General features: G+C 47.3%; 1 protein-coding gene across 8 annotated transcripts; it reads right to left on the bottom strand.

The window, feature by feature from the left end:
• Positions 1 to 27,222: 27,222 nt before the first annotated feature.
• Positions 27,223 to 71,439, bottom strand: XPNPEP1 (X-prolyl aminopeptidase 1). Of its 8 annotated transcripts, none has more exons than XM_077823199.1 (21): positions 71,409 to 71,439; positions 67,265 to 67,364; positions 63,373 to 63,497; positions 57,968 to 58,031; positions 56,154 to 56,258; positions 55,732 to 55,824; positions 55,191 to 55,334; positions 54,618 to 54,713; positions 52,172 to 52,253; positions 50,491 to 50,701; positions 44,819 to 44,908; positions 40,719 to 40,769; positions 39,127 to 39,185; positions 38,169 to 38,246; positions 37,183 to 37,254; positions 34,581 to 34,641; positions 32,429 to 32,498; positions 30,557 to 30,730; positions 29,551 to 29,627; positions 28,546 to 28,644; positions 27,223 to 27,775 (listed from the first exon to the last, which is right to left on the bottom strand). In XM_077823199.1, exons 3-21 carry the CDS (start codon positions 63,487 to 63,489, stop codon positions 27,647 to 27,649), a joined length of 1,872 nt encoding a protein of 623 aa, XP_077679325.1. In that variant the 5' UTR covers positions 63,490 to 63,497; positions 67,265 to 67,364; positions 71,409 to 71,439; the 3' UTR covers positions 27,223 to 27,646. The 8 variants fall into 8 exon arrangements, with proteins under 8 accessions (XP_077679325.1, XP_077679332.1, XP_077679326.1 ...); XM_077823206.1 differs by lacking the exon at positions 71,409 to 71,439 and adding an exon at positions 71,329 to 71,353; XM_077823200.1 differs by lacking the exon at positions 71,409 to 71,439 and adding an exon at positions 66,195 to 66,345 and having other exon boundaries at positions 67,265 to 67,370.
• Between the last annotated feature and the right edge of the window lie 305 nt (positions 71,440 to 71,744).

Genomic DNA, 71,744 nt, shown 5'->3' with positions numbered 1-71,744 from the left:
CTGCAGCACCATATTTTTTTAAAGCCAGACAGATTACCATTAACATCAGGGCTCATGCTGCAAATGATCTGATTATGAAATACAGTGTCACATGACAGCTGTTAAGAACACAGAGGTCAATAGTCTTGTCCCCAGGATGGAGCAGTGCTGAGCACAAGGACCGCAGTTGTGCTTGGCCGCTGTCTCCATGGCTACACTATGATAAAAAAACCCACAGCACCAAGTTTCCGAACCCAGGTCAGCTGACTCAGGCTCACAGGACTCGGGACTGCAGGTCTAAAATTTGCAATGTAGACATTTGGGCTGAGGCCCAGGATCTGAGACCCTTCCACCTTGCAGGGTTTTGGCTCTTGGGCCCAAGCCCAAAGGTCTACACTGCAACTGTTGGCCCGAGCCCAACTGTCTATACGAGGGGTCGGCAACCTTTCAGAAGTGGTGTGCCGAGTCTTCGTTTATTCACTCTAATTTAAGGTTTCGCATGCCAGTGATACATTTTAATGTTTTTAGAAGGTCTCTCTCTATAAGTCTATATTATGTAACTAAACTATTGTTGTATGTAACGTAAACAAGGTTTTTAAAATGTTTAAGAAGCTTCATTTAAAATTCAATTAAACTGAAGCAGATCTTATCAGTTTAGTGCAGTGCTTCTTAACTTAGGGTGCACGCACCCCCTTGGGGTGTGAGATGCCCTTTCTGGGGGTGCGAGACTTGCGAGATTTTTTTAGAAGGTAAATCATCGAAAACACAAATTAATCACAGGCACATAAGTACAACTACTTTGTTTCATCAAACCTGTGTATTTATTAACATGATACATTTTTAACGATTACTGTCAGATACAAAATAAGTTTTTAAGTTTTCAAGTTTTTAAGCTAATTGAAGTGTAAGTTTTGATAAGGGGTGAGAGAACATATTTTAAGAACTCCAGACTATCAGCAGGATGAGCAGGGCCAGGTGGAGTGTATTAAATTGCTCCCCAAAGGATTGTGCTACTTACAGTGTACTACTTACTGCTGCCAGTCCTGATGCTCTGAGCGGCATGGTAAGGGGACGGGGAACAGGGGTGGTTGGATAGGCGTGAGAGTCCCGGGGGGCCTGTCAGGGGTCAGGGGTGTGGATAGGGATGGGGCAGTCAGGGGACAGGGAGCAGGGGAGCTTGGATGGAGGGTTTCCAGGGGGACAGATAGGGGTGGGGTATCCAGGGAGGAGGTGGTCAGGGGACAAGGAGCAGGGTGGGTTGTATGGGTTACGGGTTATGGGGTGGCAGTTGGGGGGACGGGAAGTGGGCTGGCTGTTTGGGGAGGCACAGCCTTCCCTGCCCCAGTGTAGTGTATTAAATTTCTCCCCGTAGAAATGTGCTACTTACGATGTACTACTTACCGCTGCCAGTCCTGGTGCTTCGCAAGAAGCACATTCCTATGGGGAGAAATTTAATACCCTACACCGGAGGACATAACCCCAGCCCGCTGCCTGCCCGGGGTTCCGTCCGCCAGCTCCTGCCAGCCGGGGTCCTGCCCGCCGGCCCCGCTCAGCCCGCTGCTTGCCCGGGGTCCCGCCCGCCGGCCCCGCTCAGCCCGCTGCCTGCCGGGGGTCCCGCCCGCCGGCCCCGCTCAGCCCGCTGCCTGCTCGGGGTTCCGTCCACTGGCTCCTGCCAGCCGGGGTCCCGCCCGCCGGCCCCGCTCAGCCCGCTGCTTGCCCGGGGTCCCGCCCGCCGGCCCCGCTCAGCCCACTGCCTGCCCGGGGTTCCGTCCGCTGGCTCCTGCCAGCCAGGGTCCCGCCCGCCGGCCCCGCTCAGCCCGCTGCCTGCCCGGGGTTCCGTCCGCTGGCTCCTGCCAGCCGGGGTCCCGCCCACCGGCCCCGCTCAGCCCGCTGCTTGCCCGGGGTCCCGCCCGCCGGCCCCGCTCAGCCCGCTGCTTGCCCGGGGTTCCACCCGCCGGCCCCGCTCAGCCCGCTGCTTGCCCGGGGTCCCGCCCGCCGGCCCCGCTCAGCCCACTGCCTGCCCGGGGTTCCGTCCACTGGCTCCTGCCAGCCAGGGTCCCGCCCGCCGGCCCCACTCAGCCCGCTGCCTGCCCGGGGTTCCATTCACCCAGGCTGGTCCGCGTGCTCGCAAGTTGCCGACCCCTGGTCTATTCCACTCAGCCTGAGCCCCAGGAGCCTGAGTCAGCTGACCCAGGTCAGCTGTGGGCCTTTTATTGCAGTGTAATCATACCATAGGTGGCCAATGGAAGGTTGCTTATGCCCGCATGAATTGTAGCCAGGGCTAAATACAATCTGACCGTACTAGGGAAGCTGTAGCCAAGTGCCTGATCTGTGTGATGAAGACCTTGCTTATGCCCGTGAGACAAACCCATGCTTTGCCCCTATATTGTCCTGCCCTCTTACAGTTAAAGGAATGGGTCATCAAGCACTTGAGACGTACTTTCATTGCTGAGAAATACGCCATGTACATAAACTTCCTGTTCCCATGCATACCCTCACGCTGGGGCGCGGCAGCCACGACCTCCCTGCCAAGTACAACACGAGATCTTCCGAAGGACAGGCCTCAGGCATTTGCTAAATAAAGAAATCAAGGTGTGTGAAACCTGGCCACTAAGCCAGGCTGGGTAGGTTCTCTGTTGATAAAAATTTCAATGCGCCTGTGCGTCTTTGTGGCATGACAGGCCTGACACCAGCCTGAATACAGAGCTACATAATCTGCTTCATGATATGTCCATAGGAAAATAAAATCCTTCCCTGGCCGTTCCTGCCCCTGTGTCAGTAATAAAGCCCATTCTCACAAGTGCCTGGTGGTCCTTTACCTGTGATGGTTCCAGGGAAGGGAGATCTGCAAATGACTGGCGTTTCGGGTTAGCTCTCGGCCAAGGACAGTCTGGAGTTACCGAGTCAGACTGCCCCACCCCCAGCCCAAAGCCATTAGTGTGCATCGGATGGCTTTTGTCTGGGGGGGTTCATAATGGCTTGCAATGCCATGAAAATGCAGAGTGTGTTCCCCTGTATATGTATACATGCCATTTCTGTGGTTAATGTCAGAAGTCTTTGGCCCTGTGTCTTAGACCCAGACTTAGTGCCTGAGCCGTCCGGGTTAGCTCCTCCCAACTCTCCTCTGGCACCTGTGTGACTCCACGGGCTTTGCTGACCCTCAGAAGCGGGCCCCAGCAGGACTTTGTGTTCATCCGCTTCACAATAGAAAACGCAGGGAGTGGGTTGGCACAACTGACAGAGTCTCACCGGGAGATGCCAGGGTCGAGCTGTGTGGGGCACCAGGACAGGAATAACAGAGAGCCTGCCATGTCCCAAATGCCCTGGGCAAGATGGATGGCATGAGTGTTTTAGCAGAGGTTGTGCTGGCAGAATTAAGGCCGAATGGCAGCACGGGGGAAGGCCCAAGGGCTGGAGCAGCAGAAGGTGCTGTAGATCAGGGCTGAGTGGAGCAAAAGGTGATGGAAGAGTATCTGTGCTGGGCAAGGGAGCATACGTGGTACCAGCCAGCACTAAGCCTGGCTCAGACTAGTGCTAGACCTTCTTACTTGGGTGCTAAATTCACCCAAACAACAGCACAAAACCCTCAGTCCACAATGTGCCAAATGAACTGAATGGAAATTCAGATCTCTCCGACCTCTAGCTACAGAGGAGGAGGAACTCTTACCTAGTGGTTAGAGCCCAGGATGGGAAGCAAGGCAGTTGGGGTGGGGGGGGGTCTATTCCCAGCTCTGCCACTGACTCACCGTGTGAGCTTGGGCCAGTTATTTCACTTCTTTGTGCCTCAGTTTCCCCATATGCAAAAGGGAGCTTGTAACAGAGTGGCTTTCCCAGGAACTGGACAGCCTGACATTAAGCCAGCCCTGATTACAAGCTAAGCCCCACCTGAGAAAGTAAATTCCCTATAAAGGGCAGCAGGTAGCTGGCTAAGGAGGGATCTGAGACTGCCAGAGGCAGGAAGCCTGACAAATCTCTCCATGTAGGGCCGCCTGGGGGAGACTCTGCCCCAAGAAGGAGGGGAAAGTGTGACAGACGGCCCCTCAGGAGGAGAGGGCTTGCCTGGCTGAAACTGGGATAAAGACTGTCTGAGATGTATTCTCTGTTCTAAGATCTAGTGTTATGTTGGACCATTGGCTGAGACACAGAACTGGGGTCGGGGCCTGGAGGGCCAGTGTATACCCAGAAGACTAAACAAAGGGGATCCTTTGTAGGGATTGTTTTGAACTTCTTTTGAATTGGGTGGGTTCTTAAAGGGCCCTAAAGAGGGGGAAACAGAGGCTTTGCTGCAGCATGACCTCTATCTACAAGAGTGGTCTCAGGATGCAGCTGCCCCTATGACAGGGCTGTGAATACATCCCTCTCACAGAGCTGTTTGACTGTCTGGTATGGTTTATGCTGTAGAGCAGACGTGCCAAGCAGGATTCTAGGAGCAGTTATTTTTGTGCTTGGGGAATAAACAATAACCTTACCTTAAGCAGACCCTAAGTTGAAGACGAGCTGTGTTTTCAGCAATGGCCCTGCTACCAATACCTGTCAGTTCAGCTCTGTAACAGAACAGGGGGCAATTCAGTTCAGCTAACCAGCAAGAGCGCACACCTAACCTGGAAAAACACTTCTATCACATCACGTGGACTTGTAAGGCAGTCAGGTGCAATTATCGGTGGCCTTAAAGTAAAGGGGTTGTAAAGCTTCAAAGCCAGGGGTTATTTGTATTATCAAGCGGAAAGTGGCTCTCCTTACCCCTCAAGATCAACCGAAGATGGTAACATCCCCTGACATTTCCAACCCAGGCGGCAAACCCCATCCCACTGCATTGCCATAATCTCAATGGGAGGTGAGAAAAGCTCGCATTACCGGAGCTAGGTCAGCATTAGCAAGGATGGGATGCAGCCTCCCAGCCAAAAAGAGATGCTGGACGGTGGTTCTCATGGATGCCACTGTAGATATGAGCATTGGCAAGGAGTCCTAAACGGCAGACTGCAGTCATGTGTCTTTGTCCAAGAATTGTTCCACTGGATTAGACCACTGGCACACCTAGGCTGTATCCTGTCTCCAGAAATATCCAACACCTACTTATCCAGAGGGAAATGGAGCCAAGTGTTTCAACTGGTGCCTGGATACATGAGTGCTGTGTGTCATTAGAGTCAGTGAGTCTGGACACAAGGGAACATTGGCTAAAGCTAACTCAGGCTTTATCTGTCACTACTGTGTGGTTGCAACACTGGCCTGGGACGTAGAAGAGCTGGGTTCAGTTCCCTGCTCTGTGCTAGACTTTCCCATGTGAGCTTGGGCAAGCCCCTTAGGACAAGTCTACACTAAAAAATTAAATCAACCTAATGTACATCAGCATAAAGCCGCTGCAGTAATTGCATTGCTTGTGTGTGTCTACCCTATGCTCCATGTATCAGCCGTGCGCATCCTCACCAAGGGCACTTGCACTGATTGAACTGTGAGTGTGGGGCATTGTGGGATGGCTTCTGAAAGCCAGCAACAGTCCATGTAAGCAATGCAGTGTCTACACTGACACTGTGTCAACCTCACTACATCAACATATACTCTATGCCTCTCATGGAAGTGAAGTTATTAAGTCGGTGCAGCAGGCGAGTTACGTCAGCGGGAGCAAAATGTTAGTGTCGAAATTTACAGAGTTAGGCCAACATAAGCTGTCTTGCATCAACCTAACTCTGTAGCATAGACCAGGGCTTAATCTCTCCCTGTACCTCCATTCCTACCCATTTAATGGAGATAATAATACTTCCCAATCTCACGGAGTGTTAGGAGCTGCTCAGTGATGGATGCTGCATAGATTCCTAGATAGATATTGTGTTCTATACATGTAAGGTCGAGCCTCATTGCTAGTGAAGACACCCTGTACTGCTAGACATAGCTAGAAAGATAAATAAAGGTGATAACCCGTAATGGCCCATCTAGCTAACTAGAAAATATTGGGGCAAAGAGGAAAGGATCCCTTCCTGACCCTGCATAATCAGTGTATGCCCTGAAGCATGACACTGGAACACCCTTATTTTAGCAAAACTCCTGTACAAATGTCAAAAGAATACAAGCTTCCCAGAAGATCTTGATCAGCTCCTATTCTGATTGGCCTAAAATCAAGGCAGGTGCCAGAAGGGGTGAAGTCAATGGAGCTGGTCCAGTGCTTTTGCTAAGATGATGCCCTTCGTTTTGGCATGCAAACCTGGAGCACAGCAGAGTAGGATGAGTAAACTCACCAGGCAATTTACTAAGCAATAAATAAATGCCAAATTAAAAATCCTACCTGCATGTCCCAGCCTGCAGGCCATCTGATTAACACCCACCCCTGCCCCCTATTTGCATAAGAATGGATATGGAATACAAAACAGGGATGCTGGGGACTGGAGCAAGGTGCCTGTGGAGTGAGTGAAGCCTGAAGAGTCCCGCTGCACTGATCTCTTGCTTCCTGAAGGCTAAAAGAAAAGGAATAATGCATATTCCACATGCCCCCCACCTCCACTCCAAAAACACCACTCTCATGTTTTCAGTTTGCATAATATCAATAAAAGCAACAGCGTTCTCTCTTCCCAGGGGGGGCTTTCGCGAAGCCACAGTCGCGGAACCATTACCATGCAGCCGCTCGTCTGTGGGAGCACATTGGCAGAACGGATGGCTCCTTGGGATGCACACATCAAAGACACCATGCAGCGCTATTAGCCGATGTGAGAAAAGAGAAAAAAAGCCGAGCCTGTGTTCTTAAAAAATAGATCTTTTGTTCCTCATGATCTGTTTGCTCAGCCTTCTGTAAGCTGGACCACCTGGAGCTGGGATTTCATCCGGGTGGTGCCGGCTAAGCAGAGCTCCTCTGGGCACTGTTACAGGATGGAAGACCTCCAGTGAGCAGCAAGTGGGGGGTGTTAAAGCGGTCGGTGGTGCTCTTCCCTCTGAGCTGGATGGGGTTGGTGTCTGATGATATGCAGGAGGTCAGAATAGCTGATCTGGTGGCCCCTTCTGGCTTTAAACACTGTGTGGTTCATTCCACCGCACGCAGTCAGTGTGTCCTGGCCCGATTCCATTTGGTTCATTACATTCCAGCCCTAGTTCCAACTGGATGCAGTATTCTGCATCACTTCCTGTCCTAAACTGCTGTGTAGTTGTGGAGGGCAGTTCTAGTGGTTGCCACCACCCGCCCCAGCTATGGCTGTGTGTTAGGGTCAGTGCAGAAAGGTGAGATTTCATGCACCCCTTTGGAAAGGTTGGAGCCGTGTATCTATGCCCGGTAATATATGATGCTATCGGCTAAGAAACAGCAAATGGCTGGCTGTGTTTTAAAGCAGTAGGTTTGCAATGGACTAGCTGCAGTCAGCCAGTGGACACACCACACTTGTCTTGCATCTGCCAGCCAGGGTTCAGCCACGGCTCCCAGCAGCATTTCTTCAGTTAACCGACTCTGTCCTTTCCCCACTGCGCCCACCCCTCACGCCATCTCTTGCTGAGTTTGTAGCCTGCGCTCGGGTCCGCATCAGCACATGACACAGACCTTTCGTGACCCTTGCTGTTGGCAGGCAGTGACTTAAAGAGACCCATGGCCAACTCAAGCATGTAGCTTTCTGTGCTGCAACTCACTCCGCTATACAGCGCAACTGGGCAAACCAACCTCCGGAAGAACATTAAAGCAGCCTGTACAGCCCATCATCAGTTAGGAAGGTGAGTGACAGAGAAATTCTGGGTGCAAAGCACCCTACAATGCCATAACATTTTTGGAATAGCTTATAAGTGAACTGCAGCTCCATGAGCTCAGCTACTTATCTGAACACAGCAGTCCATTTTGATCATCCCTTTCACTGTTAACCCCCTGTATCAACGCTGCTCTCCCTGCAAAGGCTGTGCACACTCTGGCTTTCTGTGGGTTATTGCTCAGTGAATGGAAATGAGCTGGGGCAAGACACAGGTCTCTGCTCACCTGCAGAGTGGAGGCGGGGCAAAGGGTCTCTCAGACCTGGCAGGCTTTCTTTCAGCCAGCTGGAGGGTACAGTTCCTGTGTGGACCCTCATTTCCTGTCCAACGGTAACACTTCTATTTTGTAGACTGGAAATGTTGCCATTTTCCCTTTTGAAGATGCAGCCTCACCCTAGATGGCGCCTTTCTGCCCGGCATCTCAAATAATGAAGTAAGCTGCTTGTCAGACCAGTGAGAAAAACAGGTGGGGGTGTTGATCCCCATTTCACAGATGGGTAAACTGAGGCGTAGAGCAGTTACATTACATATCAGTGACAGAAACAAAATCTGGCTTGCCCACCCCATTCATTCTAACCACTACACAACTGTCCCACCACTAAACAGTGAATGAATTACCTAAAATAATCTTCTCTCTGTCTGATGTTACCAAGAAGGTTACTGAAGACCAAACCACATTCTAGTTAGTGTGATACCAAACCACTGACTGAAGGCTTCAGATCACTGCATGGAATCCTGGATTGTCCAATGTTACCTTTAGTGCATGTCTTAACTCACTCGTTTGGGGGTTACTCCGTGAGCGAGGAGTAGATAGCGAGTGTAGAGGAGAACAAATACCAGTGCTTTCCCCAAGGCACATGATGTTCTTTTATTTTTGTCTAGTTGCCCAATAGCAATTGGTGTCTCTCTAGGGACCAAGCCAAACGTGGAAGTGGAGGTTTGGTGGATGCAGCATCGCCTTGTGGCATATTTTCTCCTTATATCCCTCTGACAGACCCTCCTTTGGTACCAGGCAGGGATGGAGCTCTCAACATCGCTGGGCACCTGGTGATGTTTGGGATCAGACAAGGTCGCGACAGCATTCAGTGCAAAACATTCCCCCTTCATTGTGCAGTGAGTCACTCAGAGGACCACAGTCTGCTAGAGAGCCGAGTAGCCCCCTGGCCAGCCACACTAAGCCAGCGGCCAGCGGGATTCAAAGCACTGGCATTCACACAACGGGCGAGAGAGCTATAGCCCTGCAGACCGTCTCCCTCAGGGATCAGCAAGTCCCTTCATGCGGTACTGGAAAAAGCAGGACAAGCAGCAAGCCCACCGGCTTCTCTGCCCAGAACTGAGATAAAGGAGCTACAAGGTTGGCTGGCATTAAGCTTTCCTCATGGGCATTTGCCACCTTCAGCCTCAAACATGCCTGTTAACAGGGAACAGAGCCGCCTAAAGGCCTGGCCACCAGTAGGTGGAAATAAGCAGGTAACTCACACGCCGTATGAAGTATTCCACCATGCGGTGCTACAACAGCACAGGGCTTGTCGGGAACAAAGTCCTCTCGGGACTTTGCTATTGCTACCAATTTTACGTGAAAGGCGCTCCACTACTAAAGGGATGGGCAGCGGCGTCAACCCCGACGACGGACAGACCGCCATGGAGTGAGCCACGGAGTTTCTGCAGGACCCAGACCTCCCTACGTGGCTGGTGGGTAACCCAGCAGGAGTTAGTGCTCCTTGGAGCAGCATTCCCCCCCTTTGGGTACCCATGAGACACAGAGTGGGGAGCACAGCACAGAAAGGAGCTATTCCCAGGCCCTAACTCCCAGCCCCCACACCCAAGACTCTGTGGGATGTGACCAAACCGCGGCTCTTTTACAGTTAAAGTGCGACTCACAGAGCCCCTCATGCCCATTCCCCACACCCCACATTCTCCGCCTACCAGGTTCGAGGGGGGCGCTCAGGGCTTCTGCCCTGAGCACGGTGGTGGGGCTAAGGGCTTCTGCCCAGAGTGGAGGGGGCACTAGGGACTTCAGCCCTCTGTAGGAGGTGCCTGCCTGGGCTCAGAGCTTTAGCCCCGCAGGGCATATATGCTGGGGCTGGAGGCTTCAGCGGGAGTGGGCTGAAGCCCCAAGACCCGCCCCTCCCAGCAGGCAGAAGACTATATCCCCATCACCCTGCTGCAGGGCTGAAGCCCCAAGCCCCAGCAAATGCGCTCGGCTCTCAGACTTCTGGAGATTATTGTATGCGGCTCGGAGGATCAGTAGTTTGGCCACCCCTGGTATAGAGGCTCCCACAGGATCAAGAGTCCAGTGGTTGCCACACAGCTCCTTCCTTCTTTCCACACCCTGCTGTGGGATCAGCCGGAGTACCCTCCTCTTGGGGGTGCATAACAACCCATCTTGGGCCAATGGTGGGATTCAAACCTGGCCCTTCAGCGCTAAAAGCGCAAGCCTGTATCACTCAAGCTAACAGACAAAGTCTCCTGGGGGCTGGCTGTAGTACACTTACCAACCTCCCCGTGGACCAGCCGCTCAAGGGAAACAGAGGCCTGCACTTCCTAGAAGTGGGTTGGAGGGTGTGGTACTGTGTTACTCTACTAATTAATGTGAGAGAAGGACTAATGCATCTCTAGCGGCTGGGGGCATGTAGTGCTGGCCCCTAGGAGCACAGAGTTCAGTCAGTTTATTCCCTGCTTCCAGGAGAATTCTTCTGGACACGTACCTGGCATAACAGAAGCAATCAGAAGGGAAACAACAGATAGAGCCAAACCAGAAGGCAGCACATCCTGTTCCCATTTCAGACCGGATTGTTTTCAGATCTGTCTCCTGGCCTCTGCAAGGGAAAACTGGGCCGTCAGAGAGCGTGGAGCCAGGCAACTCCAGTCCCCCTCGTGAAATCAGATAGGTCAGGAGCAAAGGGAAAGGGATGAGGTTTACACTCTGAACTGCCTTCTGCTTTTGGTAGGTATGTGGGATTGGTATTGAGGGCTGACCAGCAAAGCGTGGCAGGGAATCCACCTTCCCACCTGAGCTCCAGATGAAAGGAAGTTGTTGGAAGGTGGCCAGGGTATCTCGCCAGAGCCAGATGTGGCCTTAGGAGAGAGCTAAGTTCTCTTCCTGGCTCTGGCTCTGATATGCTGGGTGACCTTTTACAAGTCACTTTGCCTCTGTTTCCCTTCCTATATCTCATCCATTCAAACTATAAGCCCCCCAGGGCCTAGACGGTTTCTCGCTATGGCTCTGTACAGTGCCTCGTGCGAGAGGGCCTTGTCTCGGTTGGAGTAGCTGTAACAGAAAAACTAATAATAATGCTTGATCAAAGGTGTCCAGTTTTCTTTTTAGAAAAGCTATTTTGTATATTTGAGAATGAACATTGGTATTTTCCATGCGGACCGCCCGATACCTAGAACGACCTAAGGCTGATCTTCAGAAGAATAAGTGTGCATCTAATTAGAATGCAAAATTACCCCAATTGTGTGTGTGTCACCTCAGGAGTTGTGTATGCACACAACTAATTTGTGGCACAGCTGGTCCTTTGCAGGCGTGGTTGCCGTGATGGCCTGAGCAATTAGAATGGACATGTATTTGTGCACCTAACCTTCCAAAAATCAGCCCCTCTGTCAGGGGCGGCTCTACCAATTTTGCCGCCACAAGCCGTCGCCGCCGAAAGGCCGCGGCCACAATTGCGGCAGAGCTGCCGCCGAATTGCCGCCACAGGACACAGACTGCCGCCTCATTCTAAACGCCCCAATCTAAATGCCGCCCCAAGGCCCTGCCCTCTGTGCCCCTCGTATGGAACAGGTTACAGCAGTGACACAAGGGAAATGGAAGGAGTCTAAATTCTCTTCTCATCTCGCTCAGCAAGTCTGTCTTTTATTCCTGCTGCTTTCAAGATGATGGAGGGTCACTGGGTTTTGTTAGCATGGAAACTTATTCACCTTCCAGTGCATAAACAACACGCTCCACCTCCCACCAGACATCTTGAAAGAGCTGTTTTCTGAAGTGATCCCTTAAGCACATGCACTTGCATTTCAAGTGTCCTCTGACTGGCCAGCTCTTCCTTTGTGTGGAAAGGCTGTATTATCCTTGCTTCCAGCCAAAACAAACTCAAGCTTATTTTTCTGTCGCTGGGGATTTAGTTACAGTCTTTTGGAAGAATAAATTAAAAAGGGGCGGGGGGGAGATCTGTTAGTCTTGGAACCTCTCACTAGCTGCGTGAGAAGGGAAGTCCTGCCTGCCTGTTACCACGACAATGAGGAGTGTGTCAGGGTTTCCAGTATAAACACAATTTTCCCAGGATTGTAACACTGGCTGCTGGCCCCCAAAGGGTTGAGGTTCAGTGTGAACAAGTCCCAGTATGTTCAAAGAGCTCCCAAGCACCTATCCTCCCTCCAGCTTCTCCACCTCCTTTCCTCTTCCCAAACCAACTTCATCTAGCTTCATTACTGATTACCCTAGACCTCAGTTCCATCTGTTCCTCTCTAGCCTTCAGCACCGCTTCTACAACCAGCCCCACCCACTCCATAGGGATATTTCCCCAGGAAACTGTTCCAACGTCAGACACCCTCTCCTCTGGACTCCGTTTGTCCCATGTCTTCTACGGATAATCCTCTCAGAATACATAGGCCTTGAAGCTTGGCAGAGATGAAAAGAGCAGGGAGCTCCCATAGAGATGTCCAGAACAGCTGATATGGATTTACAGACAAAGCAGATGATGGGGAAGGGCCTAGACTGAGGATTAGGAAAAGAGAGGATATTTTATTGTTTTAATTATATTGGTGGTTTGTAGTATGCTAACCCTGAGATCAGGATCCCATTGAGCTAGACAATGTGCAGATCGTGAGGGTCACTCCCTGCCCTGAAAGTTCTCAGTCTAAGTCAGGGAGATTTCTATTTCTATTTCGGCTCTTGTACCATGTTCGGTCATCACCGTAGTACTGAGCACCTTCTATTGGTGCATTGACATCGTGATTAAGTAACTCGCTTAAGAGAGTCGGTGGTGGAGACCACAGAACCCAGGTCTCCTATGGCCTCATCGGGTGCTTTAACCACAAGATCCCCATCCTACCTCCCAAATCTTAAATGAGGTTCAAGATTTGGACTTGTGCCTTTATTTCATACAATAAAGATCTAATAAATGAGCCACTCCAGGGGTTTCCAGACATGAGCTTGATCCATTCATTTCCCAAGAATTTTTTTAAGAGAGTGGTACAAGAACCAATGACATTTGGAAGCCACGGATCTAGCCTATCTCCTCCAACCAGAATAGGATCATTCCCTAGTGTTCGTTTACTAGTGTTTTATCCAGACCGATTTTAAATGAGCTAAGGAGTGGGGCTACCACTACTTTCCTATCCCGATCCTCAGCTCCCTAGTTTATAGCTTGCCTGTAAACTTGCACTTGGAGCTGAAACTTGGCAGATGCAGGGGAAAGTTCTTATCTCAATGCCTGGGGGAGTTACACAAGTCAATCCTGCAGCACTGAGATGAGAAAAGCACACCCTAGAGAAATGAATAATTGAAGGCAGACCCTAAATATTAATAAGATACAAGGAGAAGTGGATACTTTCTTTAGCTTTGCACTTAACCGAGCTGACTGCCTGGATTGTAAGGGAGACACTCACGCCCACTAGATGAGCTCTATAAACCTGCCCTGAAAAATGTGTGCGCTCTCAACAACCACTGCTTCACTAATTTTCTATTCAAACCTCAACAGCAATGCTGACGCTTGACAGTGAGACGTGATCCCAATCCAAATGGCAGCTCAGGACGCTCTCTGCGTCCCCTGCCGCATACAAAACACAGACCAATCAGTGTTGGTGAAAGGAAGCTAGAAACTTTAGCAGAGAGTCTGTGACGTGGAAGCCACAATGCTAGATGCAGTGAAATTCAGCCACTTGGCATCTGCAGCAAAGCTGTTTATCGTGGCATCCTTATGAAAAACCACTGAGTTTATTTGTATAACCAAAGAGATGTGGACTACACAGATGCTGCTGCTGGGGGTAATTAAGAGGGAGCTGAGGGGATGCTGCGTGTTATTATTAAGTGCCCACAATTTAACTCCTCCAGTCTCCATCTCTAGAGAGTGTGAAGACAAAATTAATCCAATGGGCCATCTCATGGCATCAGTTTTTAAGCAGGCTTCCCTTTGCAATTGATTGCATGATAGGGCCCAAAGTGGGTGTGTAACCCAGAACTGGGAGAATGTGGGTCTTTATTTTCCCCAAGCGGCTGGTCCACCTAACTGGTCTAGGTGTCTGCTTCAGATTCTAGTTTAGGGCATTTATTGTTTTAGCTCAAACCGGAGCAGTATCTGCTTTTGGTTCTGAAAGCACAGGGTTCAGATGCCACTGTCAGCCAAATCTGGGTTGGTTACATGTACAATGAGCCTGCTTATTGTTAAAACAGTATTTCAAACTCTCTGCAAAGTAACCCAGCCTGAGACCACTCAATCTAGTCTGCACAGTAAAAGGGGACACGGTCAAAAGAAAAATCACTTGTTGAAACAAAAAATTCCTCCTCTGCATTTTAACAGCACTTTAGACCATTAACATGAAAGAAATCGTTTTTATAAAAGCTAGTTTTCTTTATAATCCCTGTATGCTGTTTGTTTACTATTTGTATTTCATCCTGTTGGTACCATGACATCAGGCGAGTCAATTTCATCTCTCTCTACATTCAGGCTGACTTCCTATTTAACATCTATTAACAGCATGGTCCAACAGACAGAGCACTGAGCTAGGAGTCAGGACATCTGAGGTCTAATCTTGACACTGCTACTAACCTGCTGTGTGACCCTGTGTAAGTCACTCCATTTCTCTTTGCCTCTGTTTCTTCTTCCACCATGTCTCTGCATGTAGATTGTCAGCTCTTCAGGGCAGGGACTGTCTCTTACTGTGTGTTTATACGGCACTTATAAGACAGTGCTGATCTCAGCTGAAGTTTCTATGTATGTTTGTAACGCTAATAAGAATTAGAATATAGTGTTCTTGGGGCAGGGTTCCCAGCTTTAGAGGGGAATCTTTACTCAGATAAAGTAAGAAAGGTTACCACTGTTATTTTTATTGCTACACCTCTATTCACGTCTGCTTAAGGAGCTTCCATGAACAGGGGTTACACCTGGACTCTCCAGCTCCGAAGCAGAGACTTTCACCACTTGAACAAAGGGAGTAATTCTACTAGCTGGTAGCCGTAGTCATTTCTTATCATCTATGTTGACCGAGAACTAGCTGGGGCTTCAGCACACTTGGCCAGCATGTTACATTTAGTTTTCTATCATCCTGATGCGGGAAAAGAAGAAAAATGATATTTGTGGCCTAAACAGTGTTGAGTATCACTTTAATAAGTAACTCCCTTCAAACTCTCAGTAATGGCGGACACCCTGTAGAACAGAAACTGTTAGGTCAAGCTGAACCAGGCCAATTCTGCCTCTGCAGAGTCTGACGTTTCTGTACAGTGATGTGGGCTGTAGCTCGGTGAACTAGGCCTGGACCTGACCCACGGCCTAAGGTTTTGCAGAAGATCGAGCATTTTCTTATTAAATTCATACGTTGGGTGTGGAGAGATCAGCAAGTTTTGCATTGGCCGCCGCCTCGCAACGTGATTAATCAGAAAGGCCTCACTCCAGGGGAATCGGTGCAGCAGGAGTCCAGCTGGAAGAACTGCTGGCAGTTTGCGCAAATCACACTAAACCGAGATCCATCTGCCTACAGCTGCTCCCTCTGTCATTCAGAGTGGTCAGCCCTATGGGGCTCCTATAACAACAGTGTAGGAGGGATGACAGGTAGAGTGGAAACAGGCCATGAAGGGCCTGTCCATTACCTAGCCCCCTCACGAGGGTCTGCCCATCTCCCTACTCATTCACCCCCGTTTCCCATAATCCCCAATTGGGGTCAGTCCCCAATCCCACAAGACCTCTGGCAGAGTCCAGAACGACTGACAACATTGTGGCTTCTGAGGCAGTCAGCGTACTGCCCTTGGTGCAGGTGAGAAGGGAGGGAGTCCGCCGAGGCTATGTGATCTCCAAGTCCTTGTTTGGTGAACAGCAGGACTGGGGAGAAACTGGCTACTGCCCTGCCCGCCGTGCTTCTGGCAGTGGCTACTACTGCGGCTGCAGAGTCTCTTCAGCATGCTGGGCCCATCTCTCCTCAGAGAATTCCAGAGAGAGATTCCGACCACATGGTCCTCCTGGGAAGGGAACTGCTATTCGTGCAAGTGCCCTCAAAGTCCTAGCTCCATAGCTTAACCAACCACCACCACCACTCCTCCTAGCAGCTACTGCCGCTGAGTCTTGCCTTCCTGGAGGACACTGGGTTGTAACTGATTAGCTAGGTTCATCCAAATCAAACACACAACACCCACCTGTTCAATAACAGTTGAACATACCTATAGACCTGTGTTACATTTCTTCTACCAAGAAGCTAATTCAAGTCTCAAAGCTGCATCTTATCTGTAATTACAACTTGGCTAGTGAACCGCATATTCATAAGCAGTACTGCACTCAAAAATCATGAATCAGGGCCTCAGCAATCATGAGATTGCTTTAACAATCATGAGATTATTTTTAAAATAATAATGATTGGGCTCTTTTTCTTTGCCTTCCAGTTTCTGAGCCTTTAGGATGCATTTGCTTCAAGATTTCAAGTTTTTCTCTGCAACCAGGGTTCGAAACTTAGTTTCTCTCTTTTTCTGATAAAAACTGAGATTATTTTCACACAAGTTCTTGATTTCTGCACCTGCAACTTTAAGGAAAACTAAATATCACAAGTCCTGTGATAAAATCAGGAGAGCTGGAAACCTGAGAAGGCAAGAAGTAGGTAGGAGCTCACATTTGTTTTCCAACAGACACCCCAGTAACATTTCACATGTACAGTCAGGTTACAGACTTGTGGACATGTAGCTCGTTAATTTTACAGCCACGTGCTGTACATTTTGTATAAGGCTTTCATTCAGCTAACCTCTTTCTGCTCCGTGGAGAGGAACAACGGCAGATCTTAGACCCTTGGGTGGATAGATAGCCATGCACAGATTTCACTTCATTCAGCACTGAAAAGCAGCCACCTCTGCAGTGGAACATGACAGCTATTTATTGGTAGCAGCACAACAATATACAGTGACCACAAGGGAGCACTTTTATTAGGCAACATACTGTCTTGAGACCACTCTAAAATATCCCCACCTGTACTCTATTCTGATCTGCTCCTTTGCTATTAAAAGACCATCCCTATTGAGGAACCAATTTTGCTGGGCCCTTGCCTGGTTAGTTGAGACAGTTTATGTGTTATATACTCACACACACACAAAGAGTCTTTCTCAGCATGTGCTGATTGTTTCCACATATATACAGAGGCCTCCTTGGCTGGACCATGGACTTTTTACCAGGGCTAGGATCACCTTCTACCTTGTATCTTGTCCAAGCTTGGATGAGCCATTTCCAGTATCCTGCAGGGGACACTTGTGAAACATAAAGTATACCACGATTAACATCAGCGTTGGTGCAATCTTGTTGTGTTAGGCCTTTTGTATCCTGACTGTCAGAGGGTGGACTAGTCAGTTCCCTTTAAGAGGGAATGGTCCAGCCCACCTGTGCCTCATTAATTGCCTTGTGATGAGGCCTCCTAGAGGCCAGATGATCTCTGTAAAGAGTCAGAGGGGAAGCTGTAGCAAACGGAGCTACAGAAAGCAGAAGGCTGTAGGAGAGTTTGAGACTTCACGGCCCAGAAGACTCCAGCCAGGTAGGGCAGGGAGTGGCTGGCCAAACGCAGGGAGGAATCCCCAGGACAGCTTTTGGTTTGAAGTCTACAAATACCTTTGATGCAGAAGGGAAATGTTTTAAGGACTCTGGGCTGATGGAATTTATTGAAGGAATCCTGAATAGGGACAGCTGAGGCAGGGAGCCACCCCAGCCACTGTTACCCTGTTACAACAATGTTCCAAGGTCCTGGAGTGAAACCGCATTGTAGTGTGAGGGTAGGTTAGGACATCATGCCCAGATATACAATGTGCGGCCCAGTCCCACAACACCCCCATTACCCAGCACAGTGCTCACTACCATGAGACTTCAGTGGTACGGTGAAAAGCAGGGCATGTCTGTAGGACTGGGCAGCTGGGCCCATAGAGAGGGACCACGCCTAAGAGTTCACTTGATACTAATGACTGCCAGCAAATCCCCTGAAAGCGGATCCGTGCTCTAGGATTTAAGGTAGTAAAACACATTTCAACAGCTGACCTACTTTCTTATCAAAGGCCATCTGCAGTTAACATTGAAACAAAGAGCGCCATCTGCTGACTAAATTACTTCATTATCTAGTTCAGACCTAGGCAAGAGTTCTGGCTATTTATAAAGCGTGATTCAGAAATCATTGTGCTCTGTCACATTTTTTTAAAAAATTCCATTTGCTAGTTTCATTTCTGGAGTAATTCAAACATCAGAAGGATCTTGGGCTATAGAATATTTAGGGAGTTATAGTGTTAGATGCTTTGCCTTTTTAAGCAAATGGGGAAGGCATGGATCACAGATGAGTGAATTGAGACTGCGGATATTTTTCTCTCCTTGGGTTGAGAATGATTGTATGGCTTCTGTGTTCATTTTAAACAGATCACTTGACTGAAGTTCCCATTTTTTAATGGAGTAAGATTGCGAAGTCCAACGCTAACTCAGAAAATCAAATCAGCACAAAGGTTCCTCCAAAAACAAATATTTGTTTATTTTTGTTCTTCTGTAACATGAGTGAGGTGAGTGTTGTCATAGAATATCAGGGTTGGGAGGGACCTCAGGAGGCCATCTAATCCAATCTCCTGCTCAAAGCAGGACCAACACCAATTAAATCATCCCAGCCAGGCCTTTGTCAAGCCTGACCTTAAAAACCTCGAAGGAAGGAGATTCCACCACCTCCCTAGGTAACACATTCCAGTGCTTTACCACCCTCCTAGTGAAAAAGTTTTTCATAATATCCAACCTAAATCTCCCCCACTGCAACTTGAGACTATTAATCCTTGTTCTGTCATCTGCTACCACTGAGAACAGTCTAGATCCATCCTCTTTGGAACCCTCTTTCAGGTAGCTGAAAACTGCTATCAAATCTCCCCTCATTTTTCTCTTCTGCAGACTAAATAATCCCAGTTCCCTCAGCCTCTCTTCATAAATCAGGTGCTCCAGCCCCCTAGTCATTTTTGTTGCCCTTCGCTGGACTCTTTCCAATTTTTCCACATCCTTCTTGTAGTGTAGGGCCCAAAACTGGACACAATACTCCACATGAGGCCTCAACAATGCCGAATAGAGGGGAATGATCATTTCCCTCAATCTGCTGGCAATGCTCCTACTTGTACAGCCCAAAATACCATTAGCCTTCTTGGCAACGAGGGCACACTGTTGACTCATATCCAGCTTCTTGTCCACTGTAACCCCCAGGTCCTTTTCTGCAGAACTGCTGCTTAGCCAGTCAATCCCCAGCCTGTAGCAGTGCCTAGGATTCTTCCGTCCTAAGTGCAGGAGTCTGCACTTGTCTTTGTTGAACCTCATCAGATTTCTTTTGGCCCAATCCTCTAATTTGTCTAGGTTGTCATAAAGTTACAGGTCCTTATATTCTGGTTTTTTACATGTACATGGTTGTAACACAAGAAAATGGTTTACAAGCTCAAGCCTTGTCTATACCGTGGTTTAGCCCTGATTTCAGTCATCGGTGATCAGCTACTTGTGTAACTGCTTCAGTTCAGACCCCTAATGTAAAGATAAGTTTCCTCTGCCAGAGCCCAGGGGAACTGCCACCATTATACATCGCAGTGTTCCTTGTCTACACTTGTGTTGTGCCCCTTTGCAGCGCCCCCAGCTGCCGAAATCTGAGCTAATCTACACCACCGACAAGGCCAAAGCCACACTTCTGGTTCCGTCAAGTGGGTGAGGAGGCCTAGGACTGTCTTTCAAAAGTCATTCTATCAGCACCTTGCCATCACCATGCATTACAAGTGCCTGGCTAGACATAGACTGCGTCCCTGCATTATCGATCATTACTGATGTCTCAGTGCAGTCACACAGTATGTCCTTACTAAGCCATAGCCGTGTACGTAAGCTCGTTGGTGAACTGCATACATGTAATATTATAGCACTTAGGCAAGCTCCTTGTGTTTGTACAGCACCTAGCACCATGGGATCCTGGTCCATGATCAATAAATAAAAATAATAAGGATCAAAATTGACCTTTGGCTCCAAAAAAAACCCACAATGAGATAAGGTTGCAGCTCTACTCCACTTTTAATGGGGGCGCTGACAGCCTGAAGACGAGCTCTGTGTAAGCTTGAAACCTTGTCTCTCTAACCTACAGAAGTTGGCCCACAAATAGATATTACCTCCCCCTCACCTGGTCTCTCTAATATCCTGGGACTGACACAGCTACACCTACCCTGCATAGCCACACTTTTGACATTCCATTCAACAGAGAGGAATGGTGCACATGACTAAACACACACACACCCCAGTTCATTGCAATGTCCTAGATATCACCATATCCCAACCGTCAATTAAAGTCTTAATTCTTCATTAACATGCCTGTGATGTGACCTTGATTTTTCCCATCTACAATGTTTTGGGTTTTTTTCAAAATCCTTAACAATTTTCCCTATAGTTCTTCACTGTGCATCGTACAGTCCTGGCCCTTTAAAATTCCTTTCATCTTGCAGGGTGAATTCCACTGAATAACACTGAGTTCCTGTAAAAACAGGAGGCATTTTAAAGAGCCAGGACTGCATTAAACTCTTGCCTCCTAGACTACGATAAAATGAGTCCTTGTTTTCATGCCTAAATTTGCAGGAGAGAAATGTCTTGGCTGGTTTTTATCTGTGTGCATCTGCTGCATGCCAAATTTAGAATAATTTTAACAAGCTGGGTAGAAGAAAACAAATGGTTCTTGATCTGAGCAGCCTGCTGTTCTTGCGGTCATCCCCAGAGAAGACGGAAAGCTGAGAAAATAGCTCCTTATTTTAATTGTTGCATTAAAATCCTTCCAGGCCAGTACACAACTGTTAATAGGCAACTTAATTAAACATCAACACAATTCATTTTTATGCCCTCTTGTTTCATTTGTCTCTTATTACTACAGTAACTTCTATTAAAACCAAAGCCATGGGGAGTTTTGTCCTTACCATGTAAAACACGCTTAGGAGCTACCAGTGGGCATCTTCATTTAAGTATCTCAGCAGATTCCCCAGCCTCTTCATGCCCTGAGAGCAAGGAAATGTGCCTGATCTCATACACAGCACTACACGGTGTTGCCCTTAGACCCCCCAGAAGCCTATCACATCCCTTTGTTGCTGTCTGCATAGAAAGGCATTAGAGGAGATTACATTAGAGTAGGAAGGATGGGCTCATGGAAAGAACCCTGGTCCAGGCCTCAAGAGAGTTGTGTTCAATTCCTGGCTCAGCTGCAGACTCACTGTATGGCCCTAGTCAAGTCACCCTGTGCTTCGGTTCCCTGTTTGTAAGATGGAGGTAATGGTCTTGGTGGGGGAATTGTGAGGATAAACATCCATTAATGATTATGAGGTGCTCATGTACTATGGTGAATGGGGCCACGTAAGCACCAAGCTGGAATGTACCACTGCTCATTATACTGAGTTCATTAGGGCATTTAAATAAAAAAAATTGAAACCACCCTGCTCAAGTCTACAGCTCTCCTGTTATCCACTGGTGCCCCACTCTCCCAGTTCCATGGAAACCCTGTGCATCAGCATCTCCTCATTCAACCCCCTGCTAACAACCCCTGGGATGCTTCAAAAACAGTCCCTGTGGTATGCCCTGTATATGGGAAGCCCCTGACAGCTCCATGTAATTTAGAGAAGGAATTTGCCCCATATGAAGACAACAAGTTATGATCACCTTTGGGCTAGTCCCTATAAGAGGTTCACTAATCAGTAAACTGGTCAGGCAGAGCAACTACTGCATATAAAGTGGGGAAGCCAGCCTCTCCATCTTTCCTGTTCTCTGGGATGCTGCCATTTTGTAGCCTGGCTCTCCAACTGTATAGGGTGTTCTCAGCTAATTTATCTTTTTCAGCCTAAATGCCAAACTGACTTAGGTGGATTTGCCAAGGTGCTCCTAAATCCCACTATTCTTGGACACATTTGGTTTTTTGAGGCCTGGTCTGTTTAAATCAAAAGTAGGGCCAGTTGCTGCCTTGGGAAGTGACAGATTTAATAGTCACGTGAGCAAATATTGGCGTTTCCATTGCAGACGAGTAATGAGCCATTTAAGCTCCAAAACAACTGAATTTCGCCACTGCCAGGGACACTCAAGATAAGAGTGAGCAGAGGGCAGGATTTCATAGGAGACAGCTACTCAAACACTTACAGGCTGTCGGAGCTCTCTGCCTGTGATAAATGAACACGAAGCTTCCAACTCAAGGAGAAATGGTCTATTTGTCTGGAAAACCTTGGCTAGCGCTGGGCATGCTGCCACTATTCAGTGCCCAAGCTCCGGTCATGATTTTTGATTGAGGATTTTCCTAGGGGAAAAATAAGCACCGGCTCCTCGTGTAACATTTTTACGGGAAGGGCAACAAAAAACTTGACAGCCCCCAAATGCAGTTGGAGAATGCCTCCAGCTTGCTAATATTCTTACTATTCCAGTCGCAATACTTGTATGCACAGGGCACCAGCGCCTCAGATGATGTGAACTGGGATTGCCCCATTGAGATGGTGTTGCCCCAGTTCACGTCATCTGAGGTGCTGGCCCCAAAAGCTTGAGCCGTACGGTGCGATCAGTGGCTAAGCAAAACTACCCACTGACTTCAATGGGTGTGACACTGAGATCCCCTCAATGCCAGCTGGCAGAGCGTCCCCCCGCCCCAGTACTGTAACTCACATCAGGCCCAACACACTCATAGCCCCAACACGCTGTTGTCATCATATGTAGCTCCAAGGTGTCATGTAAGGTACTGTGTGTAAACTGGGGACATGCTGGTCCCAGACATCGTTGTGTTCTCTATGTGCTGGTTGTGTACAAAGACCTATAGATGTGTGCTGGAAATGGGTTTGAGCAGCGGTGCATAAAGCCAGCCGGCCCTAGACAAAGGAAGGTGTATTTACCTGTCCGACCAGCTTGACTACTGGCAGAGGACAATGAAAGTGCCTTTACGTAAAGCCATCAAGCTAAACACATGGGGAAGATGCTGGCTAATATACTGGTCATGTACTAGTTATAGTGATGAATTAGAAAAGCTAATTAACACTCCATAGCTTGGCAGGGTTCTGTCTCGTGATGAGACCCAGCAGTATTCGAGTTATGACGAGGACCCCGTGTGCACAAGAGAAACAATCACACTTAGGAAAGGTGTTCTAGCCTTGTAATAGTTTTATTATCACAGGTAGCAAAAGCACAAACATACCTACCCAGAAATGTAGACAGATAATACAGAATGGTCAAAATGTCCCTCAGCTGAGCATCCGTGTACTCATACCATCCCTTGTGGAAAAACCTGATGTGTTAATCATCGTTCTCATGACCACCAGTGGTCGGCATCCTGGCGTCTCCCCAGGCACGCAGGCTAGGACACAGCTTTTATAATGTGTTACACTGACCCCCCCACCCCCCGTGCCAAATGCATAGTCAGCAGGGGGTTCAGCCCCTTTTCCTTTTCTGCATTTCATCACCCGACTTGTGTTGGGCTGACCCTCTCCCATAGGTAAGGATACGATTCTGTCATGGAGGTCACGGAGTCCGTGCCTTTCCAGGCCCTCCACGATTTCTTCTGGGGCAGGGCGGGAGCAGCTGTCAGCCCTGGGGGCCGCCAGAGCACTGGACCCAGGGCTGAAGCAGCAGCTGGGGTTGGGTCAGCACTCCTGGGGCTGGAGCAGCAGTGGCCAGCCTCCGCCCTAGGAGCTGCAAGCCCCCGGCAGGGCTCTATTTGTTTCCCCCCCATTCCCAGGCTATTTTTAGTCAAAACTGGGGACAAATTACAGGCTTCTGTGAATTTTTGTTTATTGCCCACGACCTGTCCCTGACTTCTACTAAAAATACCCATGACAGAATCTTAACCTTACCCACAGGTCACTGGGTCTTTCACCTCAAGCTTATTAGCATATACGGCAGTTAGTTACTATGGCAAGCTTGGGGTCAGACATCTGCTGAGGTTCCTAACTTAACTCAGCTGAAGCTGATACCAAATGACAACTTGTGGTTACTGGTCAGCCATTTAGCAACACTGACTTATAACCTCACGGCATGCTCTAGAGTCATACATGAGTGACTCATGTCAAGTCATTAGGCCTTTGTCCTTAGTTTGGCTAAGCTATTGTCTTTACAGGCTTGGGACCCATAGACTTTTTGCATTACTGCCTTAATCTGTACCTATAACTTACCTATTTATACCTATAGGCTACAGCGACGACAGCTTAACACTCACTCTAGGGGACAGAATCTGCACCCTAGGAAGCCTTACTGACACTTGCAGCAGAGACATTCGATTTTGGGTAAAATAAGGGGAACAAAAGGACCTTTTAGTTATGCAGCACTGAGGGGACACTGAGCCTATGAAAGTTGGATCCCCTAGTCTGGCGAGCTAGGGATACTGATAACTTGATGTCAGTAAGAAAACTCTTTAGGCAAAGATTGTAATTTTCTAAGATAAAATTTTAGTCACTAGAGAGTGTGCTTTGGTTGATTTTTAACCATACCTGTCTTTTATTCTTGCTTAGTATCACCTAAATCTCTGTTCTTTGTTAACAAACTGATTCTTGTTTTATTACACAACATTGAGACGGTTTTGTATTAGAACATGCAAGCCTTCAGCGAACCTTATAGGCTGACGAGTGCTCGGTCTCTTTGGATGCAGCAAACTTGATCATCATTTCTGTGCACAGCCAGTGAGAAGGACTAGACGCAGCAGGGAGATGTCTCTGGGGAACTCTGGCTCACTGATTGTTACCGGGAAGGCCACCTTTAGACTGACAGAGTCTTGAAGAATTTGCTGGCAAGGCAGACAGGAACCTGACTTAGAGCTTAGCAGCAACAAAGCACTCCCTTGAGATGGCAGAGGGGTAACACAGAGGCCCACAGTTCTGGGTGTCCTGAGATTGATGTCACAGCGGGGAGTCAATATAATGATATCATCAGAACAGCAGGTTTATTCCCGCCATAACTCTTGCAGTAACATGCTCGACTATAACAGAAGTTGGCCTTGTGGCATGATCTTAAATGATCATATGCCCAACGTGGTAGAAAATGCATTCAGAAATAGAGCTGGTTGAAAATTTGCCCTCAAATTTTTCTACCAAAATTAGCCTTTTTCGTACCTCCCCAAGGAAAATTTCCAATGAAATTTCCATGTGAAATTTTCTTTTTTGGGGAGGTTTTTTGATAGACAAACAAAACTATTTAATTGTTTTTCAGAGTTTGGGGGAAGGTTCTTGCCTTTTCTCTTCCTTCCCTGTTTCCCACTCCCTGCTCTTCCTTTTTTCCCCCTTTTACATTGTGACACTGAAAAAGGGGGGGAGGAGCAGAAACTGAAAAGCAAAAACCAGAAAAAAATTTAATTTTTGAGTTTTCTCTGAAAACTGGGGGGAAATTGTGGGAACTTTAAGGAAAAAACCCTGAAGTATTTAAAAATTTCCCCATGAAAAGCCAATTGGCATTTTTCTGCCAGCTCCAGCTAGAAGACTTCACTTCTCCCTGCTGTCCCCTACTTTTGGTATCTAACAGCAACCATGCAAGAGGGACAACTTCCCATCAATGCAGGACAGGGGACATGCCTCACTCTTGGCTACTATATTTGACCTTTGGTAGTCTGCTATCAGGGCTCCTGTGTCTGTCTTTCTATTCGTGGAGCATGAGACAAAGTAAAGAAGAAGAGTGTGATCAATTGAAGCCAAGGAGTTGGCAGGAAGTAGCTAATGCAGATTGGAATCTGAGCAGGACTCCAAGGCCTTGAACTGCCTTATTTTTGGGAGGTTTAACAATTACAGGTGCCTAGGATCTTCATTTTACATCTCAGTCTTTGGTCATTCAGCAGCAGCCTGTCTCCATACATGATACCTAATTCAGCTAGCAAGGTCATTGCTTTCCACAGCTGGGATTTCCCTAAAAGTGTCTCATCCAACTATTGGCCCTGCTTAGTTTCTGAGATCAGACAAGATCACAACACGAGGCAGTATGGCTGCAGGCATAGAACAGGTACCTCTCTCATCATTCATTCCCAGCTGTGCACAAGTTAATTTGGATGGCAATTAACACAGATTCGTCTCCATGTGATGATTTGTTGAGAAAGCACTTGTATGAACTTTGAACATGTCATATCACATGTCAGGTATTTGGCAAAGAAGCACCCAATAAAGGCAAGCAAGACATTTCTCACCCAGGATTATAATGCCACTAAAACTGTGCACACAAGAAAAAAATAACACTGATTTGCACTGAAATATTATCATAACCTTACAGGGACACAATCAAGATAAAAGTAATACTTGGAAAAAAAAACATGCATCTAAGTTTTTATGCCTTGGATAAAGTGAATTTGAAAAAGCCAGCCACTCAGATTTTTAATGTTTTTCACTTTGGGTTTTTTCCTCAGCTTGGATTGTGTAATGATGAGATTGATTGGTTTCATTGCCTATTTCTAGTCAGTTTCACTTGCAGGTTCTCAGGCACCTGCACCGCATTTGGGTTTCCAGCACTGCTGAGGAATATTTAAACAAACTTATGTCATTTAATGTGGCTTAATTACTGTTTTCACTTTTAAAAAAATTACTGAAATACATTTGAGCTACAAGGGCTTGGCAGCATCTCGTCATCATCAGACCTACGGCTTGGCTGGAAAAACTCTTGGTTTTCCTGGAGTTTCTAAGAGGTTTCACAATTTGTTTCCATCGAGAGGCTGGACTGTTAATTCAAGTGCTTTAGTGAAGATCGTGTGACAATATCATTACACATTATGAGTCTAACTCTGCTTTCGTTGCAAAAAACACTGAGCGATGGGATTTTTTTCTCCATCACTGAGGCAGGGTGCAGGGCACTTGTGCATAATGTTTATTTGCAGTCTATTGTTTAGCCACTAGATGTCTGTGTGTTGTACTGAGATCCAGACAGAGCAAATCCCTGGTAAACAAAGGCAGACTGAGCTGGAACTTGAGCTATGAACACAACGCATTGTGAAAGCCTGTTTGGTTCGTGTCCACCTTAGCTGTTTGCTTTAAACACCTACCACAGGAAGGGCTATGATTCCATGACACTGTACTCTTATATACTGCTATATTGATTGGCTCCATATAAGTAGACAGACCAATACTATAGCCTACGGGCAGGCGGTTCAGCTGTGGCCTTTTGCATTCACACACCTCCATAGGGTTTTGTTTGCAATGCTGTGCAGAGATCTGCCACAAAGTAGAATACTCCTATGATGTTTCTTAACACCTGCCCCAACTCCAAGGGAAAGGTGTGTCTATGTATTTCGAGCCAGGTGTGCCCGTGGTGGGTGAGGACTGGGGTTGGCTCTGAGTTTAACGGCCAATTAAATCCGTTACATCACTGACAGACCAGGGAGACTGAAGGCAACAGACCAAAGCAGGGCTCTGAAGCTTTTATTAGCTGATCAGAAACACAGGCTCATAAGCATAACAGTTAACATCAGCAGTGTATTGGCAACTGGAACCCAAGAATGTAAAACCACTGGGTTTTCACAGTGATAAATCAAAATGTATAAAACACTCCAGTTATTGTCTCCTCGAGTGATTGTTTCAGCAAGGCCCAGATTGCAAAAGCAGAAGACTTCACTTTTGAGATTTGCTCATTATCAGACAATTTGTTCACAGATGGAACGCTCCTGTCCCCCCACAAAAGAAAAGCTAAACAAAAAGCCCCCTTCCCTCCCTATTTCCAAATGGTTCTCAAAGGCTCTTCCTCAATCCACATTCATTTTTCAAAACGAGGGACGGGGGAATAGAGGATTTTACGGTTGAATGATTCTGTCATCATGTAAAAAGTTGGTTTTAATGCATTTTTGTGATGGGCTCTGTCTCCCTGATGAGCCATTGGAGAGCCTCGTGTCGTCCTTGGCTCTTCAGTTCTGCCCCAATCACCTCCCTGCATTTCCGGTGGTAATCGTTCACCCAGTCGCACTAGAGAAAGGGACAGGAGCAACGTTTAATGCAAATCAAGAAGAGGGGGAGCGGAGGTTGATCTGTTCATCCTGCACTTTGCATGGGCAACATCGTCAGCTCTCAGTGGGGAACTGACCGGGTCATGAGAGCAGAAGGGAAAAGGGCCAGGCCCATATATTCAGGAATGGCTTGTAATTGTGGGTATCAAAACTGAGGCACCTAGGACCTGATTTTCAGAGGTGCTGATGCTCTTTGCCTTCAGTTGGATCCGTGGCTACTTTAGCATCTCTAAAAATGGGTGTCTCCAACAAAGTCAGTGGCCACTTTTTAATACTTGGGCCTGAGAGCCCTGGAGTCATTACATACACTGCCCTGAATGGGACTATACACCTAGATATGGGCTACCATTTTGGGCCTGACAGCCAATGAAGATACTGCATGCAACATGCATGCAGAAAAGGGAACGTGGGTGGGGCTATTGGTCAGGAGAGGGTAGGAAGGAAGAGGAGAGAAGGCAAGTATTGGAAAAGAGATGGGGAGGGCTACTCTAGGTGGGGGGGGGTCAACATTATAGAAGGGCTGAAGCAAAGGAAATGAAGTAGGTAGCAACATGATAGGGCTGGTAGCGTAGGGAATAAGAGGAGAGTCAAGCAGAGATTAGTTTAGGTGAGCTGCCAAAGTGAAATCACCGCCAGCAGGAAGGTAGTCTACTGAGAGATGAAGGGGAGATCTAAAGACCTTTGGCCCTTTAGAATGAGTCCACTCCCCTCCATCACTACTTCCCTTACCTCTTTTTGTGTCAGTAAAGGGACACTGATCATTTTAGTCTGGATCGGAACCAGGGTTAGCGGCTCAAAAGTCAGGCTCCCTCTGTTACAGAAGTTGTACTGCAAAGGAACGAGGAAAGACATCCTTAGTCATTGGAACCTGCTCCAGCTGGATAGGAGTGTTCTGTACAACATGTGCAACCCCGGTGCTTGGCATGGCTTACGCATGGTTCAGAAGGGAAAACATTTGGCTGGCGTTCCAAATGTGGGAGGGCCTGACGTAAAGTCCACTGAAGTCAATGGAAGTCTACATTTGGGCTTCAGATCAGATCCCTGAAGCCCAAATCTGAGATCGTCTTGTAGAGGGGCAGCTACCTGGAATTGCTTATTTTGGCATTCTAGTGACATTTCACCCTAAGAGATTTAGCAGACAATTAAATGTTCCTTTTTGAAAGCACCTGTGTTTAATGAACGCATAATCCCCCCAACCAGGCAGGTGTGGGTGTTGAAGCCGACTATATTGGCTCTACTCCAGCTGGAGACCCTGCCATGCCTAGGAAAATCCAGCTGCGGAGGGTCCCATTAGCTTTACAACCCCGCAGTGACACAAAGAGGCTGGAATGCAGAGACTCGAGCCCTGGATCTCCAGAGCAGAGAGAGGACACTTAGGAGGATTCTGCTGCACAGATTTTAACCTTGCCTGATCTTTTCTAGTGAGCTGTGCAGATCACAGCAGCACCAGCATTGTCCTCATTATATCTGTTTACAGGAAGAGACTGGGACTCAGTCTCCTTTCAGAGAAAAGTCCTCATACATTTTCCCTGAGTGAAACATTTGCAAGTGCAGTAACCCAGCCCCGTGGGAAAACTAGACCTGTGGGTACCACTGCCTGCAATATTGACCTGCTTCCATGCTTCCAGTTCCAGGCTTTTCATTCAAAATCCATGAGAGATTCGTGTTTTTTACAACCACCAGCTCACCGAGAAATGATAAGGTGCTTCTTGAGCACGCTCAGAAGTCACTCACCTTGGTTTTGGCAGGGACCACGAGTACCACATTTTCTATGCGGATCCCAAAAGACTCATCTTCATAATACCCAGGCTCTGCAGAGACAGACAATAATCAGTCAATTCCCTGCCGGATAGCATAGCCACTTATCACAACAGGTGAATTTCCTCCTGGGGCTTTAGTTCATCTGCATAGCTAAATAGTCTGGACATCTGGCACCCACGGAGGGGAACAAATTTCCCATTCCGTCTAATCTGCATGCCCAGCCCAAGCAAGGTGACAGGCTGCCCCAGTTTAGGGAGTCACCTTCCAACCTCAAGAGAAGAATACAAAGTGTGTGTCACATCTGTTTAAATCACCGGAATTCTGCCAACGCTACTCATCCAGTTACCACACACCAAAACATCCCAGTCTGTTTTAAGGGGTGCCCATTGTACACAGTGCCTCCATGTAAGGATCTCAACTTCACAAACTTGAATGAATTTAGTCTCACAAACCCCCCACCCCCGCCCCCATACACAGGGTAGCTAAGTATTATTATCCCCATATTTTCCCATGGAGGAAACTGAGGCATAGAAAGGTTAAACAATTGCCCCAAGGACACACAGATAGTCCGTGGATTAGGTCCTACAAGTTCTGCTGCCCATTCCTATGTGGTCACTATAAGACCATCCTTCCACTGAAGAATGGGAAAATATGTCTGAGGCTCTGGTTTGCCTCTCAACCTGCTTTGCCAGCAATAGTTCCATTGACTTTAACAGTTACATTGGTGTAAACCAGGAGAAAGTGAGAGCAGAATCAGGCCTGTAGTATCACAATAGAAAGATGGGGTCTTAAGACACCTGACTCCAGGTATAATGGGATTTGGTCTCTCTCTAGATATCTTAAACAAGGAATTACTTGGCAAATGGAAAGGCAGGAAACATCCCCCCACCCTCATTGCTTTTCAGATTTGTTCCCTAAGCAGCTTGTTAACACAGCGGTCTTCATCTGACTACAGAATATAGTCAAGGACACTAAATACCATCAGAAATGATCATGCCGGCTTCTAGGGGTTCATCAGCAAAGGTTTTGTAGCTGATGCCACACGGACCCTCATGCACATTAAGGAAACACCCAACTCCATGTCCTGTGCCATGAAGATAATCCAAACCACAGTCCCACAATGCAGAGCGGGCAAAGGAATCCAGAAGGTGACCTGCAAGCCAGCGAAAGAGAGACATTTAGAGAGGGCTCCAGCTGCACAAAGTCAGTCTTTGACGATCGCACCTGCAGATCTTACCACGGGACACCAGAGCATAAATGAAAGAGAGAACCAAGTCACCGGCTTGGTGCAAGTTATAAAACAGACCTGTAACGGGGTATAGTGGCTCTTTAAGGAAAAAGAGGAATAGGGGTCCAGGCTATCCCGTTCCAAATACAGTAGACTCAACCAAACAAAGACCCTGTGGGCTGATGTGAGGAGAGAGGAAATGGTCCTGGAGGAAGACTGAGTCTTGGGGAGAAGAGATGACTATTTACTTAAGAGCCCGAGGTGAGCTTTTACTGGCAGGGTCGGGTAAGGCTCCCCTTTCTCCCAGTCAATCAGTCACCCAACCAATCAAGACAAAAACCCTGGAGAGGGAGACAAAATGTTCCCTGTTCTCATTATGCAGAGGTGACAATACAAAGGGCATGTCTGCCATAGACCCTCAATACTGGGAGGAAAAGGGGTGACCCGGAGTGCCCTTCCCAGGCTTGGAAAGATAGCTAGAAACTACCCCCAAAAGAACACTGGGAGGAAGAACTTTTGCAATCAAGGCTTTTTGCATTTGAGTTAATTTAATTGTGAAAGATCTTTGCGGCCAGCCCAGTGGGAGCTGGACCAGGTATATATAAAGGGCCTACTGTGAACTAGGAGAGAGTGTCTCAGGGCAGTGATACCATCACTCACAGCATCAAGGGTAGCAAGCCAAGTCTCTTCCCAGCTACAGAATTCCAGGGTCGACATCCTCTGGCCTTTCAGAACAGTGTCTGCCTCATAAAAACAACCCGCACCAGCCCCTGGCTCTCTCAGTAGAGTATCCAGAGATTGAATGCCCCTGCAGAATGCTCATCCACGGAGGTGGTTGCTGTAGGTATACTGGAGGCAGAAGAATTGGGGATGGGATTAAGAGGACAAAATGGCCTTCCCTCACCCTGGTACACACATGCCTAATAGTTCCCTAGAGCACCAGAATCTGGGGCTTGACTGCCCAATGTCAGCATCCAGGTGTGAAAATCTGGCCTGTATTTGCAATACATCAGAAATGCAAACTGAGCCTAACTGAAAAAGAGACATCTTTGTTGAGTATCTTATGTGAGACAGAACAACACTGCAAGGAACTGGCTGCTATGTGTGTGTGCCACTGCCCTCTACAGGATGGAATCAGAATATCTTATTTGTGTGTCATTGGCCCTATACTGCTAACACCCACAAGAGATTCTCTTTTAGCTTGCGATGAACACCTCTGCTTTCGATGCAGGCGATCTGAGATCTCTGCTTGCTCAGGCTGTGGCCACGTTATACAGTACCCAGACAACTGTAAAGTTCTAGGTGGCCAGTGATTTGTTGCTATCCAACTCAGCAATAAAAATATTACACCCGTGCAACTAGAGTGAGAGAGAGATACAAATTCCCTTCACTCCAGTCCAAGAGTTTCATTGCCAAATGGTGTTAAAGGAGCTAGATCAATAAATATGACGCAATGTATGGTTATACAAAGAAACACAATTAAAGACAAAACTTCCATGTCTGCCGACTTCATTTGTATCTGTCAAGCATAATATTCTTGTAAATGGTCATATGATTCTCTAAACACCTCAGTTGTCTGAGCCATCTGCTGCAGAAGGAAGTGAGACAAAGCAAGTGACCAACCTTTGGTTCCGTTAGGGAAGATGGCTGCACTCACAGCGATATGACCTTTCAGGACGTAGGTGAAGCATTCCTGCCAATGAAAAGCACTGAGTAACGTGAAGATAAAAAGCAACCTCCTTCTTCGCTTTGAAAACAGGATTGCATGTTCTAGGTCAGCAGAGCGTTACAGAGGCTCAGCTAAGACCCATAAAGTAGGTGATGCTAAAGCAAAGCATGAGAACAAAGATACAGACTGAGAGGATCAATAATGACGAGGGCCCTACCAAATTTATGGTCCATTTTTGTAAATCGCACGGACATCGCATTTTCAAAATCTTAAATTTCACGGTGTTGTAACAAATATAAAATGGCAAATGTAAATGTAAAATATAAACATGTAAAGCCGTTAAGACTCAGGGTTTCTCAGACGGAGGGTCCCAACCCAAAAGAGGGTCGCAAGACTATTGTGGTGGGATTGCAGTATTGCCGACCTTACTTCCGCGCTGACCCCCTCTTGGGTCAAGACCTCCAGTTTCAGAAATACTGTGTACTTTTGTATACTTTTACCCTATATAAAAGACCAGATTTCACGGGAGAAATCTGATTTCACGGTCCGTGACGCATTTTTCACGACCGTGAATTTTGTAGGGCCCTAATAATGACTGGACTGAAGCCTTCCAAACCAAATGCCAGGTGGACACCAGTCTTATGAACCACCAGTTATACAAACCATTTTTCCCAACAGCAGGCAAAAAATAAATCTCATAACAGAAAATGATGTCCAAGAACAAGTCGACATCCCTTGACAGTCCTATGCCTTCAGCATGTTGGAAATAGCTTTCTAGTGGCTTGAAAGGCAAGATGCGATGCATTGCACCCATATGGCAATTTATGCACCGTACCCACAGTAATTTTAAGATGTTCTATTTTTATGAACTTTTTGATTATATGAACGCCTCAATAGTTCATAAAACAGGAGCTCTACTGAAAGTACCTAGACGGACAGGCCTGGTATAAATGCAAATTTGCATTCATTTTAACTAACGATGGGATTTTAAACAGATTTAGTGGCATCGCTGAAATCCCAGTGTGAATTCTCTGATATCAGTTTAAAACTGGCTTATAACAGAGTATGCCAGTTTGAAACCAATATAAGAGCCTCTGCAATGGGGGACCCAAGCCTCCATGGATGGCAGGAAGGGGTTAATGAGCTCCAGAAAACTTAGGCAGCCCAAATGGAGACAACCGGGGCAGGAGTCAGGCTTCCAGGGAGGGGTTTAGAGCCAGGCTCAGCTGGGGAAGGAACAGGCAGAGAGAGAGAGCAGATGTGGGACAGAAGGCTGGCTAAGGCCAGGCACTTGTACCTAGAGCTGTCTCCCCGGGGACTTAGGTAGGCTTACCTACACGGCTCAGGGGCGTGGATTTTTCACACCTCTGAGCGACGTCGTTAAATTGACCTCATTTTCTAGTATAGAGCAGGCCTAAATCTCTGCACCCCAGAAGGCGCTGGAGGCTAGGCGGAGCAGGGGAAGCCCAGCCGGGGACCTGAGGCTGCGTGGCTACTGTGTCACATAATGCTGAAAGGGGGTGCTCTGCTGAGGATGTGTTGTCACAGCATCCACACGAAGAGCTGATTTTTAAACCCACGTAAGCGAAACCAGTGCGACTCCTTTGTTAGACAAGCCCCTGATGCCCTACCTTACCATGTGAGCTTTGTGATGGTAGGCTCAGTTACCCAGCAAGGTGGTTTGAGCTTTCGGCACATTGCCACTGAACTTTTCCGGGGGCAGCCGGATCGTTTTCCAGGTGGGAAGCGTGGATTCTGAGATGGGGAAGGTGCTATTCTTTATATTTTCTTGGGTTACATTTTGGAGCTCTGAATCCTGACAGCTTCCTTTTTAACCAGGGATTGTTTCGGGGGAGTCCTCTGGCCTATACAGGAGGTCAGATGAGATGATCACAATGGTGCTTTCGGGCCTTGGAATCTAATAATCCTCACCGATTTTTTTAGCAAATGGATGGTACCAAGTGAGCTACTTGGATTCCACAGTTAGTAGGTAGCTTTCTACCACTTGTATCATTTTTACCTTTTTCTTTTTCCTCAAAAAGTAACGATCATTAAAATCTCTCTAATGCCCTGAGCCGGCTCTCGAAACACAAGATGTCCAATTACCTTCTCGTAAGCCGACGGGGTGCCGAAATGCATGGTCCGAGTCACATCCGTCGTACCATCCCTTTGAAACAAGAGCAAATGAAGTCACAGAACGCAAGCTCAAATGGAGAGAATACATCTTACCCCAACAATAAAGCTGCAATGCTACTCACTTCCAGTAACTGAATCAAAGCGTTCTACACCCCGATTTATGCAGGAGGTCACACTAGATGATCATAGTGGTCCCATCTGACCTTATCAATGAGTTCCTGAACACACTGATGCCCGGTATGGAACAGTGTTGATGGACATTCAAATGCGGCTCAATACTACTGAGAAGGAACCATTACTTGTCATTGGTATCAAGGGTGGTTTTGAAGCAGACTAAATCCACAACTGCATGCAAAAACGGATGCATAAGTGATATCTAATGGCTTCAAAAAGACACGTAAATCCCCTTTAACCATGGGATAAATACTCGGAAGTGAGTAATGATTGGGGCTGCCCAGTTTGAGACCCTCAAATGACCCTGATCTTTCAGAAAGCACTGAAGTCCTGCTCTCTGAAAATGAGACCCCATAAGGTATCTCCAGTTTGGCATTCAACCCCAAGTCACTAGTTATTTCTGAACTGTCAATCCGTACGCATACATTTGACCCTGGCCCACACAGGTCGGACTCCTAAAACATTCAGAATTTAACTCCTCAGCAGTGGCAAACTCAGCATCTCTGCCCCCGTACCGTGAGAAATACCATCAATGTCTAACTCATAGTTTATTCAAGGGGCTGCTTTACACTGTGACACTAAAGGAATTTTTAATTAGTCTGCTGCGGGGGCGGGGGGAAGAGAAGAACTTGTAAAAATCATATCAAAGTATGTTCACGTGCTTCCTTTTCAAAGCCCTTTATAAATGACTGCTAACAATAGCCAAAGCGCCAAAGAGACAATTCCTCTCAAAGGAGAGATCAGGTCCACCCCACTCCCTTGCTGAACAAAGCGCCTTTAATGTATTTAGTTAGGGCTTGTGAAAGATCCTGGTGTAACAGCCACAGAGCCGTAGGCCACCAATTTGATCGATCAAACAAGTACAGCATGCACTAAGCTTCCCCAGCAGTATGGCTCATACCTTAGCTACCTCTAGGGATCAGACAGGAATTCAATCTCCATGACTCCATGGGTCATCGAGAAGCAAACACTAGGTTTTAAAGTGAATACACAATAGTACTCCCTTGTCCTGGACACAGCCCTCTGTTGGCATCATCTTAACAGTGGGCAGCATGGTTACTTGCCCAGCATGTCCTTACTCTGTTGCGCAGGCTATCTGCATCACTAGTTGAAGTGTAGGGGCAGGTGGGCAGGGCTGTAACCCCACCCTCCCACACATGGGAGTGGGGAATGGACAGGGATTTGATTCTGCTCCCAGGGCACCAGCTAGCTGAGCTGAGACAGCTTGGAGGGCGAAGTAACCTGCTGCTGGCCAAGAGCATTAGTAGATGACATCCTCGTTGGGCCTACGGGAGAATCAAAGATTAGTTGTAACTAAGAGTCACATCTCCCTCCCTGGTCTGCTCCTGACCTGGCACAGCCAGCTTGTTCAGGCACCATCCTACCTTTCAACTGCAAGATCTTCTGGGCAGGGAATCCCTCTTTGTCCATTCTTGTGATGGGGTACATAAATCCCACATGGACTGGGGAGGGTTAACAAGCTGTGGCGAGCACAATCGGCCCAACCTGAGCTGCAGAAAGGGGCTGGAAAGGGGAGAGCTTGCTCGGTTGCTGCTGGCTAGGAAAGAGGGCAGTCCAGCCACTCTCACCTGCGGAGAGGAGTCTACTGAAGCCAAGAACTGAGTGGGGCTGTGGCCAGTCAGAACCTCCCTGGAGAGAAGGCAGGCCAGACATTGCACTGTTTGGGTTCATCAGGGACCTGCCGATGGTTGTTAAGCTAGGCCAGGGCAGAGGTGCCCCATCTGAGGGGAAGGAAGGGGTCTGAAAGCTGAGCCCAGAGGTCAGGTGGATGGATAACCTCAGGGGGGCTCCCAGCTGGGATTCTAACTCCTTTGGAGAATGTGACATTAAACTCTGCTATCCAGAAAGGGAGGGGAGGGATGAACTTTCACAGTGACCCAGCCAGAGGGCCGAGCCATAAGCCACCAGAGCATGAGGGACACGGGGGCAGAGCGTCAGCAGCACTGGGCCCAGCCATGACGTGGTGCCCAGGGGGCGGCAACCTGATGACAGTTTTGTAAACTGTCATATCAGTGAGCCCTAATAATGATAACAGCCCATTGAAACTTTTGCCCCTTTACGAATGCCAGCAAAGCCACCTATTCCTGTCACAGTCCAGTGACCCCAGCTAAAGTCAAAGTGTGTGGCCTAGAAACTATTTTATTTTTAAACATTCTTGTGCAATTTCCCACCAACTGCTATGCTCAGGACACAGAGACAAGACCTGCATGACAGGTGTTCTTTAAAAATAAGAGCTCATCAAGTTGTTTAGTCAGCACCAAATCTTGCCCTTTAGAAGCTTCACCAAAGCAATGGAGATTCCCGCCCTACAGATTACACCCTAAAAGTTTTTTTATTCTAATTGAAACAAGAATTACAGCAACCCTCTTCCACTTACTTGTACTGAGCGCCAGAATCCAGGAGGTAGATCTCATTCCCAGACAAAGCCCTGTTGGTCTCCGGAACCGGCCTATTGAATTAAATGAAAAATTGTTTGTTCTGTCATTTTAACACTTCCGGCCCAATGCAGCTGTTGAATGACAACAGAAAGCGCCAGTTCAGATCGGTCGGCTCCAACTTCTTCCCTGAATGCTGGAATTTGCACAGCGCCTGAGCCGTGGGATGTGGATGAGTGTATTCCTCCTCTCTGCCCATTCTTCAACATACGCCCCCGGGCCCCATTTCAGCACAGTTCCCCTGCCTCCCCCATTCCTTCCCCTCTTCAGAAGGAAGAAGTTCCTAGACACTTCAGGTAACCCATCTCCCCACACTCCTGAGTAGTCAGAATGAACCACACACACACACCCCTTCTTCCCTGTCTGCCATCAGGAGCCATCCCGTGCTGCAAAATAACTAGCAGTTTCCTCATAACACAAGAAATCCAAATCATCCACCAGGAGGAGGCAGCCAGGATGGGCCACCCCATTCTCCCCTCAGAAGAAACTCTGCAGACCGAGGTTTGGGAGATGTTATGGTGGAAGCAGAGAACCTCTTCACTGCCCCAGCACAGCCATGAAGACTGATCCAGGCTCTGGGGTAAATTATCGATTGCCTTCACCTCCAATTCCAATTCAAACACTGGAGTGGAGTCAGCTGTGTAGGCTGAACCAGCCACCACAGGGGATGGTCCTCTGCTGGCCATGAAGTCCTGGTACAACATTGGCATCAAAGCGTCAGCATCCCAAGTGGTGCACTGGGATCCGTACCTGCTGGGGAAGGAAGCTGGGCCAATATAAAGCAAAAAGGTGAGCGAAAGGGATATATTTTTCCTTGTCTGAACCAAATAATCTCAGTCTTCTGTCCTCGGCTGTAGCTCCGTGGGGAAGCAATGCAGACTATTGTATATGCGTTTGCTGAAGAGCACAGGGGCTGCGTTTCTCTTACTTGTAATGAATGATGGCGCCGTTTGGACCCGTGCTCGAAATCGTAGCAAAGCTCAAGTCGACAAAACCGTTCTGTTGGCTGAAAGGAAACACCGTGAACACGCACATGTGAGCGAGAGACACGCACCAGAGCAGGTGGGTGTCACCAGCACAGCTCAGATAATAAAACAGTCTCTAGTTAACCTCCCAACCTCTTCCCTGCCTCCATTTCACCTCACCCAAACCCTTCCACTCCACAGAAAGATCAGTTCAGTCCCGCAGCCATCAGGACAAGCTTAGAGGTGGATCTAGCATGAGACAGGAGTCAAGTAAGTTCAGCCCTAACCTCCCATCTAGCTGGAGTCCTGCCTTCTCCCAAATCGCCTGGCCTCCACACCTTCTAGGGAGCCAACATCCTCACCAGCTCCAAATCTCTGCCCTCAGACACCACACCCACTTCTTACTCGTTATTTATTTTCAGACATTTGTATAGCACCATCCCTGCAGTATCCAAGCACCTTGCAGACATTAATGGCCCCGATTCTCCACTATGCTCATCTTGCTTATGAGGCACAACTTGGTTTTAGGAGCATGGAGAATCCAGCCCTAATGAATTTCCCTTGACAACTACCCTGTGAATTGGGGAAGCATCATCTTCTCCATCTTGCAACTTCACAAGAGCCTCCTGCCTCCCCATGCAAGTGTCATGATCAGCCCGCCAAAGGGAGAAGCCAGTAACCAGCAGCAGAGGAAAGCCAGGAGAGGTGGCGAATGGGATCCAGCAAGACAAGAGTTGCTCCTCCCAAGAGATCCTAACCCAGCAGACACAAACCCTCTTTTTCTAGTGCCCAAATACAACCCTAGGAAAGCGGCTTGTTCTCAGATAACATGCATCAGGGAAAGGGTAAATTAACACAGAATATGAATCAAAAAGCCACCCAGAAAACGCTCTGATGGAGGTTTTGGTTTTATTTTTTTACCTGCGAAACTCCTCTGCTTTGTCCGCAGCTGATATTTCAGTAACAGATCCCTTCATAACCTAATGGACAAGATCTGAGCTAAGTTATCAGGCCAACCATAGGCCCCGACTCAGTGGGTGCTCCAGGGCTGAAGGACCCACAGAAAAAAAAACAAAAAACCAAAAAACAGTGGGTGCTCAGCACCCATCGGAGCCCCGCAGATCAGCTCCTCCCACCTGCCAGCAGCCCTGCCAATCAACTCATCCCCCTCCCTCCCAGCACTTCCCGCCTGCCACGATCAGCTGTTCAGTGGCATGCAGGAGGCACTGGGGACAGGAGGGGGAGGAGCAGGGCCAGGAAGAGGCGGGGTGGAGGTGGAGTCTTGGGGGAAGGGGCGGAGCAGGGATCAAGCACCTCCCAGGAACTGGAGAAGTTGGCGCCTCGGAAGCCAACTAGCAAAGGAAACCAGTAAGCTATGAAAGAGGCTCTATCTTTAGCCTTTACACAACCTTATCTTATAGGGACATTCACATTTTGGAGTTTTATTTCACTGTCCCCCTGCAGTGATAGAAACCCAAACTCAGCAGCATTGTGTTAAGAGTGCCAGAGCCAGGAAGTGAAACTGACCAGTGCAGAATCAGAGTGTTTTAGGCCCCAGATGGGCAAACAGCTACTGCAGCATGTCTTGACTTCAATGAGACTATGCATAGGAATAATGCCACACATGGCAGCAGCCCTTTCCGGGATCGGACACTCTGCTGAAAAGTACAAATTCAGAACAAATAATGGTGAAAATCAAACCAGATTTAACCAGTTCTTTCCATTTCCATAATCTGTATTTTTAGCACGAATACTTATTTGCATCTAAGGTGCTAATAAAACACATATGGAAATATTATTAAAACATACAATACTTATATATAAAAGCTACCCATGCTCAGATAGTGCCCTTAGAAACAGATCTCAAAGCACTTCACAAAAAATAAGGTCACTTTTATTTTAACCATTTTAGTGAGGGGGAAATGGAGACACAGATGCAGTGATTTGCCGAAGGTCACACAGTGGGCAAATGGCAGAGCAGGAAACCAGTCACATGACCTAGGGCCAGGTTTATAAAGGTCCTTAGGTATCTAAAGATGCAGAGAGGTACCTAGTAGGATTCACAAAAGCACCCAAACAGGTTAAGTCAGTGGGACTTAGACACCTAAACTGCCCTAGCCACTGGGCAATACAGATTATCTTCAGCATGTCTCTGTAGCACTGCATGGTAACATACAACACTATTCTACGATCTACTACACCAAGTCAGCAGGCAGATAGTACCTCCAATATTAGACCTGGACAGATCCTTCCTCACCCCCTCAGGGAAGTTTGCCTAATCTGCCTTTTGACCACATTTAATAAATGTGAGCATGATTCACAAAGCTCATGCCTTTGATGGAAACCAGAATCCAAACCACAGCCTCAAAATCAGAGAAAAACGGGCGCTTTTTCTTCCTCTCCTAGCAGAACTGATCAAGAGAATATTCATAGTATTGAAAAGCTTATGCTAATGAAAAATGTTATTATGCAATAAAATCTCTACATTAAAACATGAAAAATCAATACTATACCTCTTTCTCTAGCCAATTAAAGAGCTCACAGAGAGCGACAGCATCTTTAATCTATATTAAAATGGGTAAAAAAGAAAAAGTAATTGAGTGCACGTAAGATTTATAAAGCTGCAATGGAAACAGTCTTTTTTATTCAAAGACAAGCAGATATTAACACAGGGCACACTGGCAGGGAGATGAGGTAAGAGATCTAAGCAGTCTGTCTAGCCTCTAACTTCTCTGATTAATGCAAGGACCAGAAATTCATTCATAGATTCCAAGGCCAGAAGAGACCACTGTGATTATCTAGTCTGACCTCCTGTATAACACAGGCCATAGAGCTTCCCCAAAATAATTCCTAGAGCAGATCTTGTAGAAAACCATCCAATCTTGATTTGAAAATTGTCAGCAATGAAGAATCCACCATGATCCTTGGTAAATTGTTCCAATGGTTAATTACGCACTCTGTTAAAAATGTACACCTTGTTTCCAGTCTGAATTTTAAAGCCATTGGAACACGTTATACCTTTCTCTGTCAGACTGAAGAGCCCATTATGTTGTTGTTAAGCTAAACAGACGGAGTTTCGTGAGTCTATTGCAGTAAGGCATATTTTCTAATCCTTTAATTAGTCTCATGGCTCTTCTCTGAACCCTCTCCAATTTCTCAAAATCCTTCTTGAACTGTGGGTACAGTATTCCAGCAGCGGTCACACCAATGCCAAAGGCAGAGGGAAAATAACCTCTCTACACCCACTCAAGATTCCCCTGTTTATGCATCCCAGGATCATATTACCCTTTTTGGCCATAGCATTGCATTGGGTGCTTAGGTTCAGTTTATTACTCACCACAACCCCCAAATCTTTTTCAGAGTCATTTGTTCCGAGGACAGAGTTCCCCGTCCTGTAAATATGGCTTACATTCTTTGATCCTAGATGTATACATTTACATTCAGCCATATTACAATGCATATTGTTTGCTTGTGCCCAGTTTCCCAAGTGATCCAGATCACTCTGTATCAGTGACCTGTCCTCTTCATTATTTACCACGCCCCCAATTTTTGGGTCATCTGCAAATTTTATCAGTGATGATTTTATGTTTTCTTCCAAGTCATTAAAAAAAATGTAAATTGCAGAGGGCCAAGAACTGATCCCTATAGGACCACACTAGAAACACACCCCTTTGTCAATGATTCCCCATTTACAATTACATTTTGAGACTTATCAGTTAGCCAACTTTTAATCCTTTTAATAAGTACCTTATTAATTGTATATTTTTCTAGTTTTTTAATCAAAATATCATCTGGTACCAAGTTAAACGCCTTACAGGTGTCTAAGTACATTACATCTACTCTATTATTTTTATCAACCAAAATTGTAATCTCATCAAAAAAATGATAAGTTAAACAGGATCTATTTTGCATAAATGCATGTTGATTGGCATTAATTATGTTATTCTCCCTTAATTCTCTATTAATTGAGTCCCATATCAGCCACTCTAGTATCTTGCCCGGGATCGATGTCAGACTGACAGGCCTATAATTACCCAGGTTTTAAAATATTGGCACATTAGCTTTCTCACAGTCTTCTGGAACTTCTCCAGTGTTCCAAGACTTATGGAAAATCAACATTAATGGTCCAGTGAGCTCCTCAGGCAGCTCTTCCAAAACTCTTGGATGCTAGACAGCCAGACCTGCTGATTTAAAAATATCTAACTTTAATAGCTACTGTTTAACATCCTCCTAAGATATTAGTGTAATGGAAAGCATGTTATCATATAATATGACTACAACATCTTTTAAGTATAGAATAGAAATACTTATTGGGCACATCTAACTTTTCTGCATGATTATAATAATTCTACCATTTTTTTCAATATTGGACCAATACAATTGATAGGATTATTTTTGTTTCTAATGTAATTAAACTCATTATTATTGTCCTTAACTCTGCTGGCCACAGGTGTCTCTTTTGTATCCCATTGCTCCCCTTACCAATTTTCTATAATTCCTAGCTTCTGATTTATAATCATTACTATCAACTTCCTCTTTATTCCATTTGTTACATATTATTTTTTGTATAGCTGCCTTCACTTCCCCTCTAAACCAGGTCAAATTTTTAACCAATACAACCTTCTTCCTCAATTGTGGCTTTTTGGGCATCTGGCAAAGTGGTTCTTAAACAATTCACAATTATAATTCACATTTTTCTGATTACATTCTTTGATTAAATGTGCCAGATCAGTAAAATAAACGTTAATAAAGCTTTGCAGCTGGATAGGGTCTTATTGCCAAGGATTGTGAAGCCTTTGTTTACTACCTATGCCTTGCAACATGCGTGCTGTGAAGTATGGGCCTGAGTATATTTATCCCCGTTTTCTGATAGGTAAGATAAGGCACAGAGAGATGAAGTGATACATGCAAGACTAGCAAGAGGAGTCAGCGGCAATGATGTGACTAGAACACAGGTGTTCTTGGTCTCATGCCCCTGCTCTAGATGCTCCTTTATTGTTCTCTTTTGATGTTCGGGTATGTGTCACCACACTCCTGCTCTTCCCATTGAAGTGACTGCATTCTGAGTCCCTTTGCAACCACCCTGGATAGTTTATCAGTAGCAAGGGTATAACAGAGGACCTCTGGATCTAAAATGGTCTTCTGTTGCCTGAGAGCAAGGAGTCACATGCTGCAGCTCAAAGGCAGTAGCAGATTCATAAACCTGCACAGATGGATTAGCCACTGGAGGGGGATCGAGAGCCATTTTGTGTTAGCAGGTTCCACATGCTTACATGGCCTGCTTCTGTCAGGTGTTGAGCACCCTTTCCGAGCTGAGAGCTCCCCACCTCTCAGGAAGATATTAGCACCTTGACAGACCAAACCTATGAAGAGTTTCATTGGAATACTATACCCTGTTTGCAAATGTGAAATATATGTGAAGGCCGTGGGACTGCCGGGCAGTGTGTACAGCAAGCATAGCTATGTCTGGAAGGTGCCTAGCACATTGTGGACACTGCTGGAAATAAGAATAATACAATGGGCATGTATGCTCCAGCTTGGGGTCCCGGAGCCCAAAGTGGCATAAAATAAAGTAGATTGATGCCCGATGCCTGATGGTTATAGATGAGAAGGCGAACTGGAGAAACAAGAGCCCATGATTTTCCAAAGCAGCTTCAGCGATTTTAAGGGCCCAGCATGAGACACCTTAAAGGGGGCCTCATTTTTTCCAACGCGGGGAACCCAGCACTTTCGGACCATCAGCCCCATTTCAGGTGCGTCAACTTGGCAACCCAAAAATGGAGGCATCCAAAATGATTAGTCCCTTATAAAACTCTCAGCCAGGGTATTCACTACTATGGTTTAGGGGTATACTTTTGGTTCCTTATTTCTACCCCATGATATTAGTAGTTCGTGGTTATACAGCAGCAGTCCCTTAAGACCCCAATACAGATCAGGACCACATTGCACTGGCATAGTATAGACCTAGCAAAGGGACAATCTCTGCTTTGCAGGGCTCACCTGCTAAATATGGGTTTGGAACGCTGTATATTTCCCACTGAGAACATGTATGGTGACTAACACCACTATACATGTTATTCATAGCTTTAAAGCCTTCACTGGGGCTTTAAATGTGGTGGGAAGGCTTGTGTGTTCCAATGACCCTGCGAGCTATCCCGGTGGGGATTTCAACACTTGGTAGGGTCCCCCAGGCCAAAGGGAAGGGAGCAGACAACAAGCAGTGGACTGCTCTTCCAGGCTGGGGGTTGGGCAATCAGCCAACACCCGGTCCTTGTAAAAAGTTAGGGTATAGAAATGCACCAAGGCAGCCATTGCAGCAAAGAGCATGATAGAAAGGGATGGAAAAGCCTTGTTTGTGCCCCAAGCAATGTCTGAGAGCACAGGAAGGATTCAGAAATCTTTAAAGGGAGCGCCAAATAGGCAGAAGACCCAGTTAATAGCAGCAGGTGTGTGACAGAAGGTCTGCTTAGGAAAGAATTAGGAAACATCCAAAGTATTATTTGCTTCTTAATCCGAGACACGAGACCAATTGAAACACTCCCCCAACCCTGAAAGGGAAACATAATCCCCAGCTCTGGGAGATTATCTGAAATGCACTCAGTGCGTCACTTACATGTGCTCGTCTCATGCCTTCTGCTTCGACTGTGTTCTTCACGGCTTTCGCGATGCATATGGGCGTATACGGGGTGAGGTAGCGGTGAGCCTAGAGCACAGAGGCAGGGGTTACATCCTAATTATACAAACTGCACGATCTTGCATGTTGAACATCTTGGACTTTCGCATCAGCGCAGTTTGTACTTCCACAATAGCCTTCGGCGAATGGTCTTGTTCTGTGCCGACTGCTGCTGGTTTGCTAGGCGCTGGCCAGAACACAGCAGAGGAATGGTCCCTATTCTGAGTTTACCGCCTTCATTATAACTCAGGGAACGAACTAAGAGCCATAACGGTCACATGCAGTATGTCAGAACGGTTAGCCTTGAGCTGCACACTGGAAAACTAAGGCACAAAGAGGTTTAGGCCCAAATTTTCAACGATCGCCTATAATCTGGGGTGCACCAGTTGAGACAGGTAGGAGTTGATTTTCAGAGGGGCTGAGCACTCGCTGCTCTAACTGAAGTCTATGGTGAGTTGCATTTCCTAAAAATCAGGCCCTAACAGTTCGACTCTCTGGTCATGTGCCATAAAGTGGCCTTAAAGCAAACAGAGGTGGCCACTGGAGAATCCCCCTTGGGCAGAACTTTCCACTGGCATAAGACTGATGGAGGTGGTTCCATCACCTCCTAGCCCAGCCGCCACCCATCCTCAGAGAAAGGGAAGGGGAAGGCCTGTTGAGGGAGACTAGAAGAGAGAGGGGGTTAGGGTTGCCAATTTTGGTTGGGCATATTCCTGGAGATTTCATCGCAACATCATGTTTAACTCAAGATTAATCTTTGATACCTGGAGATGGTAGGACAGTCCTTGTAGGGTTGGCAACCCCAGAGGTGGTGTGGCAGAGGAGAGCTCTGTTTTGATCAATCCTCCACTGGCACAACGACCCCAAGGGACTTTACACCGATGCCAAGTAAAGACGGCCCCTCTGCAGATCTCACTTGTGCCAGGGCCAGATGGCTCTGAATCAGGGATCCACAACCAGTTCCCTCCCACTGCCAGTATCCACTGTGTCAGATCTATGCTTGGACATAGTAGAAAATAAGAGTCTAGCTGGGCACCCGGGACTAATGGAGCCTTTAAAAAATTCTGACTTGCCTGAAGTCTCACAGCAAGCCAGTAGCAGAGCTAAGAATAAAACCCAGGTCTCCTGACTCCCAGTCCTCTGCTCTGACCACTAGATGATTTACCATTTCCGAACACTTTACAGTAGCAGGAGAACGACTGCTGCATTCTGAGGAAATAAAGTGCTGAATGCTCCTCTGAAATTACATTTATCAGTCAGAAGAGTCTCCAATCTATGCAGTACATCAGCTGACATTTTTAGATATGTTGTCCGGGTATATTTATCTTCCTATAAAAGTATATTTATGCACGTTTGCAAGCAAATCAATACAGGGTTTGCAGGGTCTTTGTTATATACTATGTTGGACTCTGGCCTACACCAGCAATTTGTGGCTTTGATAGAGGAGTGGGATAAATCTACACAGTGCACAAGTGAGCTTTACCGTACCCTTGCTTGGACGTTCGGCTGATATAAGTCATATAGGACTGGGACTCAGGAGGCCTGGTTTCTATGGCCAGTTCTGCCAGACACCTGAAGACTGACCTTGAGCAAGTCACCTAACTCTTTTTCCCCTTCCCACTCTTTGCCTGTACGCTCTTCAGGGCAGGGGCCGTCTCTCACTATACGTTTGCGCTGCGCCTGATCTCAGCTGAGGCCTCTAGACGCAAAGATAATGTAAGTTAATAATCAATAATAATCATCCTAAATTACTTATTACGGGCCAGAGCCTGAGCTGTATAAAGGACCATAACTGCACTGCCTTTCCAACAGGGGGCTGTCCCCTTTAAGTGTAGTACAGATTAGGGTTCAGCCAACCCCCGTTCCAAGGCATGTCCCTTTAAGGTTCCTGGGATTTTGGAGTGGACAAAGGCCTATGGAAGGGCAGAGGCAGAGGCGGTTTGTCCTACGGGAACAGCTAATGCTAGGCGAAAACCCAGGATACTGTTTCTTTAAGGGACCAGGACCCTTGTAGTGCAGGGTGGGGCAAGGATCCCCTCTCTCCCAGCCAACCAGGACGAGCCCTGGGAAGGAGGGCAGCATATATATGCTGCCTCCTCTCTGATAACAGGGGAGACACCGGCAGGGGAACCAGTGCTGCCTACTGACCGCTTCCAACCCAGTGAGAAAAAGAGCTAAGTAAAAAAGGGGCCAGCTGGTTTAAGGCTGCAGCTGACTGGAATAAGAACAGCCCTGAGAAGGGATACTGTGGGACTCCTCAGCCCAGGAGGAGAAGCCTGCCTGAACGATCACCCAGGCCCCAGAAGGAGGGCTATGGGACTCCTGACCAAAGGAGAAGAGGGATGGGCCCAAAGGGGTTAAAGTCTCTGTATTTGGAAGAGAAGGAATGAAGGCCCCACGAAAAGGCCTGCATACTGTGGCCTGAGTCTCAGTCACTGCAAAGAACTAAAGGGGGAAACTGAAGGCAAGCTGCCTGCAGGGCCATGCCAGGCCCTGGGGAGGTGCTCTGGGATGGCACCCTGCTACAGATTTCAATTGAGCTATTTCAATTTATCCACGCTGAGGTTCTGCTTCCCTATTTGGCAGAAGATATTTTCACTGAAGTCAACAGAGCTACCCTGGTTTGCCCCAGATGAAGAGTTGACCCCTTGCTTCTCATGCCCAAAATGAATAGCCCCAATTATTCTAAGAGGAGGTGTTGGAGTGAGTTTTAGTACTTTGCAGCAGTTTTTCAGGGCAACAGCAACATGCACAGAACAATGCATCTGATGCTGTCGGGAGGCCAGGTTTGACTAAGGAAAGAGGCAGAGAGATTTATCTGGGTTACACATGTTCTACATCCCGATGATTTGTTTTTGTATCAGGCAAAGCACACATGTTTTTTAAGAGTTGGCAGAAAGATACAAAGAGCTCCATCATATATCGAAGAGATTTGTTGCTGTGTAAATGATAAAGCTTTACAATCTCCCCATCTGTCCTAATGCACAAGGAGCAGAGAGGCAGCCAACATACATAATCAAACGTCATTGTTAGAGAAAAAATAATACACAATACCTGTTCTCTTGGCCACGGTAACTGGCATGTTGAACAGGGCAGATATTAGCTTGTCTATATAACTAAATAGACAACAGGGGGATATATAAACGGCCTTTGCAGCTGGAGAGGTTTCTTTCGGAAGACATAAAACCTAGGCCGTTCTTAAAAATCCCATGGCACTTTTTGCAGGAAAAGGGCCTTCAACCCTGGTCTCTCAGCCAAACTGCAACTTTAAGCCCTACCCTGCAAATGCTCACTACACTGGGTAGTCCCTTTAGAGTCACTAGGAACTACCCACAGCAGAGAGTGACTGCAGGACAAGGATTAAAAATGACCTCCACCCAAAATGGTAGTTGTTGAGCACAACAGCTCAGCGACACAGTGGTCAGTGTAGAGCTGCCTTGTAGATTATCCCGTGGGATTAGTTACAGGAAGGGGGTGGCTAGGACCTAGACGACTACACTTAAAATCAAGTGATTATGCTGGTGAACGATGCCCAGCGTAGGGCCCACCTCAGTGATTCTGAGCACCTCTCTAGCCACACAACAGCGACAGCTTCCCTGACCACTCTGCTGCTGTGTCCCAAGCCTGTTCTGAAGTGCTGGGAAACAAGGGGAGTTTTACCATTGACTTCAATGGGAGCAGAGAGAGGCCAGCACGGAGCACTTCCGAAAACCCCACCCCAGGTTTCACCCAGGCCCTCCATGAGTGACCCTTCCACCCAGCTGATTATTCTAGCACCTCTTAATCTGACGTGGACAGGGCCACAGCCTGCCCCAGTGACAGCCTTAATAAGGGATAGCATGAGAACGGTCATTTTAAAGGAACGCAAAGGCTGGGATGGGATGGCAATGGAGACTTTTCCACTCTTGGTTACGAGCACAAATCCATAATGGCTCCTCACTGTTGCCATTAGTGGCTGTTTGGTGGCCTATGTGCAGTGAGCTGCAGGTGTCTTCTAATACTGATGGGCAAGAGCCTACTGATGGCAAATTGCCCTTCCCCATAGGCACCCTTGCTTGCAGACTCAGGAAAGGGGACCAAGGATTTCTTGGGCCTGTAGAGGACTGAAGTACCCTCTGACAGGTTTGAAACACCTCCAAAGGGTGGAGTGGAGGAAGCTGCCCTAGCTCTGTGGAAAGGTAGGTGCTCAGCCTCTCTGAAGATCCAGGTCCTAGATGTCCTATATTGGTATCTGTCACCATCATGAAAATTACTCTTCTTTAAATCTTCACCCAGTAGCTTAGGCCCCAAAGGTCCCTTACTGTAATTAATCCAACTGGGTAAAGCTACAAAACACATCCCATTCTATCCCTGATTCATGTGTTCTCCCGAGCGTTTTACATCCACTCTTTGTACTGGTTGGTTATGACATCTGTGACAAGGTCCTTCAGCTGAGGTCCAGCTGAACTGGGGCAGAGTGCAACCACTTCTCCTCTGCGAACGAGAAGCCAGAACCATTGTGACTGCATTAATACATCTGGTCCTCCTAACCCCATCCCACGTGGCACATTCAGATTTGGAAATTGCCCAAAAGTCCTTGCTCTCAACAACAGTGCTGAGTGTAATGTTTACTTGCAGTGTATTATTTAGCCATTAGATGTCTCTCTGTGGTGGAGTTCCAGAGTGTGCACAGACTCTGGTGAACAAGGGAGACACAGCTGGAACTCAAGATGTGTGGAAGCCTGTTAATTTGTCTGTAGTTATAGCTTTTTTTCATAGATTCCAAGGCCAGAAGGAACCACTATGATCATCTAGTCTGACCTCCTGTATAACACAGTCCATAGAACTTCCCAACAATAATCTCTAGAGCATATTTTAGGTATGTTTGCTTTGAATAAGTGCCTCCTGTTTAGAAAGGACTGTTATACTCTGTATCAGAACAGTGGGCAGTGTGGGATAGGGCCTTCTTAAGGAGTCCCAGAAAACACATTTACAAGCACAATACTGAGGTGTATCAAGTACATAGGAAACAAAACAATTCTGATATCAACAGTGTCCCTGTGCAGTCATGCTAACCCATCACAGGGATAAGCAGCCATTTCATGCAATCTGCGTCCTCATAATATTCCTCGCCGAGTGGACACAAATGTGGTCTACCTTGGCTCTTGCATCTCCTGACTATCTGCTTTTTGCCCTTCTACCACAAGCCACTGAAACAAATAAGGGGAGCCATCTTCAGATCCTCCCACCAAGCACAGCCCTCCCTACCCCCCGGGTTCTATCTACACCTGAACAATTGGGTGTATTTAATCTATGCCATGCATGGGACATGCTCAAGATCCATGCGCAGTGACCCTAGTTTACGCATATCTCCCCAACCCTCTGCCTCCCCTGTTCTTGTCTTACCCTGAATCTGAGAATTCTTAGCGTAAATCGGCTTAACAAGCTGGCATGTTTGCCCTGAGGACAGCTACCCCCCCATTAAACAACCCTCTGATAGTCTGGCATTCTCGTCAAAGCCACCCTGCAGCACCCAGCACTGATGGGAAGCTGAGCAGGTGCCCTAATTAAAAACACTCATCACAGGACTGGGTTTGAAGGAGGAGTCTTTTTCCCTGCCAGGACACACCAACCTTGGGGACGGCCTCCGTCAGGGCATAGCTGGCTTTGTCACTGAGCCACACTTTCTCCTTGGGGGAGAGACCCACACAGATGGCCTGCAGCTCCGTCAGGACAGATTCGTATGGCACCACCTGGATTTTAAACTCAGCCTCCAGGGCGGAATCAAGCAGCAGATGTTCCCTCGTGGATGGGTCTGCCATGCGGTCGCCACTGATAAACAGCCTGCAGAAATGTATCAGCAGAGAGCATGTGGGTGTGACTTGTGTTTCCGCCTGATGGAAGTGGGAAGGGGTGGAAATCACACTGTTCTAGTCACATTTAAAGGAGAGAGGATATTATTAAGAACAACACTGTGCACTGATCCAGACCATTTTATCTAAGGATCTCCCTGCACTTTGTACCCTGCATTGAAATTAAGCCTCACAACCACCCTGGGAGGTAGTTATCCTCAGTTATACAGAAGGGGGCATGTCATCACTAAGGCTACAATTTGGTCACGGAACTCACGGAATCCGTGACTTCCAACCACCTCCGCGACTTCAGCCTGTGGTACTCAGGAGCTGCAGGGTCCCCTGCCACCTCTGGCAGCCCCCAGAGCTCCAAGTTGCTGTAAGTGGTGGGGGTACCCCACAGGGGACCCCCAGAGCCACAGGCAGCAGGGGTACCCCGCAACCTCCCAGCTGCTGCAGGCACTGGGTGTACCCCGCGGCTCCCATCCCCTGCAAGTGGTAGGGGACCCCCTGAGCTGCATGCAGCAGGAGGACCCCACAATCCCCTAGCTGCTGCAGGTGGCGGGTAGCCCCGCAGCTCCCAGCCATGGGTGGCAGGGGACCCTGGAGCTCCAACACCCAACCTCCGGTGGGGCCTCCGGAGCTCCTAGCCACTGCACAGCTGCCCCGCTGCAGGTGGGGTGGGGACCCACAGATCCCCATTTTGTCCTAGATATTTTTAGTAAAAGTCAGGGACAGGTCACGGCTTCCGTGAATTTTTCTTTATTGCCCGTGACCTGTCCGTGACTTTTACTAAAAATATCCATGACAAATATTACCCTTAGTCATCACACAGCTGAGAACAGAACTCACAGGCCTGTGTTCTACCCACTAGGTCACACACGTTTGGCTAGTACCTTCATGTGCCTCGATTCTTGTACCCTACCAAAGCTTGTTGCACTAAACAAAAAGAGAAGGATCTTTGGCACCCAAAGCCCCAAAATCCCAGAGCACAGCAGCAACCGTCACTTGTGGTTTTGAAGTGAATCTTCAGCTAAGTTAACCCCTCAAAAATCCCTCAATGGATAAAGTTCTCCAGTGTCTGCCCCACTGCTGATGCAAATTCATCAGCGGCTCCATATAGCACCTTTGGTACAAAGATCTCAAAGCATTTTACATGGTCCCAGTTTTACAAAGGGGCAAACTGAAGCACGGAGAGGTGAAAGGACTTGCCCAAGGTCACACAGTAGCAGAGCTGGGAACAGAACCGAAAGCTCTTGACTCCACCACTACAATGATGAGAGCGGGGGGAGAGAAATGGATTATCATGGAATACCAAAATGCTAGGAAGGGACATTAATATGGCCGAGGTACATGCAGTTTAAAAGGACACAAACAACGCAAGAGCCAGCCTCTGGCAGGAAACACGCCTGGAAAGTCAGTGCAACACTTGGTAACGATAAAGAAGGGGCAAGGTAAAGACCTGATTGTGTCGGTTCCTATGACAGCGTAAGCAAAAAATACTGGATTGTATTCAACGTCTGAGCCTCGGAGGTTCAACAGCCCTAGGAAAGAAAAGAGAGCCCAGAATCACAGTCTTGTTTCATCATTTAAATTCAACAGTATTAGAAAAGAAAAACAAAACCAAATTCAGTTGGCTCGAAAGCAGGTTCACACAAGGGCTTTAAGCCAGAGTCCAGCTGTTGCAATTCCCCAGAGCTTTACTGGCAGTAATTTGCTTTCTCCACAAGATGGCACCAAACCTGTGAGTACTCAATGGCGCCAGAAAAATCTCTTCGGGCTTGGGCTCCGTAGCTAGCAGAATGGCAAGGCAGTGACTTTCCCAGTCTCTGCAGCGGGACAGCAGATCAGCCCTCGCTCTCCACAGAGTGCTCAAGTTTTCGTACTTTGCTCTCCAGAGCCCAGTCAGCCATGGGACCCCCGGGGGAAGGGAGGCACAGAGAAGCTAAGGCCAAAACATTACAAAACGGCCTTTGGTTGTGGCTCCTCGGCTCGCGGCCTTGCTTGTCAAACGCGCAGGTCGCTCACAACTCAGGGGGACGCCAAGCGGCACGGCGGGCGCTGGGCCTCTCTGAGCGCCGGGTTTCAGGGGTCAAGCTGAGCCCCCCGAAACCCAGGGACTCACTCTTGGAAACGTTCGGGTGGAAGAGAGGCTCCCGGTGACGCGGCGAGCCAGCCGGCGGAGGTGGAAGCGTGACCTGCAGTGCCGGCATCTCAGTCTGGGGCTGGGTCCACTGGGCCACGCGACATCAGGCAAGACAGTCGCGGGGTATGTGCACGCTTCCTGGGAAAGACCCTGCTTCTCCCAAGCTACAAAGACCCATACGGGGCTTCCAGGAAGGGGCTGTAGAAATCTGCCTGCTGAGCAAAATTAGGGTCTCCATACCGTGGCCTCCTCTTCAACCCTCCCTCCAGATGCCCTTTCAGCTTTTAATAGAGCAACATCTAGTGGCTAAATATAAGATGAAAGGGTTTTTCCTTCTATAGTAAAGGAAAGGGGCACCAGATGTACACCTAGCAATAAGCATCTCTCTCGCTGTCCTTAGCCTCTCCTCAGCCCTTTGTTCATGGTCACCCCTTGCACTGGTAGGTGTACTTAGACTGTAACCACCTGAGAGCCGGGAACAAGCATTGTGTCTGTAAAGTGGCGTGCACGCCTTGGTGTCTGTACAGATAAGGACAGAAGGCCGCCATCTCTGCTAATGCAGGTCTCGCCAGAGAAGAGTCCCCGTTTGCTGCTATTGGATGTATTCCTTTCGTGAAACGGGAAGCTCTGCGCTTGGTTTCACAATTCTAGGAGTGAATACAAAGGGCCCTGACTATGCCACGTTGCTGGCGCCAAGTTACTGATTTCCAAACTGAAGCTGGGAATTTGTCAAGATCATTTACACCTGGAGCAGGTGATGCGGATTCTACAGCCTATCCTAATCACACACCCAAGCCTGGCCTGCTCTCCTACACAGGCGCAGCCCCACTGATGCAGCACCTCTGGTATGGTCAACAATGGGTCATCTGGACCTACTCTGAGGTTTAGAGCAACCCAGATAATATCTATCTTGAGCCAGACCAACAGCGCCCTGGGGCCATTCCATTAGCTCTCGCCTGACCTGCACCCACCCTGGGAATGCCTACTATGCTGGGGCAGGAGGCCAGAATCACAGGGCTTAGAGCTGGCTACATTGGTTTTGCTACTTGGAGACTCCCCTGCGGGTTGTTTAAGCTCCTTGGCTGCCTGTCCAGTGCAAATGGGAACAGGTGGGGACTAGGATGAGGTCCATTGCAGTCTTGTTTTACGACGGGAGTTTGCAGACTGTAGGGGAAAGGAGATCGGGGGGCTCCTTTTAATAAGTATGAAAACTAGAATTAGGCTTGTGGAAATCACGAGCACATACACGTACGTGCTTAGAAACCACAAATGCTGCATACGAAACGGTGTTGTGTCTATTTGTGTACCCAGAGCCACATACAGTGATAGCAAGGCTTCACAGCTTAAAACAACCTTCAGCTTCCTGGAGCTGGGGGTGTAAGGATATTATATGCTAGAACATTTCGTCTGTCAATTCTTTCCTCAAGCTGCCTCGGTTTTATACACCGCCTTCCTTTTCCTTCTCTTCCGCTGTTTTTCAAGTGTGGTGATTTGTTGTATACACTGGGCCTAAATCTGGTCTATTGCTCTGGATTTACACAGGTGTAAATGAGACCAAAATCTGGCTCTTAGTAAAGAATGGAGACTGCTCCTGACCCTGTCCCATAGCTGCTTCTGATACAAGTTAATCGACTTATAATAAACCCCTCGGGTGTACCACATGCCTCTTGGCATGGGGTAGATTTCCCATTTCCCAGCCACGAGAGAAAGTTCTGTTGTACTGACAGGGAGATCTGACAACCCACCCAGCCAGGATACTTACAAGCTACCTCATCCAGGGCTGTAACCACAAACCAGAGGACTTTTCTCTCAACCATTTTTGCACGCAGAGCTGCAATCTTCTCTTTCCAGCCAATCCCTGTGAAATACAATACATTTGCTGACTGTGGATGGGTTTGATTCTTTAGTTGCAATTGCTATCACCGCCTAATTTAGTGACTAACAGCAGAGACGTACAGCCATGAAGCCCTAATGTAATGAGGCTAGAATTTCCTTGAAGCCAAACACGCAATCTCTGGCTTGTCTTCCTTACTGCTCCTTTATGACATACACCACCAGCTTCAAGCTTTTTCTTCTTTTTCCAGGAACATACATCTGTGTATTTATTACAAACCCATCACTGTAGTATCTAGGCACAATCAATGCTTATATCTGGTTTCCAAAACAAAAAAATCATTGAAGAGAATAAGCAGAGGCTAATTAGATCCTTAATTTAATCAAACAGCACATAATGCTGGGCTGCAGTTATATTTCTCCTGTCACTATGTAAGGGAAAGGAAGAAAGAAGAGAGGCATGAAAATGAATCCACTCAGTTCAGGACCGGATCCCACTAACCTGTGTAACTCAGGTCCAGGGTCATTAGAGGTTTGCAGGGTCGCTGGGGGCGATCTACCCAGATTGCATCGATCAGGTTCTCTTTGACTGGCACAAGAACATGGCCGGCACTTTTCAGTGCTTTAGACATCCTCTTCCATTGATCTGCCAAAGGGGAGAGAGCTAAGAGCACTGGCCACAAATGTCTGAAACACAGGAATTCCCTCTGTGCTGGGGATGCTGGCAAAGTCTAAGCTTTCTTCTCCACCCCTGCCCCTTTCCACTTGGTCTCAAAGTGGGAAGGAGAAGAAGAAAAAAAGCAACATCCAGATGTAACAAGCCATACTGACACACCGACAGAGGTATCACAGTCACCAGTGGGAAATGAACCAGAGATCTACAGCACCAAAAGCACAGGCCTCTAATGCTTGAGCTAAAGAGGAACTCTCTTAGCCGTGTAGCAGTAATAGGCTGTAACATGGAAAGCCCATTTGAAACAGCGTGGGCAATTTGGGTAGGCAGAATCTCATCACCCAACCTGCAAAGCATTAAATAAACTAACCAGCTGGAATAATGAAAGGGTCCACTCCAACTTTCGAGCCCTCTGGGAGCACACTCACTAGCCAATCCTCCTGAGTTGGCGTATCCTTCAGACCTGGATGTGGAAAAGGAGTAAAATGTAGTTCCAAGAGCAAAGAAAAAACCATGCAGAAGAGGTTTCACATGGACCCTTAAATTACAGCACACACTAACATATAAGTCACACTCAAACGCAAGTGCCCTGACGTATCTTAAAGCAGCAGCATCTTGTGCAGATGCCGATCCTCCTATTCCTTTTTGGTTTTCCTTTTAAAAGGCACTATAGTGATCTTAGTTCATTCCCATGCCCTGGCAGTCAATTAACCTGAGTGCATAGAGCACTCCCATACCCTGCTATTTAGTTCTCTGTATATTAGTGGAGCAATATCTTGGGCGGCCACCCACCCATTTTCATGAGTGTCCAGTTGCTATCCATTTGCTGTGCTGCCTGCAGGAAGTAGCGTCCATCCGTCCACATAGCTGCTTTTTGCTCGGTTATAATGGCAGTACCTGGCCAGGAAGCAAAAGGGATAAGTAGGTTTGTGGTTCATCGGAACACAGAGGGGCAGATACAGAGGTATTGGATGCATCACAGTTACATGGACTGCACAGGGTTTGGCTGAAATGTACACAGATGCCGGACAGTCTGTATGAAGGCTCAGGTCACAGTTCTAAGGTCACTTGGGTGTTAATGGAGATACTAATTGTTCCCCACAACTAAGAGGCAAACTCCTTTGCAGTTCTGGCCAGGCCATTCTACACCAGGAACCAGGTTTGCTGAACTTGCTTTTAAATCTCCTCAGACAAATTCAGTTTAAACACAGCTCAGCCAGTCAGCGTGGAGGAGCTGAAGCCTGGCTTACAAATTATCATTACTAGAGAAACACCCAGAAGCCCCAACTGAGACCAGGGCCCCATTGCACTGGGAACTGCACAACAGAGCCAGTCCCTGCCCCAAGGAGTTTACAATCTAAACAGAAAAGACAGAGTCAGAGAAGGAAGCATTATTATCCCCATTTTACAGTGGGAAACTGAGGCACACCGGCCCTAGTTCAGCCAGCTACATAAGCAATGGAAACTGACATCAATGGGACTACTCACATGGTTAAGTTAGGCATGTGCTTACCTAACTTGCTGACTCAGGACCAGAGGGATCTAATGATTTGCCCAAGGCCACCCAGGGTGTCTTTGGCAGAGCCAAGAATTGAACCCAGATCTCCTGAGTCCCAGTGTCATACCACATGACCTATTTTCTCTCTTACAATGACTGTGGTCTATCTTACTGCAGCACAGCTCACAAACTCCGGTTCAGCCTCATCTCCACTGGCCAAACACACGCTGACGCTGTCGGAGCCAGAACCCATTTAAAAACAGAGCTTGTATTCAGCAAACACCGCTTGAGCCCAAGCCTGGGCAAATCCTGCCAAGGTCTGACGGTGGAACCACCGCCCTTCTGACCGCAGGGTGAGGCGCCAGGCTGAAGAAAGGAAGGCTGGAATGCAGGATTCGTGTTCTAGAACAGCGCTGCTCCGCATTTCCGTATAGAGTGTTTTCCACAGGAGGCTCTCAAGGCACTTTACAGCAATTGACCCACGAAGACTCACAGCATCCGCTGTGGAAGTCAGTATTTGACATTAACCCTGATTTCCAGGTGGGAGATGGGAGGCATAGGAAGGCTGAGTGACTCGTCCGCAATTTCACAGCAAGTACATTGCAGAGCCTGGGATAGAAATCTGCCTTCCCAACTTCCAGTCTCTGCTTCAGCCAAAAGAACATCCCGTGCCTCTGTGAGATAAGCAAACTTTTCCATAAACTCAGCTTCACAGTTCAGTATTTTTGGCACTGGCTTCATTCTAAGATGATTGAAAGCGGCTGACAAACATTGTTTACCATTAATCCCAGCTCTGTTGGGCAACGTACAATCTGTTCATAGTGGCCTCACGTTAGACAACATAAAAGCAGGCTGCGAGCACCGCATTAAACAGTTAACAGGATTTTGCTTTATGGGAGGTTTGTTCAGGGGTCAGTCATTTGTGAAAGCCCGTTACTACATCGATCTTACATAATTTTCAGCTGGCAGCCACCACATAATTCTGCAGATGCTGAAATGGGAAGGGAACAGTCCAAACATTTTGGTTAGGTTTCTCGTTCCATCTAGCATACATGTTGTGAATCAGATCACCTCTTTTCAGGGGAAATATGCGTTCAGACAACAGTACCTGCAGAGCCATCAAATCCAGAGATGAATGCCCGTCTGCAATCACAGGGCGCGATGTTCTCACTCTGGAATACAGAAGACGCAGCTAATTATTTACATCAGCAACAACAAAAGCAACTGATGACAAGTACATTGAAAAGCTTTGTTTCTCTTGAAGGATGCTGTCAAGAGAAACGAACAAGTTACAAGATCGGGCTCTGCTCCTTTGGAAGTCCTAACAAGTGTTTAAAAATTGTTCCTTTGGGACATTTAAGTATATGTGATTATTTTGTATTTATATCTGCCTGTTTTTTTAAACCTCCAGAACTTTTCTCCCACCAACTTCTGTAAACAGTGAAGTGCTGCAATTTGCTGATATTTATTTCACACTCAGCCTCTCATTTGGCAACAAACAGATCCTGCCTTTGAAGCTGCAAAGTGAGAAGAAGAGAACACACAGGCATTCCTAGATCTTGGAAACTAAAGTATACGGTCCATTAAATCTTTAAATGCCACGATATTTATTGATGTCCTCCAACTGGAGTTTACAAGAAGCCCATTTAGAATTTCTCCTCTACAACAATGCCATTAAAAAGGAGACTGTCAAGGTTGTTAGGCCATAAAACTTTTAAGCCTTTAGGAGATTTTGTAATTAGATACCAAGTCTTTTACTTCTACTTTACCTGTTCAAATCCAGCCCAGGTCAGACGTAACCAGAAGTTATTGGTTACCATTGGATGAGTGCTTACTTCCCTATGTGAAACAATTGGGAGGGGGAAGGGAGAGAGATGGGTAACTTCTGTCAAGATCAAAGTGTCCATATCATAAAACCATCTTAATTAGCATTTTTGTTGTCAATCTCAACAAAAACCCTAAATGACTGAATAGGCTGGGGACACAGAAACTCCCAATGTCCACAATCTGTTGCCAAAAATGGAAGAAGAAAAATTGTTAACCAAGGTGTCCCTGCGTTTTGAAATGGCCAACACGCCCTGTTCTGGGATCTTGTTCAACCAAGATCGAAGGTCAGGATTGCTAAACTTGCCTCTAATTATCAGCATAAGTCAGCAAATCAGCTTAATCCTTGCCAGCCTAAATAGCCTTGGCTCAACAGAGTACCAGTCAAATGATCCAAGAAAAAAGTCTGCAAATCAGCATGGGATTATTCCCTGCCTCCTTGATTCTGCTGCAGCATTGAATAGCCATGAACAAATCAGAAACACTGTAGGGTTATTGTCAAACTAAATGTCATGGGCCCGATCCTCTATTGTGTCTAGCTTCCAGAGCGTGCAGCAGAATGGAAGGTGATCAGTGAGCTGGCTGGAATCTGCCCATATGTTTATTTTTTTTAAATCCTGTACTATGCTTCAAACATTAGTTATTACACAGAAAAGATTTTTTAAAAATCTGGATATATTCCTCTCTATTCATATGGGGCAGCTCCAAAACCACCTGAGTGATTTAGGAGCATTCATCCCCTTACTTGCAGTGCTTTTAAGTCAGACACACTTCTGAAGATCCCACCCATTTTTAGTTTACTTCTCTTCCCTTTCTCTCAGTTCCCACAATGAGGAAAGACGTGAGTCTGTTTCACTTACATGGGCAGGTATTATCTAGTTAATTTCACTTTCAGGGTCTTACCCACTAACATAAGACTGCAATGTCTGGGTGACAAACACAACAGAGATTTAATGGCTTTATAAAAAACAACAGTGATTTTTCTAACACCCCTCACCCATGGGAATATTTCTCTTGGTCTTAGCTTTGGTAAAACCTTATTTAAAAAAATAAGAATCTTAATTTGAGGAAAAAATCTTCCCTGACAGCATCCCATACAGGGAAACATGCAGGAAACATTTAAAGCGGGGAAGAGTTGAAACTAAGCAAAGGGATAGAAGGGCCTTAAAGTAGAATTAGTGGCTTTGAGCAGCATGGGAAGGAAGATGACTTAAGCAAAAGCCCTTTGTAGCTATCTATTTAGGTTCTTACAGAGCCACATCATCACAGTATCTGAGCAGCAGTTCATCTCCTGTTTCGTACAGCAATCCCTACTGTGCTAAGATTACCCAGTGTTTTGTGATAATCATACATGTGCTAAAATTAGCACTGTGCACCTGTGAATGCTGAGCCACTGCACGGTCGAAACAACCCATCTAATTGGAGCTCCTCTTGCAACTGGACTGGATTTTATCCCCGCGCAGACCCTAAAGCTGCTCCCCACCACATCTGCTGGGCTGCTGTCCAAACCTGTGGAATTTTAGGGCCCCATCCTGCAACCCTCAATCAAGTGAGCCTTCTTTGCTTAACTTCTTTGAAGTTAATGGTATTACTCACCTGAATAAATGTTTGCAAGGTCGGGCCCTTTAACACTCAGATCTATTGTGCTGAGTGCATTCAGCAGCACTGCAGGTGCATTCCAGCTGTAACGTACAGCAGCAATTAGGTGGGTGGCCCACTGGTTTTACAGGGGTGACCTTGATCCTCTGAGCATTTCAAACAAACCCTGCCACTTACTTGGCAGGTGCATCAGGACCCACATCAGTAATAATACCTGCACTGGTCAGAGCTGGAATAGGTCAGGTGGATGCTGTGTAAAATTCCTCTCCTCCATTGCTCCACAATTCTGCCCATTCATCAGTCCTAAACAACCACACATGCTGTTCCAGTCCGGAGCAGAGGGTGGCGATCCAGTCAACCCAAATGTGCGGGTATGAGCTGGGCAGACATTTACTAGCTGTGGGAGACCCCTCTGAAGTGATTGGACCTCACTGTGCTACCTTGCTCACAAGATGCCCTTCCATTCCCTCTGACTTCCTACCACTGGTTTAGGGATACAAATCAGGCTCAGTGTATAATACACTGTAGGAAATCAATGTAAGTAGCGCAGCCATTATTCAGCACTGGCTAAAACAGACACCAATCCAGGATATTGGCAGTCTCTGGAAAGGATATAAATTGGATTCCAAGATTCTAGGAAAAGATGGTTCTGTTTAAGAGCTCTGCAATGTGATGCTGTTGTGAAAAAGGCAAATATCATTCTGGGATGTATTAACAGGAGTATTGTGTGTAAAATACAGGAGGTAACTGTGCTCTATTCAGCACTGGTGAGGTCTCAGCTGGAGTACTGTGTCCAGTTTTGGGCACCACGCTTTAAGAAAGAGGTGAGTAAACTGAAGACAGCCCAAAAGAGCAATAAATGTTATAACAGGTTTGGAAAATATGACTTACAAGGAAAGGTTGAAAGAACTGGGCAAGTTTAGTCTAGAGAAGAAAAAGCTGAGTGGAGATTGGATAACAATCTTCAAATACGTAAAAGATTCTTATAAAGAGGATGGTTATCAATTGTTCACCAAGTCCACGGAGGGTAGGACAAGAAATAATCAGCTTAGTTTGCTGCAAAGCAGATTTAGGTTCAATATTAAAAAAATGCTTTCTAACTATAAAATAGTTAAGCACTGGAACAGGCTGTGGAATCCCTGGTGTTGGACGTTTTTAAGCATAGGTTAGACAAACACGTCAGGGGTAGTCTAGGGGGGACCAGTGCAGGTGGATGGACTTGAGGTTCCTTCCAGCCCTCTGTTTATATGCTTCTGTGCTTCTACGTCTATAGAACTGAAAGGACAAATAAACCTAGAAAGCTAGGGATTCTGATTAGGTCTATAATACAATGGGGAAAAAGAAAACATTTTAGCCTTGGTAGGGAACCTGACATTAAAAGCCCTGCAGGGATCTTAGAGCTTACATGGACGAGTTGCTGCAACCTACTGAGAGACCTCGATTCACATTAACGCCCAGGAGAGTTAGGGCACTCAGCATGTCACAGTATCAGGGCCCTAAAACATCAGCAAAATGCAGGTACTTTGAGCAACCAAGAAATGGAATAAAATTCCCCCCCATCTTAGGCCTTGTCCGAATTACTGATTTCCTTCTATTTCAGTCACTGGTGGTGCTGCACAAGTGTGAGTCCCGAATGTAGAAAAGCAAAGCTAGTAGTTGCATGGATGTTGTGAACCCCTGCTTAATGTCAGGATATACCGTGCTGTTGGAAATTGCACCTTATGGTGGTTTACCTGGTCTATCCTGGGGGTTTGTACTGGTGAAGCTCACCAATGGCTGAAATTGGGGCAATTCCCCACTGCTGACAAGACCTTGGCAGAGGCAACCCACCATGACACATGTGAGTCATGAAGCTGTATAATTCGCCATTTTCATTAATCAATTCCATTCAGACTGTTTCATTCTCTGTAGAAACCTGATGAACTTGCCCAACAGGAAGCAGGGATGCAGGGTTGTTTGCATTACTGCATTCACTGTAGCAAAGACCAAAAGAGAAGGAAAAAAAAAAATCTGGAATCCTGCAGGTCACATTCCTTAACTCACGTGACCACAGTTCCAGGGTAGCAAAATGTAACTGGAGTTACATACGGACAGAGAGGTAGCTTCAGGCACGAACGGCGCAAACTGTAGCAGCTGCAGGGGAGCCCCTCACCCACCGCACAGAACTGAGGAGCTGATCTATTTGAAGGGAAACGTGTGAAGCGTGTTTTCCCAGGGCACGGCCACGTTCACCACTGCCTTGCACCTTGTGTCGTCACGTGCACCTGTGCAAAAAGGGTGTGAAACACTCTGATGTGGGAGCATTTCACACCCACTTTGCACAGGGGTAAATTCCAACCCCAACTGTGGGAAGGTGAGAGAGGTCAGGCCCTCTATTTTTGAAAATGGCTGAGGGAAGACGATCCCCTCTGTCCCCCAGGAACTCTGACATTCTCTAAGCAGAGCTTGCGTGAAGACTGAGGATACCGCCTACACATATTTATGCAGGCAAGAGGGGGTTCAACATTTTAAAGTTGCCTTGGGCTAAACAACTACAACAGATCAAGACAATCTTAATATTCTGGAGAGAGCCAAGTATTGCAGCAATCATGATAATTAAACACCCGTGCAGCGGGCCCCAGGGTCACCTTCTCTGACTGGCGCAGAGAGGAGTAACTCTGGGCACACAGGGATCCCAGGTCTGCAGATGGGAGGGGACCTGGGCCTCTGCAGCATGCTGCCCTCCCCACGGCCACCCCAGAAGCCCCTCCATGTGAGAGCTGCAGGTTAGGGCTCCCTAGCTCTGGAAAATATACTAGAAGGGCCAGGATGGGAGCAGCCATTTCTCTGGTACTCTCCCCTCTGTAGGCCATGGGCTTCCCTGGAGAAAGTAGAACCAGCAATGTTGACTTCCTACAGGAAAATAAACACTGACCATCAGAAAAAAAGACTCTAGAAACCCCATCTACAGCACCCCTTTGCAACATTCCCCAGCTCACCAAGCTTTTATATTGCAATTATTGAAACAAGCAAACCAAAAAGTAACCACAGCCATCTATGGACTTCTACTTTTCTTCTAGAAGGAAACATCCTCAATACTGAAATCTCTACCTGGTGTGCATCTCCAGATGGCACAATATAGGCGTGGATGGGCTCTGTGACATACTTGGAGGTCTTCATCACCTGTCGCAGCTGTCTGAGCAGCTCTGTAGTAATCTTGGGACTCATATTCCTACCTGCAATACAAATTCAGCACCCTGTGTTAGTATGTCTACACCAGCCCCTGTGGATTGTCAGGGGCTGATCCATTTCCCATTGAACTCAGTGGCAAAACTTTGGTGTCAACAGGGCAAGGATAAGGCCCCAGAATTCTGGTTCCAGCTTCTTGCCCTCTTGTTTTTCTTGTTGTTTCCCATTTTGGTTCTTTGGCCAATGTTAAGGCTGAGAGATGAGGCTTAATCCATTAGGGCAGATCTTGCAAACACTTGTGCAAATTTTTTCTCACATCATTAAGTTACTCATGGGTAATTGTGCGATACACTGGCCTAGCATGTATGATCTGCACGCCTAGGGGCTGGCACCAACCCCTTTTTAGCTTCTCCTTTAGCTCCGGTGGTAGACTTCTGCAGTTCTGATGTCAAAGTTTCCAGGTTCAATTCCCATTGTGGATCGTGGTGTCTGCATGCAGCCACGGTTTGTTACACATGCAGGAATGAGCCCTTAGTCCTTACCTCACCTTGCTGTGCACAGACACTGTAGTTTATATTCTCCAGGAGCACTGACTGCCCTGAGCTGCTCTGCCCATTAGCTACATCCATACCCTTAAAAGTGCAGTTTTCTGGCTTGAGCTGCAGCGCAGTGGTGATCGTCACAGTTTGCATGGCATTGGACCGTGAAGGAAATCCTGTCTAGTCTTTCCTTAACCAGACGCATAGTGGCTGCTATACAAGGTCTCAAATGGGGATAACAGGACAAGAAAGGGGCAAAGGGGGGGATGGGAGACAATGTCTTGACGGTCCCAGTCAAGAAGCAGATGAGGGTATAGACCAGTCAATATGAAAAGGTTATCCACCAAGGCACTCACGTTGGTGCATTATTTACCCTCACATTCTATTTCGGGCATCCCAATTAAAGGACATTTTGAAAAGAAGATTTATCATCCAATAAACGAATAGCTCAGGATTTCTTTTACCGCGGGCACCCATCCCTTCTGGCCCAGAAGGCCCCATTGCCAACTTGTCTTGAGCATTTGTCATGCAGTGAACCCCCACCTGTTTTATTGTGTTAGCAAAAACAAACATAGCTCAGGCAGAAGTTACGGGCTTGATGCCGAGATTAGTGGGTGAGGTTCCCTGGCCTGGCTTAAGGCAAAAGGTGAGACCCGGTGATCATAAGGGTCCTTTCTGGCCTTGAAACCTGTGGGCAGGTCCACACTATAGGCTTGCATCGGTGCTGCTGCAGCACTTCTGGTGAAGAGCTCTCCCGTCAGCTTAATAAGTCCACCTCCACGAGAGGCAGTAGCTACGTGGGCAGGAGGTAGGGTTTCCAATTTTCTAATCACAGAAAACTGAACACCCTTGCTCCGCCCCCCGCCCCAAGGCCTGCTCCCCGCTCACTCCATCCCTCTGTGGCTCGCTCTCCCCCACCTTCACTCTCTTGCTCATTTTCACCAGGCTGAGGCAGGGGGTTGGGGTGCAGTCGGGGATGTGGGTTCTGGGCTGGGGCCAAGGATGAGGGGTTTGAGGTGTGGTAGGGGGCTCCGGTGATGGGGCAGGGGTTTGGGAGGGGGTGAGGGCTCCAGTCGGGGGTGCAGGGTCTGGGGTGGGGCCAGGGATAAGGGGTTTGGGATGCAAGAGGGGGCTCCAGGCTGGGGCTGAGGGGTTCAGAGTGTGGGAGGGGACCCAGAGCTGGGGTAAGGGGTTGGGGCGCAGTGGGGAGAGAGGTGTGGGCTCCGGGACGGAGTTTGGGTACAGGAGGGGCCTCAGGGCTGGGGCACGGGGTTAGGAGGGGGTGAGCCCAGCGTTTACCTCAGGTGGCTCCTGGGAAGCAGTGTCATGTCCCTCCAGCTCAGGGGTGGCCAGGTGGCTCTGTGTGCTGCCCCCGCCCACAGGCACAACCCTCAGCTCCCATTGGCCATGGTTCCCAACCAATGGGAGCTGCGGAGCCAGCGCTCAGGGAAGGGTCAGCACGCAGAACCCCTGTGACCATCCCCGAGCCGGAGGGACATGTCGCTGTTTCCAAGGACCTGCGCAGAGTCAGGTAGGGACTCGCCTACCAGCCCCACTGCACCACCTAACTGGACTTTTAACGGCCCAATCAGTGGTGCTGACCAGAGCTGCTAGGGTCCCTTTTCGACCGGGTGTTCTGGTCGAAAACTGGACAATGGCAACCCAAGTGGGAGAAGCTCTCCGACTGACGTAGCTTTGTCTACACAGGGCAGGGGGTTAAGGTTGGTATAACTACATTGCTTCAAGGTGTGGATTTTTTACGCCACTGAGCAACGTAGTTATACTGAAGTAAGTGGGTAGTGTAGACCTGACCTATGAAACAGACACAGACATAGAATTCTGCATAGGACATTTCTGTCTCGAACTTCAGTTAGTTCACACAGTGCATCTCCCTAGGGCTGGTAGTGGAAAATAATGGCACACAAGAGATGGGTCTTAGTTAGTCACATTTTTGTCTACACGATCTATTTTTAAAAGTCCCAAACACTTATTATTTTAATGTACAATTTCTACTGCAGTAGCACTTAGAAGCCCCAGCTGATTTCAGGGACCCATGCTTGTCACTGCACAAACACATAAGAGGAGATAGTCCCTGCCCTAAAGAGCTTACAGGCTACATAGAAAGACAGGGGAAAAAAAGGGTGGGAGAAATAAAATAGTATCATCTCCACTTTACAGAGAGAGATTTGAGATTCAGTGATTTACCAAAGATCACACAGGAAGTCTGTGGCTGAGTCAGGACTTGACCCAAGAACTTCTGAACTCACTCCAACATCTTAATCACATGATCATCCTTCCTCTCCTAACCAATGGGGACAAGCCACATGTGGTCCTTGTGAGCTGTTCTTCTGCCTGTCTGCAGCAGAGCATAGTATTTTTATTTTACAAATATATTTCTGAAGGAAAAAGGAGAAAACAAACCCCAAATGCTAATATGCACCATGGGTGAAATCCTGGTCCCAACAAAGCCAATGGCAAAAACCCCATTGACTTTCAATGGGGCCAGGATTTCACCCTCTAGCTATTTCCACAGCAAGCTTCCAAAGCTATATACTGTTTCTACGCGGTGGTGTACAGTGATCTTATTCTGATCACTCTTTTCTGTCTCATGTAATGAGCTGATCATTTCCCTTCACTGATGATAGATGTCCACAAGAAGACAGAAACAATCTGACGGTCAGTTAGAAAAAGAAAGAAAACCCTTCCCTTAACTCGTAAGCACACAGTTCCCTTTCTAGGCATGTGCTTTGTCCCCACGAGCCTGAAATAGAAACTGATGTGGTACACTGATTACAGAAGCAAAGAACAAGGCTTTGATTAACTGCTAATGAATCCCCCAAGTGACAAGCGAAAGATTCTGAAGAAGGCAGGAAGGACTGTCCCCAAGCACGACCCTAATAAAGTCTGCACTGCAATATTAGAAACTCTGAGATCTATTATCAGTGAAACCCATATTAAGGATGCCATCAGTAACTCCTGCTTTCTAAGTAACTATTTTAAAGTATCCCCAAGGTTTCCCGTAGAATTCTTTTCTTTGTTTCCTCGGGGGGTCACTTAACCCGGTCACTCTATTTTTAAGAGCATAGCTGACCTTTCCCCTCAGCAGTAAATATAATCATGTGTTAAGTTAAAATCACTTCTCTATAATTATTTACTCACTCAGTGATTAAAACCAAGCAGCACTGAAATTAAAGTAATTGTCCCACTAGTGAAAGATGCAACCAAATCCTCCGCCTTGACATTTCAAAGCCATCAAATAACTGTAGCCACATTACCTGCTCTCTGTAGCTTTCCCCTCAAGTTCTGATTCCTCTTGCCTTTGATGGAACAAATACCAGTTGGCCCTTTGATCTCCCTTAATAAGCTCAGCGTTGCCTGAGAAAGCAAAGGGCAAACATTAATGGTCTTCCAGACTTTGGCCACAGTAAACTTTCTTATCCCACAATGCATAGCTTTGAAGGCAAGAATGTTACAGTACAGGAAACTTCCACCTAAGATTCTAGCCAGAGATGCTCATACTGTGGTCCATGCACACTGGTGGTCTGCATAGCACTTAATGGTGGTCCATGGACAGTTGGAAGCTCAGAAGATGCATCCTCTTTACATCCAGCTTCTATTATACTGCAAGAAAAGCAGCTAAAAAATACATTAAGACTGGGATTTTCAAAGAAGTTTAGTGAAACAAAGACACGCAACACCCACTGAATTTCAGTCTCAGCTTCAACACTTTTTTCAATACTCCTTTTCTCCACGTAAGTAACTGCTGTAGTTATTACGTAGATGTTATGGGATTGTGAGGAAGGAAGGAAGTTCACATCCGTGACACATGAGCTCTATTAAGATGGTCTCGACCCTATGAAAAGTACGACATACCCTGTGCTAGCTCTCTCATACTTCTTTTGTGTTAATCTGTTGATGGATACACTGTACAGTATACTGCTGGGGCAGCATGTAATGTCAGTGACCCCACAGATAATGTATTCAGTCATCAAGCTATAATAGTTTAATCCTCGGCATTCATATAGAGCTTTACACATTCAAAGCATTGTATAGACATTAAGCTTCACAGCAAGCCCATGAGGTAGATTAGTGTTCCCTTCCCCGTTTTACAGTGGAGAAACTGAGGCAGAGTCGCAGTAACATCAGTAGGGCCAGTCAGCGAGTCAGTGGCAGTCAGGACTAGATCTCAGGACTTCCTAGTGCCCAATGCAGTGTGCATTCTTCTAATTTAAATAATCAAATAGACAAACCTCTTTTATGAGAATACTAAGCCGGCATCTCTAATCTATGCTCAGCAGCAGATTTCTCTTTATGAAGCCTGCTCTTGTTTAGAATGTGTGTGTAGACATGCACTGACAGCTTAAACATACAAAGCAAGTTTCTGTGCAGAAAAATAGCAGATCCGATGCTTGTCTTCTATGGAGGGTTATATCATACAGCTTTATTTTGGAAATAACTCATTTTGGATGAAAGAAACAAAGAAAATTGGGACAAATCATATTTTCCTGTCATAAAAGATTTTAGTCTAATATTATCCTTGGTCAAGTCATCTATAGACTTTTCCTATCTTAAGCCCATTCTGTCAACTGACAGCACCAGGACACTATTCATAAAATGAGAGACAAGATAACTTATCCTACCACATTAAGCAGGTAATGTTTGAATTGCAATCTTGCATGTCTAGCCCCAATATATGGGTTATGTAATAAATCTAATATTACTGAAGATTTGTTTTTAATTTCTATTCAGAAATTCTGATTTACCAAGTATTTTCTGTGTGCAAGACAAAACGTAACAGTATCTGTTTGCACAAATGCATATGACACAGCAGGAAGTTCTGTCACTGTGGCTCTGATCCTGTAGACATTTTGTGCAGGCTCAACTTTAAACATGCAAGTAATTTCATTGAAGTCAGTGACTGCTCACAGGCTTAATGTTGAGCCCATGAGTAAAGGTTTGTAGAAGCAGAGGATAAGTTCATGTGTCTACAGGATAGCACATAGGTTAGAGGTGAGCCTAAATTTTCAAAAGTGATAAGTGATTCTGGGGTGCCCTGCTTAAGACCCCTTACAGGGGACAGATTTTCAGAAAGCACTGACCACCAGCCCTCAGGCTTCTTTAGACCATCTCAAGCAGGGGCACTGGAACTAGGGGCTCAGCACTTCCCTCCACCCTGGCTTGAAGTAATAATAGCAACCAAATGCAGGGCTTCCAAGCACCCCCTCTGTAAAGTTGTTCCAGCCCCGCCCCCCGATCCCAAGTTGTGCACCCAAAAATTTAGGCACCCCAAAACCACTAGTCACTTTTGAAAATGTACACCATGCTATTTACCTTTTATTATTGTTTTATGCCAATGACTATGAAATTAAAAATAAATGACAGCCTGCTTTTACCAGTTTAAAAACTATATTTTTTTTCTGAGTAGCAATATTCTGTTAATGAATAGCTGTGAGTAGCTGGGACATGGAAGAGGGTTAGGATTGTTGATAAAACATGGTATAATCTGTGGGTTATAAAAAAATGAAATGCACACAAAATATTGACGTTCACATTCTAAGGCAGACACTGTCTAAAAATAGGTTTCAGAGTAACAGCCGTGTTAGTCTGTATTCGCAAAAAGAAAAGGAGTACTTGTGGCACCTTAGAGACTAACCAATTTATTTGAGCATGAGCTTTCGTGAGCTACAGCTCAGAGCTGTAGCTCACGAAAGCTCATGCTCAAATAAATTGGTTAGTCTCTAAGGTGCCACAAGTACTCCTTTTCTTTTTGTCTAAAAATAATAATTCTGGGACTATTACCATTGTCAGTTCAAATGGTGTATTTATTCCATGCCCTAGATGAGGGGTGGGCAAACTACGACCCGCGAGCCAGATCCAGTCAGGGCTTTGGATCCGGCCTGCGGGACTGCTACTCCCATAGCGCCGCGGGCCCCGAGCTGCTCGCGGAAGCGGCCAGCACTATGTCCCTGAGGCCCCTGGGGGAGGAGGGGCAGAGGGCTCCGTGCACTGCTGTCACCTGCGGGTACCTGCCCCGAAGCTCCCATTTGCCGCAGTTCCCCACTCCGCACACTGCCCTCACCTGCGGGTACACCCCCAATGGGAGCTGCAGGAGGTGTACCTGCAGGCCCTCTGCCCTGCTTCCCCCAGGCCCCAGTGCATGTTGCTGCCAACCCGGAGCCGCTCCAGGTAAACGGCGCCGGGCTGGAGCCCACACCCCTCCCGCATCCTAACCCCATGCTCTGAGCCCCCTCTCACACTCCGCACCCCTCCTGCATCCCAACTCCTTGCCCTGAGCACCTTCCTGCACACTGCACCCCCTCCCACACCCTGCATTCCCTCCTGTGCCCCAATCCCCTGCCCCAGACCTACATTCATGACCCCGCATGCAATCTCCCCACCCAAGTGTGGCCCTCGGGCCAAAAAGTTTGCCCACCCCTGCCCTAGATATTCTGGCTTTTTGTTCTGTGTACAGCCTTGCTCCATGACTGGGGTTCCGAGGCATTATGGCAATACAAATAGTAAATAAATAATAATAATTAATAATTCACACCACATTCATCCTCATGATGGGTGAGCCTCAGGGATAGTGTTTGTCATAATCTAAATGGAAGGCTGCTATTCTTCCATGTGGGCAGGACATACCTGGGATCTGCACTGACTATAGCCCTTTAGAGAAAATCGATATCTAGCACTAAGCTTACAAAATATATATATCAGCGATGTGTGGTCATTGGTGCCAGATTGCCCAACTACACCTAAAATATACTTTCATACCGATACGCACACGTGCTGTCTAAAACTTTGGTATTAAAAGGGGCTATATATTAATAAAATGTAGCAATCTAAAACCCCTTTTCTGGTCTACAGAACGTTGCTAAACCAAAAGAAAAGGCAACGTTACCAGCAACTGTTACAACACCCCCCTCCCCTCCCCTCCCTCACATAAACCCTATACACAGAGGGTGTCCAGACTTCCCAAGGCACAGCGTCTGCTTTCTGTAGCCCCGCAGGATCTGACTCCCATACATCAAGACTTCATGCTTCGGCTCCGCATTCCTGTTCCTCGGTGTCTGGGCAAATGAGCCTGAAATGCAGCACTCTGAAGTAGGCTCTGTTTGGGCAAGACCCCCAGAAGCCGGATTTATCTAGCCAGCTGGGCAAACCTGACAAGCCGAAAACACCCCCCCGGGGCAGCACCCCGGGGGCTTTTTGCACACATCGCCCTGCGCTGGATCTTGCCTGATTGTTACCTTTGACACCCTATTTAGCACCATCAGGTTCTCCCCCCCTGCCCTGCCCTGCCCTGCCCTGCAGCCCTCTCAGCTCCCCCTCGGTGCACCTGGCGGAGGGCTTCAGACGGTGCCCTGCCCCCTGCGTGCACAGGATGCGGCTGGGCTTCGCGCCCCGCAATTGCCCCACCTGAGATTGTCGCCGCTTCCTGGAGGCTGCCCCTGCAAAATTGACGTCCCAGGCCACGTGGGCAGCCCGGGCGGAAGCCGGGGGTGGAGCGAGCCCCTTGCCGTGACGTCACCAGAGCCGCCGCCGCCGCTTGCTTGCCGCTGCTGACGTCGGCAGCGGCTCCCGTTCATTCGCGGCCTGGGAGCTGCCGGCGGGAGGCGGGGCGCGTGGGCTCGCTGCTTGCACGAGACAGCGTTGGCGAGGCCGCCCCGGGCGGTGCAGCTCTTCATGGCGGTTCTCTCTCTCTCTCTCTGTCTCTCTAGAAAGAGCAGCAGGGCTGTTCCAAGGAGCCCTGTT

The sequence above is a fragment of the Eretmochelys imbricata genome, chromosome 7 (assembly GCF_965152235.1).
Source record: "Eretmochelys imbricata isolate rEreImb1 chromosome 7, rEreImb1.hap1, whole genome shotgun sequence".
Lineage (NCBI taxonomy): Eukaryota > Metazoa > Chordata > Testudines > Cheloniidae > Eretmochelys > Eretmochelys imbricata.
Note: the sequence above shows the minus strand (reverse complement) of the source record. Positions and strands in the feature narration are given on the sequence as shown.

Coding starts and splice junctions, on each gene's coding strand:
- XPNPEP1 (XM_077823198.1), bottom strand. CDS start 63,425: ATGTCACAGAGCCCATCCACGCCTATATTGTGCCATCTGGAGATGCAC. Junction 37,255..38,168: donor GGCGCCATCATTCATTACAA/GTAAGAGAAACG, acceptor TTAATTCAATAG/GCCGGTTCCGGAGACCAACA. Junction 29,628..30,556: donor CGGCATGATCATTTCTGATG/GTATTTAGTGTC, acceptor CTGTCTCTGCAG/AGCCTGGGTATTATGAAGAT.